The 72,089-nt window shown below is 36.1% G+C and overlaps 5 protein-coding genes across 9 annotated transcripts; 2 read left to right on the top strand and 3 right to left on the bottom strand.

Annotated features, from left to right (window-relative positions):
- Positions 1-18,248: 18,248 nt before the first annotated feature.
- Positions 18,249-21,052, top strand: LOC113346735 (putative cyclin-A3-1). Of its 2 annotated transcripts, XM_026590236.1 has the most exons (8): positions 18,256-18,845; positions 19,115-19,347; positions 19,437-19,512; positions 19,607-19,683; positions 19,808-19,841; positions 19,935-20,084; positions 20,169-20,303; positions 20,407-21,052. In XM_026590236.1, exons 1-8 carry the CDS (start codon positions 18,522-18,524, stop codon positions 20,476-20,478), a joined length of 1,101 nt encoding a protein of 366 aa, XP_026446021.1. In that variant the 5' UTR covers positions 18,256-18,521; the 3' UTR covers positions 20,479-21,052. The 2 variants fall into 2 exon arrangements, with proteins under 2 accessions (XP_026446022.1, XP_026446021.1); XM_026590237.1 differs by lacking the exons at positions 19,437-19,512; positions 19,607-19,683; positions 19,808-19,841; ... (1 more) ...; positions 20,169-20,303; positions 20,407-21,052 and having other exon boundaries at positions 18,249-18,845; positions 19,115-19,351.
- A 1,418-nt stretch (positions 21,053-22,470) lies between these two features.
- Positions 22,471-29,339, top strand: LOC113346732 (TIP41-like protein). Of its 2 annotated transcripts, none has more exons than XM_026590234.1 (9): positions 22,471-22,677; positions 22,770-22,955; positions 23,501-23,588; positions 24,102-24,215; positions 24,307-24,366; positions 24,467-24,508; positions 24,668-24,796; positions 25,472-25,572; positions 28,982-29,339. In XM_026590234.1, exons 1-9 carry the CDS (start codon positions 22,520-22,522, stop codon positions 28,986-28,988), a joined length of 885 nt encoding a protein of 294 aa, XP_026446019.1. In that variant the 5' UTR covers positions 22,471-22,519; the 3' UTR covers positions 28,989-29,339. The 2 variants fall into 2 exon arrangements, with proteins under 2 accessions (XP_026446019.1, XP_026446018.1); XM_026590233.1 differs by having other exon boundaries at positions 24,099-24,215.
- On the bottom strand, positions 26,889-27,931 carry LOC113346733 (zinc finger protein 4-like). Its single transcript, XM_026590235.1, has one exon. It carries the CDS (start codon positions 27,814-27,816, stop codon positions 27,241-27,243), a length of 576 nt encoding a protein of 191 aa, XP_026446020.1. The 5' UTR covers positions 27,817-27,931; the 3' UTR covers positions 26,889-27,240.
- Positions 29,340-54,856: 25,517 nt separating the features above from the next.
- LOC113346731 lies at positions 54,857-56,792 on the bottom strand. 3 transcript variants are annotated; one of them, XR_003358611.1, is made up of 4 exons: positions 56,518-56,792; positions 56,289-56,407; positions 55,993-56,065; positions 54,966-55,269 (listed from the first exon to the last, which is right to left on the bottom strand). XR_003358611.1 is itself a non-coding variant. In XM_026590232.1 (3 exons), exons 1-3 carry the CDS (start codon positions 56,679-56,681, stop codon positions 55,262-55,264), a joined length of 291 nt encoding a protein of 96 aa, XP_026446017.1. In that variant the 5' UTR covers positions 56,682-56,792; the 3' UTR covers positions 54,857-55,261. The 3 variants fall into 3 exon arrangements, 2 of the variants coding, with proteins under 2 accessions (XP_026446017.1, XP_026446016.1); XM_026590232.1 differs by lacking the exon at positions 55,993-56,065 and having other exon boundaries at positions 54,857-55,269; XM_026590231.1 differs by lacking the exon at positions 55,993-56,065 and having other exon boundaries at positions 56,254-56,407.
- Positions 56,793-57,031: 239 nt separating this feature from the next.
- Positions 57,032-64,663, bottom strand: LOC113346730 (WD40 repeat-containing protein HOS15-like). The gene is made up of 14 exons (XM_026590230.1): positions 64,466-64,663; positions 63,122-63,267; positions 62,672-63,014; positions 60,740-60,828; positions 60,586-60,632; positions 60,009-60,159; positions 59,778-59,841; positions 58,873-59,031; positions 58,625-58,746; positions 58,456-58,530; positions 58,078-58,131; positions 57,907-57,980; positions 57,679-57,753; positions 57,032-57,538 (listed from the first exon to the last, which is right to left on the bottom strand). Exons 1-14 carry the CDS (start codon positions 64,587-64,589, stop codon positions 57,319-57,321), a joined length of 1,743 nt encoding a protein of 580 aa, XP_026446015.1. The 5' UTR covers positions 64,590-64,663; the 3' UTR covers positions 57,032-57,318.
- Between the last annotated feature and the right edge of the window lie 7,426 nt (positions 64,664-72,089).

Genomic DNA, 72,089 nt, shown 5'->3' with positions numbered 1-72,089 from the left:
GACTCTGGAACGACCATTGACTTGGTTTAGTCCGGAGTCCTACATATTGATCTCTCGAATCTAAGCACTCCCTTTGCAGTGCATCTGTGTGAGGTTCAGCAGTTTGCTCGGTCGAGAAGTCTTGTCCGCACGCTCGATTCTTCACTTTCCTAAAAACCAGCAAACCGTTTTTCCACATCCACAATAGCAAAATGACTTTTGTATCAAGATAGGAGATAGAGTAAATATACTTCTGAGTGATAGATAAGTTCAAGTCTCCACATACCTTTTAGTCGATGAAGTTCCACCAGTTCCTTGAGTAGTTCTTCGTCTTGTATGATGATCGCCATGGAGTTCTTGAGCTCAACTACACTTTCTATACTAGTCTAAGACTTATCTATAGTAGACTAGAAATCAAGACTTATAGTTTTGATCACTAACATTGACAAACATGCTTGAGATAGCAACGCATGCGAGTTCGACCAAGCAGTGCTCTAACAGTCATTATACTATGATCAAAGTATCAAGGAATGATGATATATTAGTTATTTATACAACTTGAGCATATGGAGTTACGAAGTATAGTTTATCAATAGATTTTGTATTATGAATATTACGCTAATTGGTAATTCATTATTTTAGTGTGTTGAATTTCCAGATGATTCCGTACCGTGGAATTATGTTTTAATACATAGTTTAAGGGAGTAGACCTACGAAACTTGTTAAAATGGAGAGGGTACCAAGTACACCACTAATGAGAAAAACTACACCTACAAAAAAAATTCGGGACCTCGTACAACTTTGAACACTATACTGTATTGAACCGCTAAAAACACTAGCCTACTATCAAACTTCATACTGGAATGCAGTTGAGACCAAATTAACCCGATAAGCAATTCAGCTGCAGTCGTGGTCCTTACGCTTCTTGAAACTCGCAAGATTATGCGTACTTGATTCCCTTAGCCGACATCCTTTACATCATAAAATTTGCTTCAATATATGTGAAGACTTTTGACACTAATATACCTCTAACAGACAAGTCTATTTGATTTACTTTTTGATTTTTCGATCTAGGTTTGAAAATATGTTTGTAGGTGATAAAGTTTAGCAAACCTCATAAATCCAGAGAACTTAAATTCAGTTAGATGAGAAGTTTGGATTACTAACCACCCCTCAAGAACAATCCATACAAATCAAAGAAGAGTTTAGATATTTATCTTGAGGAATTACAAAGTATGGGACAAAGAGAACTTTGTGATTTCTATTTATCTCATTCCTGATATGAGATTATTGAAACCTCAAAGATCAATAAGAAAAAGATCCGGATACACGAACTATCAGGTAAAAGAGAACCTGACCGGGCTTCACGAATCCCTAAGTGAAGTCTTCAAAGTCGTAACCTAATTATGTTTCACAAAAGAAACCTAGGTTATAGAGAATGACTCTAGCTTAGAAACTAGGACACAAGAGTCCCAGAGGTTAAGAAATCCTATTGCAAGTGTCTCTCTATTTATATATTTTCAAGGATCTAGGTAGATTTGAATTCAAATTAAGATAACTTGAGATCCAAGTAAACACTTTCTCGGTTTAGATGAAATTTTTATTAGAAATTCATGCAAGCATGTGAGTAGTCCGCCTACACTTAAGAAAATACATTATGGTCCGGAAAAATCTTGAGTCATGCACCATTATGGTTCATAGTGGCTCAGTAGCCTTTGAACTTACAAGTAAATAGTGGTGTTCAATAACACTCAAGACTTAATCAATGATCCACAAACACAAAGTGATTTAGTGAATAAAGTCGACTTAGAAATGTCTACGAGAATCTTAGAAGTGCCTCTGACAATTCATGAAGTCGATCTACAAGGGGTTGCAAACCTTGGAAGTTCATCGAAGTCAGGACACAACGGTTTGCAAACCTTGGAAGTTCGCGAAAGTCGGATGGTAGTGGTTTGCAAACCGGGTCTGCAAACCTAAACAGTCTGCAGAATTCAGACTGAGTTTTATAAACCATAATGTACGTTTACCTATCGCAAAGAAGTTCTTTTTTTTCATAATATTAATTTGGAATATTCTCAAATAGCAATATGCAAAATGCACTTTTGCTTGGGCAATTTCCAAATGATTAACTTTAAACAAAAATAGCTCTTGAACAATAAATCGTTTTTAACTAAGATTGTCAAGGATCGATAATAATAAATTATTTTATGTGTTTTTAGGTATTTTTGGTAATAAACTTTTATGGAAAAGTTGGCGTAAAAAAGTGATAAAGACACCCGAGCGATTTGTTAAAGGCACCCCATTCTAGATAGGGTACCCCGTCGTCTTCACTTGAATTTTCGCGGGAAAATATTTTTTTGCCTGCGTGATTTTCTGGAGAGGATTCTGAGAAGATTCAATAGATTTTCTCACATAGTTGGATTGGGATTATCCTGGTTCATCAAAACAGGATTGTAATGGGTATGGTTTCAGGAAAAAGAACAAAAAAAGGAAAAGGAAGTTACGGGAATATGGAAGATACGTGGTACTGAAGAAGAGATATTCTCGAAAAATTCAATTCTATCGATTATTAACAGAGTTTGAGAAGTTTTGAACAAAGAAAAAAAGAGATGCATAAAGAAGATTTCCTGATATATTTTACACAACTTTTGGTTAAAGAAAAAAGATAATCCAAGGATATTTGAAATAGATTTTGCGTAGTTGTGTATAAATATAAGGTGAGAGGACCTAAACATGTTAGGCAGAGTGCTTTGGGATCTTAGAATCGAAGAAATAAAATTTGCAGAAATCTTATGCACTTACATAGAAGAAAAAGAATAAGAAAATACCACCAATCTAAACAGACCCAAACAACCGTGACTTAATCTTGGCATCAAAATACTTTCATTCTCTTAACAGTCTTATCTTTCGTCACAGTTCATCTGCAATGCTTATAAACGTTGCAGTTGCTCTGTTTCATTCTTTTCTTTTCTTTTCTTTGTAAACACATGTTGAGCAATGTATCAATATTTTGGAGTGTTTTGAACATGACGAGCTAAACCCAATCACCGGGACAATGGAGGAAGCCGTATTTCACAATTGATGATTGGTAACTATTTGATTGTTTATGAATTTTTTGCACTTAAATAGTCGTGATTTTGTTTGATGGCGCATGCTTAAACTTAGACACTTTGATGAGTCATGCTTACGATTTACAATTGATTTTTTTAGAAATAGATTGTTGGAAACGAAACAAAGTCAATAAAAGAGCTAGAATTGTTAAGAATCATTATATGTATCACTTAAATATGATTAATGGTGGAATCATGAGTTCCAGTTTCTCTCAATATTGTTATCATCTTTTACTTATTTACCAGATTTAAATCATAGTTTAGGTTTAAAACGAATCTTCACAAGTTTGAATGAGCATACTTATATTACCACTTCATTACAACGACTAATCTAGAACATCTATTGCTTGAATGATATTTCGAGAGTTTAACCAATACAAGTTTGAACTCGAAATTTCTTATTTGTAATAATAAATCTACTAAAATTATACAACATAGTCTCATAAGATAGAGTAACTGCCATGAATAAATATGATAAGTCAGTCTTCACATACCTAGTTTGTTCTTTAGTCTTCAATCTTCGAGGATTATTCTGTGATATCTGATACTCAACTACCATACTCTAATCCTAGTCCAAGACTTGACTTTAATAGACTTGGAAATCAGGATATAGTTATGTACATCTAACATTGACAACAAGCTTGAAAACTTGCGAGTTCGATTGAGCGATGCTCTAACACTTGTTTCATAGTTGAAAAGATGATCCAAGGATTTACTCTGAGGAACGATCCCTAATAAGGATCTATTCTAATAACGATCCCATGTAAAAATCCCAACTATGACTAGTCCCTAATAAGGATCTCAACTAGGACCAATCCTAAGGATCTAAGTGTGGACTGGTCCTAAACCGATTTATATTTCTAACACCAGATCTTTATTTAATTGATACTTATATGAATTCTTATCTCTGCTAGACCTGACAAGCTCTTTAGACCTATGTCTAAAAATTCGAAAAGACTACCAAAATATTATTATTGCCTCGGCTGACACTGTAGTATGCCAACACTATGATATATTTTCAAAGTTGTTGTAGTAATAAATAGAGTTCGTTCAAGACTTGTGAAGGTTGTGCTTTTAGATTTAAATTTTAAAACTAAAGAAAATAAAGCAAATTAAAACTGATTATATTAGAGAGACCGGGGTTCAGGATTTCACCATTCACCAAAATTCATGTAATTTAATGTTAATTTTTATCATGCAATTCTAGACAATATAAATCCAATCAAAAGAAATTGTGATTCTAATCATTGCCTAAATTAGATTTTCAAAACATCAATTGTTAATCGCAAGAATGAAGTATCAAAAGCCCTAAACTAAGCATACTTCATCAAGAGAAAACACAACTAATTAATAAAAATCATTACTCAATTTTCATTCAGTGCAAATAATCATAAAATAATTGCATAAAGAAATTCAAATAAATTTTACCACATAACTTTTGGAAGAATGGCTTCCTCCATCGCCCCGGAAGATTGGGTTTAGCTCATCATGATGTTGGAAACATGCTCAAAAGTTGATTTCATTACTCAAAATAGGCGTACAAATGATGAAATGGAGAAAATGATGAAAATCGGGTGTTTGCAACGTTTATAATTGTTGCAAAACACTGTTACAAAGAACGATAAAAGAGAACTGATGTTGTTGTATCTTTGCGACCCTCACGTGTCTGTCTTTGTCCCTGTTGATAAACGACCGTCTTCGTCAGTCTGTTCTTCGTGTTCTTCAGTTCTGCAGCAGCAGAAATGGTGTTCTCTGCAACTCGATTTTTCGGCTCTGTGATGCTCTCTAACTCTCCCAAACTCTCCAGACCCTTTCTCTGCTACCTCAAGACCCTTTTATACTCCTCAGCGACAGAAATCTTCGCTCATTACTCCGGAAAATCTTTCCATAGCTCGGCAGTAAATAAAAAATAATCTCGGACAATTTTCTTTCCTTTCTCGCCTCTTCATGCGTCTGCAGCTGTATGATTCGTGAAAAATATCCTTGCTTAGATGGTGCACGCTTCTTCAGCATGCCAAATCAATCCAGGCACGGAGTAATCCTGTTTACTTCTCTTTCCATGCACACTCTTCTCTGTTTCCTTCTCGCCGAAAATCCAGCCAATTTTAATCGATCAAATCACTCATGATAGTTTTGTTGGGACATATCACAACTACCCAACAAATTTCAGCCCTTTAATCTACCCAGAACTCCTTCAAACTTCGATCGAAAATCACTCAGTTATGTTCTTCATTGTCCCGCCAAAACTAGAATTTGAAATGAAGAAGAGGGTCGCCCCTTATCCAGTGATGGAGTGCGATTAGCAGTTTCCACCCAAGGGTGCCCCTTAGCCAAATCTGGGGTCCGTATAGCAAATGTCCTCCGGGTGCTTTCCGACAACTTTTCGAGCCAATTTTTTCCAAAAATGTTGATTGGCCAAAAATACCTACAAATAAATAAAACACCATAATAAGTACAAAAATGAGCCCTAACAATATATAGAGTCGAGACAAATCGGACACAAAAATGTGTCTATCAAATACCCCCAAACCTATTATTTGCTAGTCCTCGAGCAAAAATAAAATAGAAATAAAATCCTAACTCACTGTCGCAGGCATCGTCGATTGCATTTAGCATATGCAATAAGCCTTTAAACCCCTAGGTGTCCCTAGTGGCGGAGTGAAGTCTCCGGAGGGCTTATCAAATGTATACCCACAAAACCTTTATACTCCAGACCCTAGCTATCTACACAGAACCTTGGAAGGCACTAAAGAATCTCCTTGGTTGGCATACTTATTGACTACAGGAGGAAGTACCCTGATGCGAAATTCCAATTGTTGTACACGAGTTTGCACTCAAGCATACTAAAATTCATATGAAGTGACAAATCTCTACTCAGATAGTCGCACTATGGACATCAATATCCGGAGTCAAAACTAATCACATGGATAGATCAAGAAGATGGATATAGAAAAACATAGATGGTTTTGATGTTTACTAGGTGAACGGTGTTTCTCATATCTGTCTGAAGGCCTCCGCCAAAATGAACCTATCCTAATGGACTGAGATACCGGTCTGAGTAATATCAGCACACTGGCATATACAAGGGTACCAGTGGTCGAAAATCCTAACTCTAGGTCAACACAACTGGCATATACAAGGGTTCCAGTGGTCGACTTTATTGAATTTATTCCAGTTGGTCTAATGGTCTGGTCTCTTTTTTTTTTTTTTTTTTTTTTTGTTGTATCTCAATCACTCTAATTCACCATAGCATTGGTAACAACTTGAATCGTGAGCCCCACCTAATCACTTAGAGAAACATAGTTTAAAAACAAAACAAAATAAAAACAGAAGTGAAAAGGACTCAACGAGATATGGTGAAACCATCATGTTATTTCTAACACATGAGCTCTGTGCTTTTATGAATAGACTCTTTAGATGTTGCCATCTAGTCAGATTGGTTCCTCAACTCCTATAACCAAAATGCTTCCATCCACTTAGATTGGTTAGTGCCATCCCTAATAGGCATAAATTTCTAGGCTCTGGAGTTTATTTATTGCAACTAAAAGCTAACAAAAAGTTTCTTCCCTACCCCCAAACTTAAATCTAACATTGTCCTCAATGTTTCTAATGAAAGAGCAATACCAAACAGTAAAGTAACATGAGGAATTAGTAAAGAGAGAAGTCGGAAAGATAGTACCTGGGTGAAGAGAGAAATCAAAAACTAATATACACCAACATACAACCGCCTCGATGGTTAATCAAGGGTAAACAGGGTCCTCCAGAGGGACCTCCTCAATATCATCTGTAGGAAAGGGCTCCAAAAAGGGTTTCAATCTCTGACCGTTAACCTTTGAAGAACTACTACCATCCAGTGTCTCGATCTCAACAACTCCATGAGGAAAGACGGTGCGAACAATAAAATGACCCGTCCACCGAGAACGTAACTTCCTAGGGAAAAGATGCAAGCGGGTATCATACAGAAGAACTTTTTGACCTGTAGAAAATGAGTTTCTTAATATATTTCTATCATGCACAAGTTTCATTTTGTTCTTATACTCCTTAACACTATCGTATGCATCTCTACGAATCTCTTCCAACTCATTGAACTGGAGTTTCCTATGGGCTCCTGCCTTGTCAAGTGAAAATTTTAGCTGCTTAGAAGCCAAATAAGCTCTATGTTCTAACTCAACAGGTAAGTGACATGCCTTTCCATACACAAGTCGATAAGGTGACATTCCAATGGGGGTCTTAAACGCAGTTCAGTAAGCCCATAAAGCATCAGTAAGCCTAGACGACCAGTCTTTCCGATTAGGATTAACTGTTTTCTCTAATATACGTTTTATCTCCCTATTGGAAACTTCTACCTGACCACTAGTCTGTGGATGATACGGGGTAGATACCTTATGTGTAATACCATATTTCTTCATCAAAAGCCTAAAAGGTCCATTACAAAAGTGCGACCCTCCATCACTAATTATAGCTCGCGGTGTACCAAGACGTGTAAGTATATTATTTTTCAAGAACTCAATCACAACCCTATGGTCATTGGTTTTACAAGAAGCCGCCTCAATCCACTTAGAGACATAGTCTACAGTGACAAGGATGTATAAGTTACCAAAAGAATTAGAAAACGGACCCATAAAGTCAATACCCCATACATCAAAGACCTCCACAACTAAAATAGGGTTCAAGGGCTTCATGTTCCTACGGGAAATGGTTCCTAATTTCTGGCAATATTCACAAGTCACACAGTAACTGTGGGAGTATTTAAACAACGAAGGCCAATAGAATCCACACTGCAATATCTTTGCAGCAGTTTTTCTAGCACTAAAGTGACCCCCACAAGCATTATCATGACAAAAGGAAATAACACTTGACTGATCACTCTCAGGTATACATCTCCTAATAATCTGGTATGGACAATACTTAAACAAATAAGGATCATCCCAGAAGAAGTGCTTAACCTCAGCTAAAAACCTAGAACGATCTTGTTTACCCCAATGTTGGGGCATTCGACCAGTAACAAGATAGTTCACTATATTCGCATACCAAGGTAATCGGGTAACAAAGAACAATTGTTCATTAGGAAATCTATCCCTTATATGAAGGGAATCATCAGGGGAACTAACAACTAGCCTAGACAAGTGGTCTGCTACAACATTTTCGACACCCATTTTGTCTCTAATGTCTGGAGAAAACTCTTGCAACAAAAGGATCCACCTAATCAATCTAGGTTTTGTATCCTTCTTAGACAAAAGATATTTCAAAGCAACACGATCAATATATATGATGATATTAGAACCTAAGATATAGGGTCTAAACTTGTCTAAGGCAAACACAATGGCTAACAGTTCCTTCTTACTAGTGGTACAGTTCAACTGGGCATCATTCAGAGTTTTGCTAGCATAGTAAATCACGTGAAGTAATTTGTTTTCTCGCTGACCTAGCACTACACCAATAGCATAATCTGAAGCATCACACATGATCTCAAAGGGTAGGTTCCAGTTGGGTGCCTGGACTATGGAGGAGGTAGTGAGTAAATTCTTAAGCTTCTCAAAAGCTTCTAAACAAGCATCATCAAAGACAAACTTAACATCTTTTGCAAGCAAATTGCAAAGAGGTCTAGAATTAGGCTAAAATCCTTAATGAATCGACGATAAAAACCTGCATGCCCTAAGAATGACCTAATATCTCTTACGATTTCTGGGACCTGTAAAGTTTTAATCAGGTCAACTTTGGCTTTATCTACCTCTATACCCTTAGAAGATACGATATGCCCTAAAACAATTCCTGAACGAACAATGAAGTGACATTTCTCCCAATTAAGCACTAAATTATTTTCCTTACACCTAGCCAACACCAGTGACAAATGATGCAAGCACTCATCTAAAGACGAACCAAACACTGAAAAATCATCCATAAAGACCTCTAAGAACCGTTTTACCATGTCAGAAAATATGCTCATCATGCAACGCTGAAAAGTCGCAAGGGCATTACAAAGCCCAAAAGGAATGCGTCTATACGCAAAGGTACCAAAGGGACAAGTAAAAGTGGTTTTCTCCTGGTCTTCTTGGGAAATAACGATCTGATTATATCCAGAATATCCATCTAAAAAGAAGTAGTGACTATGTCCAGCGAATCTCTCTAGCATCTGGTCGATGAAGGGAAGGGGAAAGTGGTCCTTCCCAGTGACCTTGTTCAATTTCCTATAGTCAATACAAACACGCCAACCCGTGGTCACTCGGGTCGGGATTAACTCATTGTTATCATTCTGGACTACAGTAATACCGTATTTCTTGGGAACAACCTGAACGGGGCTGACCCACTTACTGTTTGAAATTGGGTAGATAATGCCTGCATCTAACAACTTAAGGACCTCGTTTCGAACTACCTCTTTCATATTAGGGTTTAGTCGACATTGCATCTCCCTAGAAGGTTTGGTATCACTCTCTAAATAGATCTGATGCATACAAACAGTGGGACTTATACCCTTAATGTCAGCTATGGTCCACCCTAAAGCTTCCTTGTTGTTTTGAAGGACGGTTACTAGCCTACTTTCCTGGTCACTATCCAAGACGGAAGAAATAATCATAGGTAAAGTCTCAGACGGGCCTAAAAACCTATATTTCAGGGAATCTGGCAATGGTTTTAGGTCCAACTTAGGAGGCTCTTTTAACGAAGGAACTAGGGTAGACTCAGAAACTGGTAGTGTTTCGACTTTAGGTTTCTATCCATTACTAGTATCTAACAAAGGGGTTGAATCTAACAAAGCATTCACCTCATTAATCTCATTATCATCATCAAAATCAATCCCAAAGTGAGCTAGGCATTTCTCTAATGGATCTTCTAACAATGTGTTTGGTAATGACCCCTCGACTAATGTTCCTATCATGTTCACCTCTTCTATGTTCGAGTCATCTAGTTCAAAGGGTAGCTTACTAATATTAAAAATGTTCAGCTCAATAGTCATATTACCAAAAGACAATTTCATAATACCATTTCGACAGTTAATGATCGCATTGGATGTAGCTAAAAACGGGCGACCTAAAATTACCGGTATTTGGTTCTCTGGGTCAGGGACAGGTTGGGTATCTAGGATAACAAAATCCACTGGATAAATAAACTTTTCAACCTCTATGAGAACATCCTCGATCACACCACGAGGAATTTTAATGGACCTATCATCTAACTGAAGTGTCATCTAGGTGGGTTTCATCTCACCAAGTCCTAGCTTAAGGTACACATTATATGGTAGTAAGTTCACACTAGCTCCTAAGTCAAGCAACAGTTTCTCAACACGGTATTTATCTATTGTGCAAGAAATGGTAGGGGACCCTGGGTCTTTATACTTAGGAGTAGTGGTATTCTGAATAATAGAACTCACGTGACTAGCTAGAAAGGCTTTCTTCTGGACATTAAGCTTTCGCTTTCGCGTACACATATCCTTGAGAAACTTGGCATAAGAGGGAATCTGCTTAATTGCATCTAGTAGTGGAAGGTTGATAGTTACCTGCTTAAAAACCTCCAATATATCATTAAAATTGGATTCCCTATTAGTTGGAACTAGCAGCTGTGGGAATGGGGCTCTAGGGACAAAGCCGGGCTCAATATGACCCTCATTGGTCTCTTTAGAGACTCTATCAGTCTCCTCAGTTTCTGGTTCAGAAGGGTGAACTACAGCATGTTCAGGCATGGAAACCTTGTTGTCTATCTCTCTACCACTCCTAAGGGTTTTAATAGCATTCACATGATCAAATGGTCTTTCACCTATTTCATTAATTCCTGTAGGGTTGGGTTGAGTCTGACTAGGAAACTTACATCTTTCTCTTAAAGACTCATTTATCTGACTAACCTGGTTTTTCAACTCGGAAATAGCCTGAGAGTTAGCCTGACCTATTCTCTTATTTTCTTCTAAACCTTGAGCAACAGATTGCTGAAACTGCACAGTGTTACGAGTTAACAAAGCAAGAGACTCTTCTAAACTCATAATCTTCTTATCCGAAGGGTTCTGAAACTGTGCCGGAGCTGAAGGATTCTTAGTATATCCAAAACCTGGGAGAACCTGAGCGTCACTAGACTGACCTTGATTCTTGCCCTTGGACCAAGAAAGATTTGGATGGTTTCTCCATCCAGGGTTATAGGTTTCTGAATATGGGTCAAACTTCTGTCTGTTATCAAACCTAGTGTTGTTATAAAGAGCATTGGCTTGCTCTTCAACAGCATGTCCTTCCCAAAAAGCCTCATTTCTTCCACTACTACCACTAGAATGACCTAATTCTAAGGCTTCTAACCTTTTGGCTATAACTGCTATTTTGGAATCTGACTCATGAGATCCTTCTACCCTATTAACATTTCCTCTACTTAGAAGAATTGTTTTTTGGGGTTCCCTACTATTTTCCCATTGTTGGGTCTTATCGGCGATTTCATTCAAAAATGTCATCGCTTCATCAACAGTTTTATTCTCAAACCCACCTATGCATAAGGACTCAACCATGGTTGTTGTTGAATAATCTAAACCCTCATAGAGGATCTGAACTAACCTAACTTTCTCCAAACCATGATGAGGACATTGAGATATCAAGTCATTGGACCTTTCTAAGTACCTATATAAAGATTCTCCCTCTTGTTGGGCAAAAGTACATATTTGTGTCTTAATAGACGATGTTTTGTGCCTTGGTAAAAACTTATGTATAAAGGCAGAAGTAAGTTGGTCATAGGTTTCAATTGACTCAGAGTCCAAACTATACAACCAAGATTTGGCTTTATCTTTTAAGGAAAAGGGGAATAACCTAAGTTTCAACTCATCGTCACTTAGGTTTTTAATTTTAGAGTACTACAAACTTCCTCAAATTCCCTAACATGAAAATAGGGGTTCTCATTCTCCTTCCCTAAAAACATTGGGAGCATCTGTAAAGTCTCAGGTTTCAGTTCATAATTTGCCTCGGTTTAAGCTAACTTGATACAAGACGAACGAGAGGTCATAGTTGGGTTTAGCAAAGCTTTCAAAGTTGCCATTTCTGGCACTACCAAAGGACTAGGAGTACTAGGGGTACTTTCCTCATGAAGAGACAGATTCTCAAAACTGAAGTCCCCAAAAACGGGGCTCTCAAAAGAAGAGTCTTCGAGCTCCCCGCCTTCACAAGAAGAACTACTAGGTTTGTCACTAATCAAACGACCTAGAGTGTTTCTTTTCCAAGCCCGTTTAAAAACTTCGGGAATACACTTGAAAAATAAAATCAAAAAGAAAAGTCCTAAAAAGGAAGGGATGTTCTATGCAAACACAATCAAGGTTGACTCCACCACAGCAAACCTACTGATTTCTAGCAAACAAAAAGCATGATGGCTCCACTTAGATTGTTTCTAGACCAGCTTCTAATCCTTCGAACGGGAATTCGTTATAATTTAAGCAAACCCCTCTGGAATCAATCTGAGTCAAAGTAAGTTGAATAAAGGCGAGGGAAGCTCGGTGGAGCTTTGATACCCAGGGCCTCACCGGTATTACAAGGCGGCGCAGTCACGCATTCGACTTACAGAAACCGTCAAGAACTTCGAAGTATGCTTAAAAGAGTAACTAATATTTTTCGAATGACTTTCCTGTTAAGCTCGTTACCCTATCGGTCTCGTTCTAGTCAAAATTTTAGGCTTAGGTTCGCGTTTGGTGTCGTTTTCCTAAGGCGGGCAAGAAGAGAACGGTGATGAAATCCGAACCCTTATCTTGTATGGCCAGTCCTTGCCCTTTACTAGGAATTCAAATAAATTTTACCACATAACTTTTGGAAGAATGGCTTCCTCCATCGCGCCGGAAGATTGGGTTTAGCTCATCATGATGTTGGAAACAGACTCAAAAGTTGATTTCATTACTCAAAATAGGCGTACAAATGATGAAATGGAGAAAATGATGAAAATCGAGTGTTTGCAACATTTATAATTGTTGCAAAACACTGTTACAAAGAACGATAAAAGAGAACTGTTGTTATTGTATCTCTGCGACCCTCACGTGTCTGTCGTTGTCACTGTTGATAAACGACCGTCTTCGTCAGTCTGTTCTTCGTGTTCTTCAGTTCTGCACCAGCAGAAATGGTGTTCTCTGCAACTCGATTTTTCGGCTCTGTGATGCTCTCTAACTCTCCCAAACTCTCCAGACCCTTTCTCTGCTACCTCAAGACCCTTTTTATACTCCTCAGCGACAGAAATCTTCGCTCATTACTCCGGAAAATCTTTCCATAGCTCGGCAGTAAATAAAAAATAATCTCGGACAATTTTCTTTCCTTTCTCGCCTCTTCATGCGTCTGCAGCTGTATGATTCGTGAAAAATATCCTTGCTTAGATGGTGCACGCTTCTTCAGCATGCCAAATCAATCCAGGCACGGAGTAATCCTGTGAACATCTCTTTCCATGCACACGCTTCTCTGTTTCCTTCTCGCCGAAAATCCAGCCAATTTTAATCGATCAAATCATTCATGATAGTTTTGTTGGGACATATCACAACTACCCAACAAATTTCAGCCCTTTAATCTACCCAGAACTCCTTCAAACTTCGATCGAAAATCACTCAGTTATGTTCTTCATTTTCCCGCCAAAACCATAATTTAAAATGAAGAAGAGGGTCGCCCCTTATCCAGTGATGGAGTGCGATTAGCAGTTGCCTCCCAGGGGTGCCCCTTAGCCAAATCTGGGTTCCGTATAACAAATGTCCTCCGGGTGCTTTCCGACAACTTTTCGAGCCAATTTTTTTCCAGAAATGTTTATTGGCCAAAAATACCTACAAATAAATAAAACACCATAATAAGTACAAAAATGAGCCCTAACAATATATAGAATCGAGACAAATCGGATACAAAAATGTGTCTATCACACTACAAATACCAAATTCTACCAAACTCTTTACGTTTATGATATACTAAGCATCAATGACTTGTCTGGCAAACATTCTACATGCTTCATCCATAAAAAACAATGAGTCTCTACGAAGCATGCCAAACTCACAATTGACAAGTATGCTAGATTCACCAACGTGCTAGGATTGACATCATTCGAGCTAGGTCAACTAATTGACCAAATAAATACATTTTTATAAATAGATAGACTTAATTATACTTGAGACATCAATTATGTCACATGTGGATATTTAATAGGGTTTTGGTCTAGTGGCCAACAACAAGTACGGTGTAGCAATACACCCACGATGAGAAAGTAACTAAGTCGGGTTAGAAGTTGAAAGATTAAAGGGAGTAGTGGTCATACAACTGCCAAGTATCCCTAACAAATCGGAACTGGTTCCGCCACGATTTTTACTTCTCCACTTTTCCACTCCTTTACAACTGTTACCACTTACGAGATCAACGTGTTTTCACTAGCACTTGCAACTACCACAAATAAGTTCTTTAACCTACTTACAATCAACACCAGACTTATACAAATAATGTGACTTTGATTCTTACATAAGTTTTCTCTCAATTTTGACACTTGCAGCTCAAATACATCATACTACAAACAATCAATTTCATTAATCTCAATACTTTTGTTGCTTCCCTCCCTAAGATCAATTCTTCTCCTCCTTTGTGAGCGAAGTAAGATTGGAACAACCATTTATTGGTTTAGGCCAGGATTATACAGATTGATCTCTTGAATCTGAAAGTACTTATAGAGTATATATGTTTCATGATTCAGACGATTTTCTCTCACATGCATCATCAGCCTACCCCCACATTTACCATTTCCATAGTAACTCATATTTATCCCAAATCATCTAAAAAAATATATCAACATCCAAATAAGAAGTTTTTCACTATTCATAATTTATGAATATTAATTTTTACTATTCTAAGCTGGTAATTTATACTAACTAACCCAAACATTTAAAAATAATTTTATCCCATTGTTCATGGACGTTTTACTATGAATTATCTCTATCTTAAATGTATGATTCTCTAAAAGCAAGAAAATACATCGTTCAATACATATGTTTGCCGTCTTCCTTCGTATCAAGAATTCATAATAGTTTCTTCAAAAAGATATCCATATAAATGCATTGGCTAAGGTGGAAGCAACATCCCTGGTTAAAAACAACGATATCTTACATGAAATTGTAAATTCACGTGAAATCCATATATCATCAATAATATTTTAAAAAATATATATGGGATTAAATGTTCGTTCACTGCTAGCAATGCAAATCCAAAAAGTCCTTTTGCATCTTTACGGTAAAGCAAGATATATAGTGACATGCCTCAACATGCACTCCTTACATGAGATTTTTTCCCAAAATGATTTCAATTGCGTACAAAGAAATTCCTTATAACATCAGATGTTTCCAAGCACCTGTTACACACAGCTGCATGATGAAACTTAATGCGCACTACCGTAACCCCAAATTTTATAAGGAAATGTACCAAACATTTTTTACAGACTGAATCTGCAACTGATGCATGTCGTAATTGGTGCAACAAATAACTTAATATATTTCCTACTAATTAACTAGTAACATTGTGTAGTAAGGATCGTTTCCACAAATAGTTATGTAATTGAGATGTTATTTGGATAAGCAAAACTATAACAAAACGAAAGCACAAAGGGAGATTTGTTGATTAATTAACTAAAACGAACAAAAAGACAAAAAAAGAAGGAGATGATTAGGGGGTTATTCGTCGTTACCAAATCTTAACTCAATCAACTTACTTATATATCATTCGTTAGAACCATTTATCACTTATCGTAGAATAACAAATAACACATTGTTATCTCAAATGTTCCCTGTGTAGCCGGATACTTGAATGCTCGAATGTCATATTTATCCAACGGAGCCACCAAGAAGTAGCACACTCAAGGTGTAATTCTAAAAATCTTTAAATTCTTAGCACAGAGTTTACTTACTAGTGTTGTCTTCATACACGATTGTTCTACATAATCTCTCTGCAAGGATGAATAATTATTTAGTATGTTGAACTCCTGGATGAATCCAGACCTTTGAAATTATATTTACAAACATTTTTAGAAACATAGTTTAAGGAAGTAAACTTGTGAAACTTTGTTTTGTATTTGAAAAGCGTATTTAGGTTCTATCCCAGGACCGATCCTAAGTATACCGATTCCTTGTGGGAAGGATCGATCACAAGACCGATCCTGACTATGCTTGGCTCTTTTATTGGTATGGTATCTTCAGATTTTTGCAGATATCGTGATGTACACGAGTTATACGTACTAGGAATATGCATAAGTGTCCACATAGTGATTGAACATGCGCATACTCTAATATATTATTATTCAAGTATATTCATTTGATACCCAAGGAAGAATCTTGGAAACCAATTTCTCTTCCATTTTTTTAATCTTAGTGAGAGCATTAACAAGATCATCTTTTGAAATTTCAAGCTTAATTTTTAATTAATTTTTCTATAAGAGGCTCTCTTCTAGTATTTTTGGAGAAAAACATTGCTTCATGCTTTTGATTGAAGTGGTTTCTCAAAAAGACTAATTCTCTCAAGAAGTAGAGAATTGACTATAGATTTCTTCTCAGTACTGGAATCATTAACTGCACACAAGGATAGTTTGTGCTAAGTTTATTATAGGAGTCAAAAAACTAATTATGCCATTGGCCAGTAAGCCTGCTTGGGGAAATACCAGGTCAAACCAACTTCATAATGAAAAATGAAATTTCCAAAGAGGGTTATTTTTTAGCCATGTGTTCTTAATTCTGGGCAGTACATAAAGTAAGTCCCTTCTTGATACCAAAAGAAAAAGTGGGCCATTTCTTGGTAAGTTGCAAACTCTACTTTGACTCATTTTTCACAAGTCAGATCGTTACAAACACAGGTTTATTGGGCATTTATTGTGTTTGTCTACCCAGACCAACTGAAAACGATAGGGTACCTACTACACCATCAACTTTTTTGTACGTGAACCCTATGGACATCTCCTTGTGTATCTACACGCTTCCATTAAAAAACTGTATATGTGACTATTTAACAAGGTAAACCTAATATGTACCTTAACTTTTAAGTTTGCATTCCAACAAGACAAAGTCTTTTAATCTATATTTCAAGACACAAACTCAGCAAGAACAAGCATGGTAGGATCTTTACTATCGAGCCAAGACTATATATCTAAGTTTAACAATGTATAACTTGTGATATATTAATCAATCAAACAATATAATGGGAAAAAGAAATAATACTATACTCTATCTTTTTTTTAACAAGGAAACTAATTTTTTAGAGAATCCCCGAGACCCCGTCCCTTCATACATCACATTGTATTAAGCCATTTTAGACACTAGCCTATTAACAAACTTTAAATTAAAATGTAATTGGGACCGGATTTAATTCTCAGTAAACACAGATGCACTTATGCTCCTCACGTCTCTTGGATTTCGCAAAATCCTTATTCGATTCCCGTAGATGACGTCCTTGACAAACCCCGGAGTTCCTTCATACATGTCTTAATCAAGGTACATGAAAATCCTACTTTGAGGGATCTTTTAAAATAAAAAGGTATCATGTAAATCTCAACAATTAGATTAGTTTACTATATTCAAAAGTTATAGAGATGCCTAAATGATTATACCTCACAAGAACACATGTTATTCGGGCAAAGAAACCATACATTTCAGATCATGCATTTTGAATTTCAAGGATGAAATAAGCAGTTCAATTTTGTACAATTTCTGAGGAGCATGCACGCGATATATTATAATTTTGCTTTTGAGAGTTATATAATAAGGATCGATATTTTAAATGAATTGATAATCGAGTATCTTAAGGATCAAAAATACAATCATCTTTTAACTGATATATAGCTTAGAATATTGTCGAGCTTTAACTAATCAACCAATCAAACTAAAATGTCAAATGTATAGCTTACAATACTGACAAACACAAAAATAGAAGGACAAGCTCATGGTCATGGTCATAACTCATGGTCATAGTCATACCATTTCCATTTTCATTATAACGAATCTAGGGAAGAACATTCATCCCCTCCTCATCAGATCCACTTTATTAATAGTAAGCAAAAAATGACAGCAAAAAGCTTCTGTCTCGTTCCCATGAATCATGTAAGTGGTCCCCACCACATCAAAAGAAACCAAATTCAGGAATAAAATAACGTAAATCCAATTGTAAGCGCGGACTCTGATCATACGGATCGCGCATCCTTTATTCCCCAAAATTTCACTGCCCGCGAAACATTTTGACTTTTTCTTTTGACCCTTTTTTCAGTCACTGTTTGAAATCACAATTTTCCCAATTTCAAAATTTTCAGAAAAATTGGCTCCCAAAACCAAAACCTAAAAATAGAAAAAAAGATTCAGCAGTTCTGTCTCTCTCACAAAATTGAAAAATGCGCGGCAATCCAAAACTTGTTTTGAAAACCTAATTAGAATTTGGTGGGTTTTTATTCTTTGCCCTTTCTCTCCATCTCTCAAGCACAGTTCTGAACCCTAAATTGAAGATCATGGGCGGTGGTGGCGAGCAAGAAAGTAATGTTCGTTTAACTCGTGCAGCATCAAAGAAAAGGGCGTCTACTTGTACTGCTTCAAACCAACCTCCACCAGCAAATAAGAAAAGAGTTGTATTGGGGGAGTTAACGAATATTGTTGTTAGTTCAAGGTCGGATTTTGGAGGAACTCAAAAGAAACCTAAAAATAGGTTGAAGAGAAAGGAACCAGAAAAGAAAGTTGTAGAAGAAGAAGAAAGAAGTGATGGGAGGAATTCTGTTGACCCACAAATGTGTGCTCCTTATGCATCTGATATCTATAATTATCTTCATTCTATGGAGGTATGTTCTAAGTTTATTAGATTCTGCATTAATTAGGGATTTTTACTGTTTCAATTTCTAGGGTTTTGTTTCATTTTTTATTTTGTTATGTGGTCTTTTATTAATTCTAAATTATGGGTTTTGGGGCATCTATTAAAATGAAATGTGTGGAATCATTATTCACTAGATTCTGCATGTTAGGGTTTTGTTTTTGTGTTCCAATTTTGGGGTTTTGATTACTTTCATGTTTTGGGAGTTTATTCTGATTTGGGTTTTGTTCATGAATTTAGATTCAGAGTAAGAGAAGACCAATCCCTGATTACATAGAGAAAATACAGAAGGATATCACAGCAACGATGCGAGGAGTTTTAGTTGATTGGTTAGTCGAAGTGGCTGAGGAATACAAACTTGTTTCAGATACCCTTTACATGACAGTCTCTTATATTGATAGATATCTTTCTTCAAATGCACTCAACAGACAGAAACTGCAGTTACTTGGAGTTTCTTGTATGCTCATTGCCTCGTAAGTACTCGAATTACATCTATCTATTGCATACACTCATGTTGTCGTTAATGGATTGGATGTTTATTTTCATTTATTGCTTGCTGCAGAAAGTACGAAGAGATTAGTCCTCCTCATGTAGAAGACTTTTGTTTTATAACAGATAACACTTACAATAAGGAAGAGGTGATCCTTCTTTCCAGTTATTGGTCCTGAAGTTGTTTTTGTATAGTCTTGTCTTCGTTTGACTAATAAGAGCTTCCATATGTTGTCAAAACAGGTAGTCAACATGGAGACAGAGGTACTGAAGGTTCTTGAATTTGAGATGGGTTGTCCAACAACAAGGACTTTTCTTAGGTACGGTGTCAAAATATTATTTCCTTTTTCTACATTTCATTCTGGTTCTAACTTGACTCTCTTTAACTTTCATGTGACTGATCTTAGTTCGTGTATGCTGTTGTTGTTGTTGTTGACTGTTCAGGAGGTTCACCAGGGCTACTCAAGAAAATTGCAAAGTAAGCAGCGTTAATCACTTAGTTATTTCCAGCATTCAACTGCTTCCCATTTTGGTTAGTTTGCTAATAATGTATTTTGTGTTATTCTTACAGTCTCCCAACCTGCAAGTGGAGTTCTTGGGTTATTACCTGGCAGAGCTGAGTTTACTGGACTACTCTTGTGTACAATTCTTACCTTCAAAGCTTGCTGCCTCAGTTATTTTTCTTACAAGATTCACAATCCAACCGAAACTGCATCCTTGGGTATGTTCCCAGATTAATTTTTAGCTTTGACCTGTATTAATGCCCTGAAAGACAAAATTAAATTGTTATTAACATTCCTTGCAGAACTCAATCCTTCAGCAGTGCTCTGGTTATAAACCATCTGATTTAAAGGATTGTGTCTTGATTATCCATGAGATACAATCATGTAAAAAACTGGGCAGCTTGGTAGCAGTAAGAGATAAGTACAAACAGCATAAGGTGTGTTTCTTCTGTTCCTTGAATAATCTGCATCTGTAAGCCAGTTTTTTGCTATAGAACAATCTGATTTGATTCTGATTTAATTAAAACTCTTTTGAAACAGTTCAAGTGTGTGTCAACATTGACATCTCCCTCAGAAATCCCAGTAGCTTATTTTGAGGACGTTGAAATATGAGAAGACTGTTGTTTTGTTTCTGGACTTGATGTAATTAAGAACCACCAATGGATTCTTTGAGGATTTGTAAAAAGCTCTTGACTGGGATATGATCTGGATGATTTTTTCAACTGTGAACCTCTTGTGGATTGGAAAAAAGGTATGCTTTTTTTAATGATTTGGAGTTCTGGTGAACAAAAGATATGATTAAGAATATGTAGATACGTTGAGTGAAGTCTTGGAAGGTCATCTCTGCCAGAAAAGCATCTCTTGTTAATTGTTGGAGATATCTCCTGGTTGAAGAAAAGAGGATTTGGTGTTTCTAATCGGAAACTTTTTCAGGTCATGTTTGACGGAAATTTTGCACTCGTACATGTATGACTTTAGTTCTTAGATTAGAATGCTAGGATAGAAATTGTAACTTTGTGAAGGTTAGCTCCTTCAGTTTAGAGCACCTCTGTATTGACTCTACTTGAATGCTTAAATCCAACTTTCTAATCACAGCATTTTGTGTATTCATGTTGTGTTTTCTGGCGCATTCTCTCCCAACACTTTGTTTCAGGGTTTTCTCTTTGTATTATAAAAGCAATATGTTTATGACCACCCTTTTTCAGATATCCTTCTGATTTATGCTATCAGCGGTAAATCAGGTTGTTCATTACTTCATTATATGTTTTATATGCAATGCAATTAGGTCATTATATGTTTTATATGCAATTAATGTTCCTGAATCTCACTGATTCCTCAAAATCTTCTCCTATTTATACTTGAAGATACTGGGACCTCTCCACCCATATATGAAAAGCTCATCTCACCAGTGGCTCACAGCAATTGATTTTGGTGCTGCTTTAATGAGGATTTACAACCATATATGAGATGCCTTCAAGTTACATTTGCTATAACTTAGACTAGTGTGGGAACTGAGCATTCTGTGCTTATCATTTGAAAGTCATGTGTCCACTTCCACACAATGCACTTAGTATTTGAGGAGTTTAGCTGACATCAACTTTTGGTGTATCCACCCCCCCTATTGATCCTAGTTGAGTACAACTTTACTCCATCTTGCTATTACTATTTGTGCAAGCGAAACACTAGAGCAGATACTTCTACTCTCCACAGCCGCCCAGTCATTCCAAGCGGGAGTGTGTGAATTCAGTAAGTTCCAATAATGTATAGAGACCCTCAAAATTGTGTATTCTCAGCAAAAACATCAACAAAGCACATGCTGCTGCAATTTGAAAAAAATCTTCAAATGGAAGTCATATCTCCAACAGAGCAGTACTTACTGCTCCACTTTTTCAGATAAAAACAAGCATTACCAGCTATGAAGCCCCAATGGACAATGCTACACACGCAAGGAGGAGGTCGGCGGTGAACTATTTAATCAAGCAGCTACAAGCCTGCAATTTAGGCCGTGTTCAACACACCTCATTATATCGATTGTTTACATTCTCTATCCCCAACAGCAGAATCTTCATGTTTGGCAAATTCAATGACAATATTTTTACAGGAAGGGAACAAGCAACAAAACGAGGATCACACTCCAAAACTTGGGATGATTTTGTGTTCCTTAAATCAATGAAGGCCTAAGAATCTTAAAACTCTTAACCAAGCCTTGCTAAGTTGGGATGTAGAGTGGTCAGTCTACCAAAGCTGCTCCAGAAACCAATTTTTTTCATAACAGAAATCCATTGCACTCAACTTCAAGCAGATATGGTGCATCTGAGATAGTATAAAACTAGGATTGCATTAAGCCAAGCTGCAATGCATCTGACAGGTTACAGTATTGTATTCAACACTGCAACTATTTATTCATCAGCCGCCCATATGCCAGAGCTAACTTATCTGCTTCAGCTTATAGCAATGGAGTAAATAACAAGCTGAAGCTTCAGCCTCGCCGACTTTTGTGAAAAAGTTGGGTGGAAATATCAACTCAATCACGGCCGTTAATTTAATTCCATCTAAAAGACGAACCTTACACGTACTCGTAAACCGAAGATTAAAGCAGGTCAACAACTCGAAATCAAAACGAGTCCCTCGAGAGAGCTTCGCAATCGGAAAAATGGAGAAAGAGAGAGAAATCGAAGAAGCGGAGAGAAAGGCAACACTTAAAGCTGCAGGAGCAGAGTCTCTACCACAAGGAAGGAATGGAGTCAAAATTCATGGTTGGGAGATTGAATCAAAGAACCGATCCATTCTTTCTTCTTTGACCTATGAACAGTAAGTAAATTTACTTTTTTTTTTTTTTGCCCCCGTTCTCTTTGGTTTCTTAAAACTAGGGTTTTGAATGGATTAGTGCATGGGATTTACAGATGGGGAGAAAAACTGAAGACATCACATTTACCAGAGATGGTATTTGGAGAAAGCAGTTTAGTATTAAGGCATTTACAAAGTGGTATTAAAATCTATTTCAATGCATTTGATGCTTTGGTTGGTTGGAAAAAAGAAGGTTTGCCTCCTGTTGAAGTTCCTGCTGCTGCCAAATGGAAATTCAGAAGGTTAGTAACAAAAATTACACCAATAGTTGAGTGTTTTGAAACCATGTTTTTTACTTTCCTTGCACATTCTAGCTGTACCCAGCTAAGGAAGTTTGGGGAGGTTTGGGGAGTTACTTCGACTTGTTGTAATAAGCATGGGAGGCTAAGGGAGCTATGGAAGAGTTAGTGGTTAGAATTAGGGATTGAAAATGAGAACTAGAATCAATATACTGATAGAATACAAGGATAGCAGCTGCAATAAGATATGTGGGCGAAAGAAATGAGGTTTTTCTAGTTGTTGAAGCGTGAGAGAAAAACCAAATGACATGAATGGTGTACTAGGAAACTAATAGTTTGGCTTAATGTATGAGTTGAACGTTAAAATAGGTTTTATGTTGCCGATGTTAAGTTAAGATTTTAAACATTTGTACTTAAAATATATGAATGTTAGGGCAGATGTAGAATTTCACTCATATCTGGTGTGCTGCTCTTGCTGTAATTTTTTCATCTACTGCACCCTCTCATGGAATGGCTATCGATCTCATATTTCATCTGTGGATTTGCAGCAAACTTTTTCAGCAGGTCATATTTGATTATGACTATACCTTTACTACTCCATACTTTGGAAGTGAAACAGTTGAAAAGAATACAGAGGTTTGTCCAGATCTCCTCTGTGAATATTATTTAGATAGTTTTTTATTTTATTTTATTTTTTATTTTATTTTTATTTTATTTTTTGTAGTTTAACAACAATGATTGCAAGATCTTTCTATTGATTGCTAGGCAGCATGTTCTGCTTCACTTTAACTTTCATATTTTGGGAATCTGAGAAAGTGAAAATGCCAAAGTGATATTATTAACTGGTGATACACACATTATAGCTCTCATATTGTTTTGTAAATGCTGGAAGAAAGAGCATGGGCAGTTGTGCATGTTTTAATGAGAAGTGTTGGCTGGTTAGTAAATTGTTCAACATTAGGTACTAGTTCAGTAGTAGTGCTTGGTAATTTGTAAGTTATGTTTTGTTAGACTACATCCTTCTTTCAGAAAATGAAATTAAAATTCCTATTATAGGTTTTGCTTTTCTGAGGAAGGTGCACCATCCTTTCTCTTCTTTCTCAGCCTATTATGCTTCATCTGTTGTGTTTTTACCTTTTCGATTAGCAGGGGGAAGGGAACATCTTAGATCAGGAAAACTGTAATTTAGAATGGGAGGATTCAGAGGAGAAAATCGACATTGTTGCACTGGCATCAAAAGATCCTATTCTTTTCTATGATGAGGTATACACGTCACCGTAGAGAATATTGAAGTTCATGCTCATTTCTGTCCAGCTCTTACTTATTACTGTGGTGCATGGATTCAAATTAACAGGCCATTTTATATGAAGATGAACTAGCAGACAATGGAGTGTCGCTCTTAACTGTAAAAGTGGTAAATAATCAGCTATGGCTTTACATCTTTTAACAGTTTCTTGGTCTCCGCATTACCTTAATGGTCAGACAGGTATTTTACCTCCCTTCTGATATTGCAGAGAGTCATGCCGAGTTGTTGGTTTCTTCTACTTCGTTTCTGGGTGAGTTGCTCTCTTACATTCCATCCATATTTCTGCTAGGTAGCAGTCTATACCCTGGGATGTTTGACTATAAACTTGTACCATATCACAACAATAAAGTTTTGCCCGTTCAATTTTTTCTGTTACCTGTTTTCCTACTGATCTACACCTCAATTGCAGCTTCGAGTTGATGGAGTACTTATGAGATTAAGGGACACCAGAATGTATTGTAGCTTTGAGAAAAATGCTAACCCTTTCATTCTTCGGGAGAGCTGCTGGAGAGAAGCTACATTTCAATCTCTATCTGCCGTAAGTCTGTGATGTCCTTGTTATCATCTTTTCATTTGACACTGGTGCCTTGTCATAATTTTCATAGTACCCTTCATTCAAATGTTTCCATTGTATTGGAAGTGCAAGTGAAATTTCAGTTTCACATTTGGTGTTTTTGGGGGTGGATGAGTTTTGTACGTTGCCTTGTCTAGATCCTACACTGTTCTAGTAGATAAAGAAGCCTCAATGCTTCATAAGTATTCCTTCGGTTGACGTTCTGACACAGGGTTTAGTTCTTCAGGATGTTTAATAAAGAGTTGTATTTTAGATGAATGGAATGGGAAGAAAGTGGCCCCATGAACTCAAGTGGAGGAAATATGATGGATTCTGTAGTCTTGTCTCTCATGATTCTTATGTTTGGGCCTTTAGGTCATGATGAAACTACACCAGATTTTGTTAGGTTGTGACTGTGTTTGCTCCATATTTTTAGCGCTTATCAGTTTCAAACTGCAGAGTATTATAATTAGGATTGAGATTATGTTCATCCATTCTCATGGATGCATAATCGACGGCCATGCTTACTGACGAAAAATGGGAGACAGTTTGGTTACACTGTGATTCAACTCTGCATGTGAATTACTTCTATATAATTATCTGCATTCAAAATTTGCAGAGTAGTTTAATGATACATTTCCATCTTCTTGATTGGTGCAGAAAGGATATCCTTCTGATTCTGCAGCTTATAGTGATCCAAATCTCATCAGTCATAGGCTTCCCGTCGTGATGCAAAAGACGCAAAAGCTTAAACTCCCCGGGTAATCAAAACCAGTATTTAGTTATACTCATTTTGTAAGAATCAGTTAATTTTACTTCATGCAAGAAATCAGATCTTTCTCCAGTAGTCATGCCTTTGTAAAGTTTGAAACAAAAAAGCTATTTTAACTTTGGTGCTGAGAAGCTTCTTTCTTCACCAAGTTTGGAAGGAAATACCCCAGTTTGAAGCTGTTGATGGAACCATGTTCCTGCTAAACTTAGTGATCGCATGTTTCATATAGACTATAGAGACATATCTACCATGATCTACGCGTAGAAGAGCTACCCTTATCTGATGTTTTTAAAACATGAGTCCTCGGTCCATGTGAAGCATAATTATGATACATGCATAGCTGAAAATGATTTTCGGTCACAAGTAGGTGCCATTTAGTATCTCTTCTTCCTGTTGCTATCTTGGTTAGTAATTTTTCAAAAATTTGAGGAAGGTTCCATTTATAACAAAGCTACCACAATTGCCACCATAATCCCACAACTACCACCTCTGAGTAAAGACCCGTATATGCTCCATTATTCAAAATGCTGTATTTTGAACAAAACCTAAGAGAAGAGACTTTATAATAATTTTGTGAGGTGGGGTCTTTCCAAAGGAAATTAGTCATGAACGTTAAGCAATTAGTTTCTTGAAGATTCTACTGGAGAATAAAACATAACCTTGAATGTGTGTTAACCTGCTCTCTATTAGGGCTCAATTTTAAAGGTGGGTAGTGATACTCTCTTAGAACTGTCTGGTTTGACAAGTAGTTAAAGAGTTCAGGATAAGCAGTAGTATAGACACGGAGAGAAAGATGATTCTTCTCTGACAAACTAGCACTTCTTCGTTGTAAGATTAGATGGGGTGGTTACTTGTTTTGCTGCAAAGGCAGCATTAACGCGCATACCTTTGGGATTGAGAAGATAGGCTTACAGAGTTACGTTATTAGAAGGAATCTGTTTCTATATATGACTAGCATTCTTCTTGCCATATCGCATATTGGCTTGGATGAATGCACTTTGTCCGGACATGATCTTGCCAATGGCACATTTGCCTAGGCCAGTCATGCCCAGGCATAACCTGGTCTTTTCCTGGCTAAGCCCCTGGAATGCCTGCTTATGGACAGTGATTAAACTTAAGAGTACATGTTGATAGAACAAAATCAAGCTTAATCTTGAATAACTACCTAAAATTTCTTTAAAAAATTAGAGGTCTCTTTGGCGATGTTTATATCTATTGTAGGAGATCAGGCTTTCGTTTGTTTCACTGTCAATTAGTAGTTGTTTATTTAGTTAGAATTATCATCACCAGCCAAGGGTTTTAGGATGAAAAAAAAATCATTAGCTGAAAAATAATTTATGAAACTTGGGATCTTGCGATCTTTTGGGACAATAAATCATAATATCAAGGTGGAATCCTGAATGGAAATGAAAGTAAGGTGTCAGGTTCCGTAGTACAACTGTACAAGATGCAATAGTAGGAGAAATTCTGATAGTTTCTTGTAGTTTTGTATTATGAAGAATCCTCATCTCCTAGATTTAGGATTTCAACCTTTTACTTGGGTCCATCTTGGAATTTCTTTTCCCCATGGTTAAAAGAATGGAAAAACCATACAGTAGAGAAGGGATTAATGGAAGCAACTTTTCATGGTATATAAATTGGATAGTAGATGGATGGATCAAAGTCGGAGATTCAAGTCGAGCTTAAGTAGATCAGATGGTTGCTCATCCAGTTGCGCTTCTACGCGAAAACTTCCAGGCCACATCATATCTATTGCTTCTTCAAGTGTGAAGGGTACCTGTCTCATCCCTATTCCAGAGGTTGCATCATTAAACCTTGCAACCGTACCATTCCCTTCTCTGCTTGGCTTGTGCACTAATGAGTGGGACCGGACTCCTAGAGACCGGATGATTGGACCGTCTAAGGGCAAACCCATCATGGTCATCATTCTCTGAGATTGGTACTTCCTAACTGCTCCCCTCTCTCTCTTGTGGGCATTCTGATGACCACCCAATGCTTGTGAGCTGAAGAACTTCCTCATGCAGAAGTTGCATGAGAAAACCTTTTCACAAGACTGCCTTGATGCAGAGTCGGAATCTGCAGCTGTCGATGGTTCAGTAGTTCCTAGTTTCAAATCCAGCCACTCTCCTGAGTTGTCATGATCGATCTCTGTATTGATATTGTTGCCGAAGTTTGATCCGATATGATGGTAATCTACTGGCGTTTCAGTAGGGCCTTCATGCTCGAAGATCATCTTCGCTGCTCTCAAATTTAGAGTGGTGTGTCAAAGGGAAGTGGAAGGCTAGAGGATTCTTCTTGGACTGATGGTTGCTGCTCTTAGAATGGGGGTATATAACAGGGTTAACAGAGTGAAGTAGAGGGGAATAAATGGAGATGAGATGTGTTGAAGGAAGTGGCCATGTATCTTTTTTTAATTTTATCTCATCTTTATCAAGTGGTCCCGCACAGTGATGCTTGTTATTCCAGGGGCATTGCTTATGTCATCTTTTACTGTTGTCAGTGTCAAGCTAAGAGTTCTCTACTTATCCTTTTACCTCTATTCCCTTCTCCTCATATAGCAGCAACTTTACATGGCTCTCTTTTGAGTGACTATGTATACAAGGTTGACAATCCTGTAAGAATTCAATCTACAGTCAAATCTGAATCATGTGGTCTAGTGACACTAGCATGAACTATTTGCATTGAAAGACCTTTTCTTCCAAATTTCTACAAAAGTAGTGTGTTCGCCAGTAATCTGGTGGTGCTTTCACTCAGTTACATCAACTTCAACTGTTCAATTGGTGACCCACCTTTTTTGGTAAATCACAGCCTAAAATCCAAGCTTGATTTGGATTTGAAAGCCGAAAGTTGCACAACTAACTGCAAGAAAAAGACCATTTAAAGGTGACTTGCATAGACGATGAAAGCCAAAGTAGCAATGAAGAGTTTTGGCACAACCAACTTTCTTTCTTGATTTGGCATAAGACAGTACTAGTCCTGCAGTAGTTTATTAGTATGATCTCTTTTTTTCTTGAACATAAACTTAGGAAAATGAGTACCAGGGAAGAAAGATGCATGTACACCATGAACAAGTCTTATCGTGCCCCAAACTAAAGTGATTGCATCTGACAGTGGCAAAGCGGGAAGGCATTAACCCGCTATGCGATCTTATGATTCTTAGAGCCACATCTAATAGAGGCAGGTAATGACTTACCGTTCTGTTTCATGGAGTGGGAAACGACTCTCTAGTCTGGGATTCTTATGGAGATTTTACCAAATTTATGTCACCAATAACAATCTTGTGGACACTAGGACTTGAATGACTAGCCATTTTTCTTGCAGATATTGAAAGTGAATAGAGATTACACTAAAAAATTATGATTATGATTTTCAATCTAATTTTTTTCATCTCATGGTAGGGCCTAGAGAACTGGCAATAATGGAGTTAAAAGCAGGCAAATTGAGGTGGATTGTTTTATTTTATTGCTTTTGTTTTTTCATTGGCTTTCCTTTAAACAAGAGTATCTATCTGGGTGTCTTCATGAGGGTCTCTTAGTCTCTGCTTTCGTTCCTTGGGTTTTTCCCAAGAGTAGTGGGCATTGCATATGTACAGTAGGATAAGTGCATGAGAACCACTTGTTTATGTCTATTCTTAGAATCTTCTTGTTTTTATTAACCAAAATTTGAGAAGTCAAGAAGAGAGCTCAGTTCCCCAAGAAGGGTGCTTGTCTTCTCTCTTTACATTATGAGCATAATAATATTACTTTCAGTTTTATTGATTAAGCTTCTTTTAGATAAATACTAGAGATATTGGATTGATGAGTCAGTGCTTGCTCGACATACTTGTCTTATACCCTATGTCTTCTCAATCACATTCACATTAGCCCATTAGGAATAGTACTTGTAGGAGCTGAAAAAGAGAAGGAAATGAAGCCCCTTGTTCACTTCCAGGTAGCTGGGTAAATTTCTATGAAATTAGTTACTAGGAGTACCAGGAAACTAAAACAAGAACAAAAGATTGCAAAGCTATCATATTTACTGGAAATTCATTGAAAATGGTGTTTTTGAAATCTGTGGTGTTGTTTCATTTGGGGGAGACATCCATCATCCATGACTGCAGTCTGTAGAGTCTGATCTGCTTATTAAGTTGTGGCACCATGGCAGGTTTTCTATATTTGTATGGGCAGGTGATATTGTTGTCCATATTGTCTGATCATGTCTTCAGGTCTCAGTTTTTGTCTCTGGCGCAATGGTGTCCACTAAATTTAAACTGCAGTTTGGAGATCATGTTGTATTATATTTTATGTGTACAACCTGATCTTGAGAAAAGAAAATAAACCTAATCTCTTTAGATCTATTAATCTTTTGGTGAAATACAAAAAAAAGAGAATTAGATGTTTGAAACCAATTGGTGAACTTATATTATACTGAATTTTGAACTCAAGAAAGGAAAAGACTCCAATCGCTGAGTGATGAGTATTTTTTATGTGGTGTTGTCTTTTTGATATGCATGGGAGTGGTTGACATTACTTAACACCCACTCTCTTTGGCTATTTCCTGGCCTTTTTTACTTCTAAGTATATACTGCTAGTGGAGATTAAATATGCTTTTGTTTGGTTGATAGATATAAGTTATGATGCAAAGTAGTCCAAGTTGAAGCCTAATCTTTCCTTTTCAAATGGAGTTTGCCTTCTTTTTAAGCTGGGTTTCCAAAGTGGTTTTTATCACAGAACAAGAATTTTTGATAGACAAAAGAATCTCTAAAGTAATAAGCTCTCTCCTTTTCCCATAAACAATGCGGCAACAAACTTTGCTTACTTGCTTTATATATATTCTTTTAGATTTTCTGTTTGGGTTTGATGTTTAAGTTGGTGAGATGAATAAAATAAGAAACTATTATGTTCATCATGTCAATTCTTGAAAGTGAAAGAAAGAAGCCATTAGTTTCAATTTGTGTGGTTTTAGTGGTGGTGGTGGATCTGGTTCCCATAATGAGTGAGATAGATAAAGAGGTAGGGGTTTTCGTAATATTATAACCTGCAAGATATGCCATTCATAAATGAGGGGGTTTGTGTTGTATTAATCTTTGTTAGCTTTATCAAAATTCATGTTTATCATCACATAATACATCTCTACCATTTTTCTTAAGGAGATGTTCATCTTATTAGCAAGGTGGTTTGTTTTGTGCACGAAAGAAATTCTTCCAAACCTAGATAGACTTTTTTTGTTGTTGATCTCGATGCATCTTTGGAACCTAAGTGGTCTGTTTTTTGTGTTGATCGTGATGCCACCGGGTTGAGCTTATAAAAATAATGATATAGACCATAATCAACAGGTGATAGTATTTCTTTTCCAGAAACAGAGGTAGTAATTCAAGTTGCATGGTAAAACTGAGCCACTACGGAAGCTAGTAGGACAAAAATGAAGTATAAATTATTAATTTTAAGTATTCAGCAATTTCTAGTTCTCATCTATCTAATATTTCATCGATTTTAGGTTCTATCAATTTTATAACCACTATCTTTAATATGCGTGGACTTGGAATGACTATGCATAGATTCCAAGTGCAATTACGATGTTATTCCAAGTTCTATCAATTTTATAACCACTATCTTTAACGCTCTTTGCATGGTCTGTTCTAGTGATTGCCTTTCTCTTTTTATTATCCCTATCTACACTCGCAAGTGCAATTACGATGTTATTAACTAATAGAAACTATAATAAATACAACCTTTTTTGATCATGCTGGGGAGACAAATCAAATTTCGGGTTGATAAATAAATTTAGGTCCCATAATGTAGATTTGGGATCAAAGGGCAGTTCTTAGGTCATGGATGCGGGTGATATTTCGGACGACGAGGTTGATTATATCACCAGGCAATTTAGCATCAAAATGACATTTTGGGTAACGGGAAAAATTTCAGGTAACATGAGATATGTTGAATCACATGGCAGATCTCACGCCACATATAACCACGATAATTGAATGTTCGATAAATGAATAACTTTGCCAACTGAATAATTTTTTCAATCCCAACTTGGACCAAGGGGATAAATGAATAACCTCGCTAAATGTATTAATGAACAAAATATTTTTAATCCTTAAAGGTCCTATGAAAAATTAAAAGAATAATCACTAAAATTTCTTACAAAATAACATAATATAAACAAACAAAAATACTTCATCCAATCAACAATATTCACACCCTTCAAAAAAGAAAAAAAAAATCAGCAATATTTGTATAAGAAGTCTTTTTTCTCAAAATATGCGTCTAAGATTTTTTGTTTTCTTCTTCCACCTTAACCAAAATACACATCGTTCTTAATTTTTTGTAATGCATGATCACCTTTAGAAATATCTTGCTCGTATTGTCCCAGGTTGTTTATCATTGTGATTACTGCTTAAAATGTCTTTTTTGATGACACATTTTCTATAATACTACTATTATCTGGTTCAGGATAATTCTTACCATTTATTACTGGTATGATAATTTCTTAGTCCATAAGTGATTTTATAACTACATCATTCTTGTTACGATAGTTCAAAAGATGTTTGACATCCATAATATTCCTATAGGGTAAGTTAGAAATGACATTTGTTAATTCTTGAATATGTTATTCTAGTTGATTAATTTTTGACTCGGAAACCTAGATATTATAAACGTAAAAAACTAAAAATACTCTTTAAATAAATAAATAAATAATCAATTATCGACAAATAAATAACCTCGTAAAACGAATATTTTTCTTCATGTCCCAAGGACATTCATTAATTGAGGTTAGACTGTAGTTAGGTTGAACTTGAGTCACGAGACACATTTTAAGTCATTAGACTAATATAAGATGATATAGGTGTTTTAAGAGACATTTCAAATTTTGGGTCACTTAATAAATTTGGATTGTCTAGAAGAAAAAAGAAAAACAAATGGATCACAAGGCATATTAGGCTATAATTCTCACTGATCAGACTTTGGCTCAGAGTGCTAGATTGTTACGGTACAAATTTTAAGTCACCAAATAGAGTGAATTATAACAACAAATTTGAAGATAATGAGTAGGTTTTGATTCACGAGACAATTCCGCTGCTAAGTAAACTTGGTTTATGGGGCGGATCAATCATTTCTCTCTCTCTATATATTTTCCTTTCAAAAGTGGACATCTACTAAGAGTTAAACTACACACCTTAATCCCAAAAACGGAATACCCTCAAACTGATTTTAGATTCTTAAGTTTATGCAATCATAAAATCATCTCAAAATAACTTGTTAATAGACAACAATTTCCGATGAATTATCCCACCTTTCCAAGTAGCCTATGTTCCACAATTTTTTTTTCGTGATATACAACAATTACCCATGAATTAGTTGATCACATGAAAAAAGTAAATCCAAATATGGTGAACTTGATATCAAACTAGACATATCAGAAGCTTTTGACATAATAAAGTAGAATTACCTAAATGACACCATGAAACACTTATGGTTCAATGAAGAATGGTGTCAGATGATAAATCGACGTGTCATTAATACTTCTATCTTATTAATGCTTTATGGTTCTTCTTGTAAACCTTTTAGTCGTCGTAGTTTTAAGGAAAATGAATCATTTATCTCCTTATCTTTCCATCCTATGCATAAAAGGATTCTCTAGAATGTTTTGCTAGGATAAAAATTAAGAAAGTTCTGTATAAAACCAAGCATTTATGGTTTGAGCATAAATAATTTATTATTTTGTAATGCTAAAGATCAAGATGTTAAGAATATGCTATATGTTATTCAAAGCTTCAGTGCAACTTCAAAGCAACTTGCAAACTTTAGCACATCAAGCATTTTCTTCGAAAAACACATATGTCAAGACAGAGTTGTGAACATTTAGTTGGAATCCTGCAAATGAAGAATATGGGTCCGAATGAGAAGTATCTTGGTATAACTCTATTCCTTGGGCATGCGAGAGAACATTTACGAAAAGAGACAGAAAAAAATAAACAAGAATTTGTTTCAAGTCTATTGTTGATAAATCAAGATGGCTAAGCTACTTAAGTGCAAGCAGTGGCTAGTACTATGATAAATTGTTAAATAGGTTGTTTCAAAATGCCTAAGAAAACAACGTAAGCTATTGACACAACTGAAAGGAGGTATTGGTGGAACAAAAATGAAAACAAAAGGTTATATAATAAGTCCTGGAGTTCTGTTTGCACACCTAAAAGACTAGGAAGATTAGGATTCACAAACACAAAGAAGTTTAATGATGCTCTTTTAGCAAAAACTGCTTGAAAAATGATCATAGAGACAAACTCTCTTAAGTCTAGAATTTTATAACCTAATATTTCCACAATAAGGACTTTTTTTCTTATAATCCAAACCCACAAGGCTCTTAAATATGAAGAATTATTATGAAGGGTCTTCAAATTATTAAAAAATTCATTAAACTTAAAGTATGAAGGGTCTATGTGCGAAGTATTGAGATGGAGCTAGAATCAAAATCTGGAAGCATAACTGGATATATAATTTCACTCCAAATCAACTTGTAAAATCAAATACTCAGCGGAATCAACGAAAACTGCAAGTCGTTTTCTCTACAAATGAAGCATATTCAATCAAAAATATCAGAATCCTGTATAGTGCTCAAGATACTCTCCAAGGGAGACTAACTAAAAATGGAGTATTCTAGTCAAATCTACTTATAAAAATATAATTCATAACAATAATGATAACAATATCAGCAAGGAAAATTAAAGATTTTTTTTTAAGCTATGACATTTAAATCTTCCTTATAAGTTGAATTTCTTTTTACGCGGATGCCTGAATGATATACATCAAAACAGATGCAGGATTGGTAGACATATGTACATGAAAAATTACAAACGCCCTTTATGTCAACAACAAACTGAAACTGACACTCATATTTTTATGCATTGTGATCTAACCCAAGTGATACGATTTTCTGTTTTTCCTGAAGCTATGCATACCCACCAACAAGTTACTTCTATTCAATAGAGAATCAAATCTTGGAATTAGGATCAGAGATAGTTCAAAGTATCCTTCTATCCACTGCCATAATGTGGAAAGTTTGGAAACATAGGCATCTTAAGGTTTTTGAGTACAAACCCACTCATCCCAAAAACATAATACAATGCATCAAAATTTCTACATAATGTATAATATACTTGTTACAGATTTTAACAATAGTTGCAGAACAAGATCTAAGAACAAGCATGAAGCAAAATAGGTTGTTCCTCCTCTGAACTGGAAGAAACCTAACCTTGATACTGCTTTGACTTGATTTTTAGGTTTTTTGGATTTGGTCTAATCTTGATAGACTCTACAAGGGGGTTTATGAGTGAATTTTCGAAAAGATGAAGATGTTTAGCAAGCTAAGGAACTTTCTTTTTTTAAAAGCTGCAAAATAAATCAAGAAGAACAAGCTTAGCAACATAGTAGTTGAGGAGATTGTAAGTCTGTAATTGGGGCAATAACCTTAAATTTTGCTCTGGCCAGAAGGCAGGATCACAATATTTTTTTAGGATATTAGTAGGATTTTAGAGTTTGTTATGGGTGTTAAGTGTGTCCATGCATGTTAGATCCTGTTGTGAAGTTGTTTATGCTTTTTCCAAGAATGCTAAGGATTATGAAGTCGGTCACTTACAGAAGGTTAGGCTTCCAAGTTTGATCTTCTCCAGTATTTGGAAAGATAACTCTTTTTTTATATTGCCTTTTCTATTCATTTATTGAATTTACCTTTATGATAAAAACTTTAAAAAGGAAAAAAAAATTTTTTTTACAAGAAACTAGATGGGATCTGGGCTCCCACACCTTTTTGAATAGTTAAACCTAATATATAAAAAAAATTTACGGACATTAATATTCAATAATTTCAATACCAAGTTTACCTAAGTAGTAAAAGATAAAGTATAAAAACTATATCCATTGGTTATACATACATCAAGATACTTAACCCTCTTGCGCTCAACGGCTTTAGCCAAGGCGAGCCCCGATGTAAATTCTTGCATACCACCCCCAGCAAAAGGGGATACCCCAGTCACATCAAAACACGTATGGCGACCTTCCTCCCAATTGTAAACCAAGATGTCAGCCGGCCTAGCATCACCACCAAATGAGAAAGCAACCCCAAAGGTGACTCAACTCTAAAAGGTACACTAGGACGGTAACAAATATCCTCAAAAGTATCTCTAACAAGATCATGTTTAAACTTAATTCCAACTTCACTAGCACAATGAAGTGCATGATCACCATACACATCCATATCCCTGTTGCATAAAATACTAGAACTATTTACAGCAAACAAACGAATACCAAGTCTATAACCAAGCACTGCACGAAGCTGACGTGGCCTTATGTTCTGTCCAAGCCCATCATCTGGAATAGCAAGAAGATAATCCTTTGCATGTGGAGTTTTATCACACTGCCATAATGATAAGTCTCGCCTTGACATATTGAAAAGAGACACAATTTCCTTAGTCACACCTGCAAAGTACTGAACTGCCAATGCATACATATGATGGGGGGAAGTAATAAGTTTGCAACACTGTGACGATGTGATACCACTAACCTGAAAAAAATTGTCAAAAGCGGTTTGATATGCTAAACTTTTAACCTGAAAGTCTGAACCTTGTAATATAGTCTCTTGTAGTTGTAAGGTTTGTGAACAAGATGCCAAGTAACAATACTGCATAGTATCAAACATAGAATAAATCTCTAGGACACCATATCTGATAGTAAAAGACCATTCTATGTTGCAACCATAACCTGGACCATCACCAGTCACCAATTACCTCATGTATTTGTAAAAATATGTATCAAATACAACCTGAGCATCTTGCACATAACAATGAGCAGTAGTACGCAAACTAAAGTAAAATTTAGATACACCTGCGCAGTTTCGAAGCAGCAACAATTCACTATGTGAATCATTTATCCGTTAAACGAATATTTGTTTCCGGTCCCAAGGACATTCATTAGTTGAGGTTAGTCTGTAGTTAGGCTGAACTTGAGTCATGAGACACATTTTAAGTCATTAGACTAATATAAGATGATATAGGTGTTTTAAGAGACATTTAAATTTTGGGTCACTTAATAAATTTGGATTGTCTAGAAGAAAAAATAAAAACAAGTGGATTACAAGGCATATTAGGCTACAATTCTCACTGATCAGACTTTGGCTCAGAGTGTTACATTGTTATGATACAAATTTTAAGTTACCAAATAGAGTTTGAATTATAACAACAAATTTGAAGATAATGAGTAGGTTTTGATTAACGAAACAATTCCGCTGCTAAGTAAACTTGGGTTATGGGACAGATCAATCATTTCTCTTTATATATATATATATATATATATTCCTTTTAAAGTGTACATCTACTTAAAGAGTTAAACTACAAACCTTAATCCCAAAAATTGAACACCCTTAAACTGATTTTAGATCTGTAAGTTTATGCAATCATAAAATCATCTCAAAATAACTTGTTAATAGACAACAATTTCCCATGAATTATCTCACCTTTCCCAGTAGCCTACGTTTCACAAAAAAATATTCGTGATATACAATAATTTCCTATGAATTAGTTGATCACATGAAAAAAGTAAATCCAAGTATGGTGAACTTGATATCAAACTAGACATATCAGAAGCTTTTGACATAATAAAGTAGAATTACCTAAATGACACCATGAAACACTTATGGTTCAATGAAAAATGGTGTCAGATGATAAATCGACGTGTCATTAATACTTCTATCTCATTAAAGCTTTATGGTTCTTCTTGTAAACCTTTTAGTCCTCGTAGTTTTAAGGAAAATGGATCCTTTATCTCCTTATCTTTCCATCCTATGCATAAAAGGATTCTCTAGAATGTTTTGCTAGACTAAAAATTAAGAAAGTTCTGTATAAAACCAAGCATTTATGGTTTGAGTATAAATAATTTATTATTTTGTAATGCTAAAGATCAAGATGTTAAGAATATGCTATATGTTATTCAAAGTTTCAGTGCAGCTTCAAAGCAACTTGCAAACTTTAGCACATCAAGCATTTTCTTCGAAAAACACATATGTCAAGAAAAAGTTGTGAACATTTAGATGGAATCCTGCAAATGAAGAATATGGGTCCGAATGAGAAGTATCTTGGTCTACCTCTATTCCTTGGGCCTGCGAGAGAACATTTACGAACAAAAAAACAAAAAAAAACAAGAACTTGATTAAAGTCTATTGTTGAAAAATCTCAAACAAGATCAATTAGCACATGGAAAGGGAAGCTGATTAATCAAGATGGCTAAGCTACTTAAGTGCAAGAAGTGACTAGTATTATGATTAATTGTCAAATGGGTTGTTTCAAAATTGAAAAAGCGGGGGTCTAACAACCACACCCAATATTTCGCTTAGAAATCTGTGTGGAAAACTCCAATATAATTCCAAGAGAATCAACTAGACAGTCAGACTCAATCAATGGAAAATATCCAAGAGTTTGTATCTCAATTTCTCAATTCAATCCGCAATCAAACAAATAGGAATTTGCGAGCCTGATTGAATATAAAAAATAACTTGGACGGTATCAAAAACCAATATCCTAGTGTCAATCAATTTAATCAACAACCAAATGTTGGATTCACAATTGATTGAACTTACGCACAACCTGTGATATTTCAATTATATAAAAAATATAATGCGAAAAAGAAATAATACATACGCCAGAAGTTTTGTTAACGAGGAAACTGCAAATGCAGAAAAATCCCGGGACCTAGTCCAGATTTGAACACCACACTGTATTAAGCCGCTACAGACACTAGCCTACTCCAAGATAACTTCGGACTGGAATGTAGTTGAGCCCTAACCAATTTCACACCGATCAATGTACAGTTGCGCTCCTTACGTCTCTGAATCCCAGCAGGACTCTATACACTTGATTTCCTTAGCTGATCTCACCCTCAACTAAGAGTTGTTACGACCCAAAGTCGAAGACTTGATAAACCAATCAGTCTCACACAAAAAGTCTATTGAATAGATAAATCTGTCTCCCACAGATAAACCTACGAGTTTTGTTCCGTTTTTTTATAAATCAAGGTGAACATGAACCAATTGATATACCAGACTTATATTCCCGAAGAACAACATAAAAATATCAATCACCTCATGGTAACGAAACAAGATATTGTGGAATCACAAATGATGAGACGAAGATGTTTGTGACTACTTTTTATCTTTCCTATCGGGGAATCAATCTCGATCAAATCTTAGAGAAGATAGTATTCAATACGATAGAACATAGCAAGATCAGAACACGCAACTACAGAGAAAATAGTTGGTTCTGGCTTCACAATCCCAATGAAGTCTTTAAGTCGTTAACCTACTAGGTTTCGTGAAAAACCTAAGGTTAAAGGAGAATCGACTCTAGTCGCAACTAGTATTACGCAGGAGGTGTGGGGATTAGGTTTCCCAGTTGCCAGAGTTCTCCTTTATATATTCTTCAAATCAGGGTTTGCAATCAATGTTACCTTGGTAACAAAGCATTCAATTTTCACCGCTAGATGAAAAACTGATTAGAATCAAGCTAATATCTTTCAACCGTTATATCGAACTTAGCTTGTTACACACAAATGAAAAGTGACTCTATTTAGATATGAGTAACCATACCTAAACGTGTGCACCTTGTTGGCTCAACAATAGTTAACCGAAGTTAGCCGTATGAACACTTTCATATCAATTATATTCATCTTAACCATAACTAGTTCAAATGAATCAAATAAAACTAGTTCTAGAGTTTCTCAATTGTTTATATTCTCATATAAGTATACAAGACACAATTGAAACAAAATCGATTTTGATTCACTCGAATCAAGTCATGAACATCATAGCCACGGTTTGCAAAAGATTGCATTCCTTATTATATAAATGTATTAGTTCATGAACAAACCGATTTTAGAAAATTATCCACTTAGGTATGCATACGGGTACGTGTACCTAAATGGCCTGACTAAGTTTGGGTTTCGCCAGTACGCTAACTGGTACAAATACCTTCCAAACTCAGCAGGAATTCCCGGACCTGAACCTCACGCCAGTATGCGTACAAGGTTCCCGGACTTTCACAAAACCAATCAGTACGCATACGGGTATGCATACCATGGTTCTCAGACTTGGATTACATATATGCAAGTACGCATACTATGCTTATATCCAATTGTTCTAAACTCTTATTTTAATCATTGAAATATTCTTGGAAGACGACAATAGCTATCTCACACAAACTATTAGCTTCAAAGAAATTTTCAAGTGATTGAATGATCAATAAGAAACATTCTGAGTCTACATCAAATGACTGTCTCACACAAATCAAGTAAGATGTTACCAGGCGATTTTCACATGATCATCTTTTGAATTTCATCAATAATATAAGATGAACTTGGTTAAAGCGAAAGCGTACCAATACATATTTCGAGAAATATGTAAGCGATTTAAACTCAGCTCGAAATATCAAATGTGTATAATTGAAGTCTATATAGCTATACGACTTTTGTCTCAAATAGGAGATAGAGTTTTGAGTGATAGATGAGTTCAAGTCTCCACATACCTTTTGTTGACGAAGTTCCACATGCTCCTCTTAGTAGTTCTTCGTCTTCAATCGATGAACGCCGTGAAGTCTAATTCTTAACTACACTTTCTATCCTAATCCGAGACTTAGCTATAAGTAGACTAGAAATCAAGACTTATACTTTTGGAAACTAAATTTGACAACAAGATTGAGATAGCAACGCTTGTGAGTTCGACCGAGCAGTGTTCTAACAATCTCCCCTTTGTCAATTTTAGTGACAAAAATATCAATACATATGGAATACAAAATAAATAAACTTTGTAGCTCTCAATCCAAATGATTGATTTCCTTGGTTCTTCAACATTACTCGAAATCTTCGTCACTTCCAAGTACTCCAATGATTCTGAACGTGTCCAACTCAACATCATAGTTATTGAAGATCCATAGCTATAAAAATGAGAAAACAGTTTTTGTCAATAATTGTTATACGGTGTCATAGTATTATTACACAACATCAAAGTCCAATTGTATCACAACTTTGACAACAATACTATGGTGATATGTATCACTTCCCCTTAATCAATACTTCATCTCACATGAAAACCACTCCTCCTTACATAATGATCCGTAAACCATATGTATTTGTAGTGTGAACTACACATTAATTCTCCCTATTTTTGTCAATAAAATTTGCAAAGGTACGAAAACCAGTGGGATCCTAATGAAATTTCCATAGAGATACTACATGACAGAGAACAACATATCAAATTTGTTTAGATGCAATCATATAGCCGAAACTAAATGCATTCATCAAGGAGTTTATAAAGATACAAGGTAACTCCTGCAATATTCCACAACCGCACTCCCCATAAAGATTTGGCAATTAAGCACAAGTTCAATTAAGACTCCCCCCCCTAAAATATCATTACCGAAAGAACAAAAAGGGCGACCTTACTTTCACAAGAAAAGAAGGATTTCTTTGGACATTAACAAATTACATGAAACATGAATTTGTATCCAAAATACTCAATTAAATTAATCACAAGAGAACCCATGATTAATTTAATCGAAAATGCTCACATAAGAAGACTTACGGAGCCGCACAGTATTTACACAAAGATGTGGATCAGGGAAGGACTAATACCGCGGAATATTCAAAGATTCATTATATTTTTCATCAATATTTGCATAGATACATGTAATAGACTTAATTTTTGTAAACAAAAGTTCATCCTATCTTCCATCAATATTTGCATTTTTGCATACTGACATATGAAAGACTTAACTTTTGACATATATGGGACAATCATAGTTCACGGACGCAAACAAAAATATCCCATAACAAGTTAAAATATATGAAACCATAAAGATTAATAATGCAAAATCATCTTCCAAATAAACTTTAGAATTTAAATAATTAAATCTAAAAACATTGCAAGATGAAAATCGTTGGAAATAGTTATGTGTACTCACAATAATGGTTATTCCAAATCCTAGTTATCCTTCTTAACAAAAGAATAAATTCTCATAAGAAGTTTCCTAGATAAAAACAAAAATAACAAGCAAAAATCAAAAGACTCCTAAACCAACAAAACCGATCATGAACTAATCAAAGACCACTTCCGGAATCTCCACGAGTCTTGAGTCCTTTGAGCTTGTGATCGACAGCATCCACTGCTTCTTCAGAGAATATATCCTCATTGAGAAGATATTTAACATGTGTCTTCATGAGAACAAGCTATGAATTAATCTTTTTAAACTCAGTTCTCAACACATCAAGACCCTTCATAGTATCAACAAGTTGCAGTTTTGCTTCCTTAAAGTATTTAAGAAAATCATGAACCACTTCAGCAGAAACCATATCCTCATTCTCAACATCCTGATGAGTATAGGCATAGTAGCATGAGGCTTTAAGATTTTGATCATCATCTTATACTAGGGTTCTTTTCTTCCTCCCTTTTGACTCAAAACCAATACCTTTATCAAGAAAACCTCTTGCAAAACCACCAGTGCGAGAAGGTGAAGACATTCTTGACAAAAAGACAATAACCTAGAGTACGTGTACGTGACTCATTAGGTTTGGTATTTAAGTGGTTTCATAGGGAAGGTAACTTTTAGGGTTTCTAAAGATAGTTCGTGACAAGTAAGATACGGCTACTCGTACGAACACAATCCGAACCCAACATAAAAGAAAAATAAAAGCTGAAACAAAAACGTACCTTAAGACTTGACAGAACTTTTGGTACGTGAAAAAATTTCTTTCACAAATTTTTGGCTCAATAAATTTTATATCTCCATAGGAAATCAATTTAGAGCACAAGGGTAGCAAGCAACATAGTTGCACCAAAAACCTTTTTAAGAAAAAAAAACAAAAAACGACGAGATACTTGAGACACAAGCAATACTTAGGCAAAATTTTCTGCGGACAATAGTTTAGCTATGGACAATAAGAAAATAGCTCAACTAAACAGAAAGCATTTTTGTCGTAAGTATACCTGATTATTAACAAATCTTACTCAACAAGATTTTATGAGTAAGCATTCAACCCTTGTGATTAATTAGCACAAGTATGAGCCCTAAGCTCATTAAATGAATGGTGTTCGCGGTTGAGTTTCCTTTTCCTTCTGATTTAGGAAAGAATCCTTTTTGATGTGAAAAATTATCATAAAACTTGTTGTCATCAAAATACGAGACATAGTTCGAATCATTACCAAAAGAAGTTTGTTCGGAGGATTATGACAGCCTATTGATAATATCCTTGTACCTTCAATTGTCAGATTTAGGTTGTCCTTCATATCTTCACTGTTGCTTCCATCTACATGATTTTTTCACATCTTGAGCATCATTCTTCACACTAGGTTGAGAAGAACCATTATGAAATCTCCTTGGTCAAATTGTATTAGGGATACAATTTTTCCGAACATTTGAGCAAAATGAACTGACTTTCCTGGAAGAATTCACAGGGTGAGTACTAAAACCAATAAGTTTAGACGTCCGAATGTCAGTTACACCTTTGAGTATTAGATCTAAGGTGTGTTGAAGTCAATAATAGAATTGTTATTCAACTTAAATTTGCTCTTTCGTTCAACATGTCCTTTTGAGTCACAAAAAAGACACACTTTCTGATCACCTGAGTGAATAGAGTGAACAAACATAACAATGTTTTTAGGAGATTTCTTTATTCCGACCGATGTAGAGTTTCCTTGATTAAAGGAAGATACAAGCACATCTTTTCTAATTGGAAGAGATTGCGATTTAGCTTCTGAAACTGAATTTTCAGTTTGGTTAGAAGCGATTGGTATAGTGGACTCTTTAGAACATCCTCGAATAGAGAGTTTACTCAAAAGATGTTCAATTTACAAGGCATCCTTTTTGAGTTTTTCCTCGAGTGAGGAGTAAGCTTTGATGTTTTCTTCGCTAAGAGCCTTTAAATTAGAGTCACGAACTTTTACTATACCGATGAGTGCATTGATATTATTTTTCAACCGATTGAATCTATCAGCATGAATTCTAACAAGATTTAGAATCAATCTACTCTCTTTGGCTACATTACTTTTTTCAACAGAGTTAGACTCGTTCAAAAGGTGATCGGGAAAACAGTATCAGTGCAATCCTGTTTTGTTTGAACAAAATGTTCATCTAAATTCGAGATACACGAATCTTTATCTTTAATAGATTTTAACGAAACAGAACTTTTGTCTATGGTGATGCGTTTATCATAGATATCACTTCTGTCCATAGAGTCGTATCGCTTACAAATACAGACTTATCAGGTCTTAAACGTGTTGCCTGCTCTGATACCAATTGAAAAAGCGGGGTCTAACAACCACACCCAATATTTCACTTAGCAATCTATATGGCCAACTCCAATATAATTCCAAGAGAATTAGCTAGACAGTCAGACTCAATTAATGGATATATATATATATATATATATATATATTTCCAAGAGTTTGTATCTCGATTTATCAATTCAATCCGAAATCAAACAAATTGGAATTTGCGAGCCCGATTGAATATAAGAAATAACTTGGACGGTATCAAAAACCAATATCCTAGTGTCAATTAATTTAATCAACAACCAAAGGTTGGATTCACAATTTATTGAACTTACGCACAACCTGTGATATTTCAATTATATAAACAAATATAACGCGGAAAATAAATAACACAGACACCAGAAGTTTTGTTAACGAGGAAACAACAAATGTAGAAAAACCCTGAGACCTAGTCCAGATTTGAACACCACATTGTATTAAGCCGCTAAACATACTAGCCTACTCTAAGTTAACTTCGGACTGGAATGTAGTTGAGCCCTAACCAATATTGCACTGATCAAGGTACAGTTGCGCTCCTTACGTATCTGAATCCCAGAATAACTCTACGCACTTGATTCACTTAGCTGACCTCACCCACAACTAAGAGTTACTACGACCCAAAGTCAAAGACTTGATAAACCAATCTGTCTCACACTGAAAAGTCTATTGAATAGATAAACATGTCTCCATAGATAAACCTACGAGTTTTATTCCATCTTTTGATAAATCAAGGTGAACAAGAACCAATTGATATACGAAACTTATATTCTCGAAGAACAACCTAGAAATATCAATCACCTCACAATAATCTTAATCGCATTGTAGCGAAACAAGATTTTGTGGAATCACAAACGTTGAGACGAAGATACTTTTTATCTTGCCTATCGGAGAATCAATCTCGAGCAAATCTTAGAGAAAATAGTACTTAATACGATAGAACAGGGCAAGATCAGAACACGTAACTACATATAAAATAGTTGGGTCTGGCTTCACAATACCAATGAAGTCTTTAAGTCGTTAACCTATAGGGTTTCATGAAAAACCTAAGGTTAAAGGAGAATCGACTCTAGTCGCAACTAGTATCACACATGAGGTGTGGGGATTAGGTTTCCCAGTTGCTAGAGTTCTCCTTTATATAGTCTTCAAATCAGGGTTTGCAATCAACATGACCTTGGTAACAAAGCATTCAATATTCACAAATAAAACCTGATTAGACTCAAGCTAATATCTTTCAACCGTTAGATCGAACTTAGCTTGTTACACACAAATAAAAAGTGATTTCATTTAGATATAAGTAACCGTACCTAAACGCGTGTACCTTGTTGGCTCAACAATACTTAACCGAAGTTATCCATATGAACATTTTCATATCAATCATATTCACCTTCACCATAACTAGTTCAATTGACTCAAATGAAACTAATTCTAGAGTTGTTCAATTATTTATATTCTCATAGAAGTATACAAGACACAATTGAAACAAAATAATCAAGTCATGAACATAATAGCACGGTTTGAAAAAATTGCATTCCTTATTATATAAATGTATTAGTTCATGAACAAACCGATTTTAGAACATTATCCACTTAGGTATGCATTCGGGTACGCGTACCTAAATGGCCGGACTAAGTTTGGGTTCCGCCAGTACGCGAACTGGTACGCATACCTTCCATACTCAGCAGAAATTCCCGGACCTGAAACTCACTCCAGTATGCGTACAAGGTTCCCGGATATTCACAAAACCAATTAGTACGCATACGGGTATGCATACCATGGTTCCCGGACTTTCACAAAACCAATTAGTACGCATACGGGTATGCATACCATGGTTCCCGGACTTGGATTACATATATGCAAGTACGCATACTATGCTTATATCCAATTGTTCTAAACTCTTATTTCAATCATTGAAACATTCTTGGAAAACGAGAATAGCTGTCTCACACAAACTATTAGCTTCAAAGCAATTTCAAGTGATCGAATGATCAATACGAAATATTTCGAGTCTACATCAAATGACTGTCTCATACAAATCATGTAAGATGTTGCCAGGCGATTTTCACATGATCATCTTTTGACTTTCGTCAAGAATATAAGATGAAATTGGTTAAATAAAAAGCTTACCAACACATATTTGGTTGTTACAGATATTACCAATGGTTGCAGATCAAGATCTAAGAACAAGGATGAAGCAAAATAGATTGTTCCTCCTCTGAACTGGAAGAAACCTAACCTTCATACTACTCTACAAGGGGGTTTATTAGGGAAATAATGAATTTTTGAAAAGATGAAGATGTTTAGCAAGCTAAGGAACCTGCTCTTTTAAAAGCTGCAAAATAAATCAAGAAGAACAAGCTTAGCAACTTAGTAGTTGAGGAGATTGTAAATCTGTAATAGGGGCAATAACCTTAAATTTTGCTCTGGTCAAAAGGCAGGATCACAATATTTTTTTAGGATATTATTAGGATTTTAGAGTTTGTTATGGGTGTTAACTGTGTCCATGTTAGATCCCGTTATGAAGTTGTTGATGCTTTATCCAAGCATGCTAAGGAGTATGAAGTCGGTCAATTATTGAAGGTTAGGTCTCCAAGTTTGATCTTCTCCACTATTGGGAAAGATAACTCTATTTATATTGCCTTTTTTATTCATTTATTGAATTTTCCTTTATGATAAAAATTTTAAAAAGGAAAAAAAAAGTAAATTTTTACAAGAAACTATATGGGAGTTGGGCTCCAACACCTTTTTGAATAGTTAAGCCTATTTTATAGAAAATTTTTTTACGAACATTAATATTTATACCATGCCATTTCAAAAATTCAATAGTTTCAATACCAAGTTCACCTAAGGTAGTAAAATCTAAGGTATAAAAACTATATCCATTGGTTCAACATACATCAAGATGCTTAACCCTTTTGCACTCAACGACTTTATCCAAGGCGAGCCCCGGTGTAAATGCTTGCATACCACCCCCAGCAAAAGGAGAAACTCCAGTCACATCAAAACACGTATGCGACCTTCCTCCCAATTGTAAACCAAGATGTCAGCCGACCTAGCAGTACCACCATCATGAGAAAGAAACCCCAAAGCTTCCTCAACTCTAAGAGGTACACTAGCACGGTAACAAATATTCCCAAAATTATCTCTAACAGGATCATGTTTAAACTTATACTAACTTCACTAGCACAATGGAGTGCATGATCACCATACACATCCATATCCCTATTGCAGAAAATACAAGAACTATTTATAACAAACAAACGAATACGAAGTCTATAACCAAGCACTGCACAAAGCTGACGTGGCCTTATTTTCTGTCCAAGCCCATCATCTGGAATAGAAAGAAGATAATCTTTTACATGTGGAGTTTTATCACACTTCCATAATGATAAATCTCGCCTTGACATATTGAAAAGAGACGCAATTTCCTTAGTCACACCTGTAAAGTACTGAATTGCCAATGCATACATATGATGGAGGGCAGTAATAAGTTAGCAACACTGTGACGATGTGATACCACTAACCTAAAAGAAATTGTCAAAAGCAGTTTGATATGCTAAACTTTTAACCTGAAAGTCTGAACCTTGTAAGATAGTCTCGTGTAGGTGTAAGGTCTGTGAACAAGATGCCAAGTAACAATACTGCATAATATCGAACATAGAATAAATCCCTAGGCCACCATCTCTGATAGGTAAAAAGACAATCCTATGTTGTAACCATAACCTGGACTATCACCAGTCACCAATTCCCTCATGTATTTGGAAAAATATGTATCAAATACAGCGTGAGCATCTTGCACATAACAAGGAGCAGTAGTACGCAAACTAAAGCAAAATTTAGACACAGCTGCACAGTTTCGAAGCAGCAACAATTCACTATGTGGATCATTTATCCGATGAAAAACATCCATTAACCGAATAGTCTTGTGCACTCTATTAAGAAAAAGCTGACTATAGAAAGAAATATACATACCACCAAGAATTTTGACCCCCACATATGTTCTTCCAATGTCAGCTAGAAAAACACCGACTTGAGTACTCCTCTCATCAAAAGAAGGCGAAAAAAGTTTAGTTTTCTGGATGTTTAGGTCAAGCCCTACAACAACACCTTCACTCTTGATGATGTGGAAGGCCTTAGAGACCATCACTGTATCTCTTATGTTGGTACCATCATCTAAGTACCAAGCATGCACGTCAAGTTTTCATTTCTGAGAGATTTTCAATGCAATGGGATGCAACGTCAAAGAGAAAAGGAGAGGACCCAAAGGGTTTCCTTGCTGTACACCCTGCGCAAAGAACAAAGTGCAAGTGCCATATTACAACTTAGTAGGAGATGCATAGCATAATTCAACCCATCTATATGACTAGGACATTTAAGTCTCGCTGCACATGATATGGCTGACCTGTCTACTAGATTAAAGGCATTTCTGAAATCGAATAAAAACATGGACATGAAATTCAAATTACGTTTCTCATTTAAGATACGATTTACAGAATATAAAATAGCTTCTCATCCACATGGTACACCCACACCGAATTAGAAATATTTCAAGTAACTTGTCATGTCCTTACTTACAATAAATGCAGCGATCTTAAAGACTAACCTTCTCCATATAATTTCGACAACAATATGTCTAATCCCACCTCCAGGTTAAGTAAAGGTGTAAGAGATGCACTGGAAATGAACATACCAAGCTGAGGAGGGAAGTTACCATCTAAAAGGAGATTAACAATTGCAGTTATGGAAGCTAGAAGATCACCAGCAACAGCTGCGGCATACCTACTAAGTGCATCGAGAAAATACCGAAAATGGAGTCCGTTTCTGCCACATGAAGTACCCTTGGGGAAACTTCTAATCCTTTCGAGAACAATATCTACCCTAACATTTGCATCAACAACCTCATTAGATGCATTAGGCAGAGTAGGCGGCGGTGCATAAGGATGTTTAAACCGCAAATCTGCCAAAGTGTTATCAGATAAGGGAGCTTTATCATTGGAAGTAAGAACCCTAATAGAAGTAGTATATGAACCCTGACTTAACTTCTTTCTACAAAGTCTAAGATTGATATCTACTTGGATTATTTTTATAATAAAACTAGCCATAACAAGGGATATATATATATATATATATCATGTGTACTACAACCTTTTTCAGTCATGACTTGGCGGGAATATTTAATTACAAATGTTTTTTTTATTTCATCTCCTCATGTATATTACAACCAATTTTTATTTTATCTTAAGTATATTACAACCACATTTTAGTCATAATATTACTTTTTGGACCAATCTCTTTTTGAATATTTGTAAGATTTTAGAGCATATTATGAGTGTTAAGTGTGTCTATGTTGTCAGGTCCTGTGATGAAGCTGTTGGCGTTCTTGCAAGCATGCAAACAAGTATGAAGTTAATCAGTCATGGGAAGTTAGCCCTCCTAGTTTCATATTCTCCACCATGGAGAAAGATAATTTCATTGTGTAATGCATTTTTCTTTAACAAATTTCCGTTTATGATAAAATAAAATAAAGTAAATTGGCCACATTTTAGTCATAATGTTATGCTTTGAGCCAATCTTCTTTTGAATATTAGTAGGATTTTAGAGTATGTTATGAGTATTAAGTGTGTCTATGTTGTCAGGTCATATGATGAAGCTGTTGACGTTCTTTCCAAGCATGCAAACAAGTATGTATACGAAGTTAATCAATCCTGGGAAATTAGTCATCTTAATTTCATCTTCTCCGTCATGGAGAAAGATAACTTCATTGTGTAATGTATTTTTTCTTTAACGTATTTCCCTTTATGATAAATTTTTTTTGACCATAGTGGCAGATTTAATCTCATATATATATATATATATATATTTATTTAATCTCTTTAGCGAGCAGATTTCATCTCCAACATTTATTCTAGTCTTATGTGTATTACAAGCTCGCTAGTTTGAGGCCCACTCCATTTATTCGCGGAACATCATTAAAAGAAAAAATCGAGTCATTTTGATGTAAACTCAAAAAACCCATAACCAATTACTTTCGTTAATTAATGATTTACCCCTGATTAATTAGTGTGAATTTGATCGATTAATAATGTTTAATATTGTTAACAGGGAAATTAATCAGTGTTAATTCATTACCAAAAAACAAAAAATAATTGATTCTTTTGTAAGAACATTAACAAAGAATCGATGGATGTTCATGCCCTCGTAGACCGATTCTGGGTTGATTTTTTTCATTTACAAAGAACACCAGGAACCAGTGGATATTACTCAGTAAATAGACTCTTTGTCATAGTCGGTGGTTGTGGATGTACACACATACCAATTGTGTTATAGAAAAAGAATACTCTGCCGAAGTACTATATAAAAAATAACTGCGTAATTCAGTAACATAAAGTTCTTCCATATTATTAACAAAACAACCAAACATTTAATTCATAAAAAGTGTCAGTTTCGATACACCCACATCATGACATTATATAATCAGCGAATATTAGTTGATATATCGGTTGAACCTGAAAACCACCTAAAAAATTATTAACAAGAATCTATGAAATATGAATGTTCATATAGAAGGATTCCAGGCTAAAAACCACATAACGAATTGGCATTTTCTTAACCAGAAATTGGTCGATATGAATATCCACCTCGACCTTTTGTAGTCTAAAAACCACTAGAAATGTTGCGGAGTTCCTTTAACCAGAATCATCCTTAGTGTTTTTTTTTGAATAAATAAACATATAATAATGAAAGGAAAAGGAGGATAAACCTCAATATAGACCCAGAACCGGGAGAATAACCCCAGAAAAAACAGGGCAGACCAAACAAATACACAAATTAGTTATCCTTTAAGAGGATCTGGCTAATAAGATTTGGGGGACTATTCCACTAAACTTGGAACCTAATACTTGATCTAGAAAATTTAGCAAGCATATCCGTCACATGCCCACATGATTTAACAACCTTTTCTTAGAATGAATCACACAATTATTCAACTCCTTAAGAACCGACTAACACTCTTGAATTAAGCCTACGTCTTTCCACTGATGGCAGTAATCAAACCATTACAAGCTTTAACCACTGACGTATTGTCACTCTATACTATCACATTTGATATTCGTAGTTCTTTCATCCAGTAAAGAGCTTTAAACAACCAGCGTCTCAACTAGTAGGATATCTCTATCTAACTTTGAGTAGACCATTACCCCATAAAAGATCCTACATGGTCACGAAGAATCAAATCAAACCCAGCATTATAGAAGTTTTTAATAATGAAAGCATCAGTATTTATCTTCACCCAGTTTTTAGGAGGTTTCTCCCATCCTTGCCTATGAATAATCTGTAAACTGTTTCCTATGCAGTTCTCAATTATGTTATATGAAATGTAGAAATTTCTAATTTTATGGATGATGTTGATAGGTTGATGCATTTTGTTTTCAAAGACCTTCTCACATATGGATTTCCAGATATGCTACATAGGTATAGCTGTAAGTTTAAGCAAGAACTGATTTTCAGCTTCTAATGAGTTGGTTTGGCTGAACCAGGACTTTATCCAGCTACAAATATAATCGTGGAAGTTTCTAGAATGGTGCAAGGCAGTAGAGATTCCAAACCAAACAACTTCAGCATACTGGCAGCTCATAAGTAGAATAAGTAGATGAGTTGTAGTCTCTTCTTCTTGACCAGACATTGGTACTATTTATTAATATTTCTCACATACCGACTCAATTTGCTATTAACAAGGAAGATATTATGGCAACATTTTCAAAAGAATTGATGAATCTTGTATACTAATTCAGTGTGCCATAATTTTAGCCAAGGTTGATCTGTCATCTTGAAACTTTGGTGTTGAATAGATATCTTTTCTTCTTGGAGAACTCTATAAATTGAGTTTGTATTAAACATACCTCCTCTATTTAGATTCCATTTTAAATTGTCTTGTGCTCCTGGCTTAATTCTTATTATAAGGATATTCTTTATATCATCTTGATCAAAAAACTTCTCTATCTCTTCTATCTTTCATGTTTGTGTATCTTGATCAATAATATCCTTGACCCTCGTATTTATATTGATGTTTGCAGATTTCTGAAGAAGAGTTTTACTATCAGTTCTTAGGATTCAATTATGCTTAAAGACTTTTATATTTTCCAATATATTAAATCTTTTTATAATCTTTAATCCTTTCTTTATGCTTTACCAGATCATGTACCATTTTTTTTTTGCAGCTTATGAGTGAGTGGGTCCTTAATTCTGAAGTATCTTGCCTTTAGTATTTGAAAACACTTAAGAGTCTTTTTCATTTAATATCCCCAGGCTAATTTAGCTAGCACGGCTAGATTAATTTTTTTGTGTAGCTGGAATCGCCCTAAGGTTATTTGATATTCTTACAAGTTGTAGTTGCATTTTGTTATGGAGTAACTTAGCGGTGTTACATCAGGTGCATATTAATAGCGTGGTGGTTTCCCATTAGCCGGCGTTAGGAGTGTAGATGAACCTCATCCTTTACTTCATATTGATGTCACTGATCTGGGGTTACCCACTGCAGATGTTTTAATTTTACTTTCTTTGCTTGAGATAAGCAATTCCGCGTATCTATCCTATAGATCCTATAAACTATAGAAAGGTGATAGTGTATTCTCAATTTTTTTTGTGGGAATAAATACTTCGATTTAGATGTCGATCGATATAAGCAAACATACCAATCCTGAAAAGAAAAACTCACTTGAAGAAATAGAATCTCATAGTAGGGTCTTATCTAAAGTTTAAGTTCTGGGATGTTCCTCCTGAGATGGTTAATTGTCTTGATCCCTATCAACCTATTCTCCTTAGAGGTATCAGTCGTAAAGAACTAACTGTCGGACGTTTCTCGGCCAGCATGCCTTTACTAAGTTTCAGTTACTGCCGGACATCAATTAATTTCTTAGCACTTGTCCTTGTTAACAAATGTCTCCATTTTCTTTTAAATCGTGTGATTAGTAAAAGGGAAGACAATTTATATTAATGTTCACATTGGCCGATTTTAGGTTGATGTTCTTCAACCACGAAAAACTCAAGAAACAGTCGGTTGACGTGGTCATGAACATCGACCGATCTGGTTAAACACATCAAACCGAGATCATTTTTGCAATTTTCAATTTCTGAATAGATTAACCACTTACAAGCGTTGGTGGTATTTAATTTGAAAAATAAAATAATCCCTTACTCTAGATTGGATTTAAAATTCATAGATCTCATATAAGCATGGGCCTCAAACTAGGCAAGTATTACAACCCTAGATTGGATTCAAAATTCATAGATCTCGGATAGAAAACTGTTTTGAGGTATACTGATTTTTTTTAGGCATACTCATTCATTATCCCATCTAGTGTGAGTTTATAAGGGGCATCTAAAGATAGTGCAATTACCTATATATCCTTAAAAAATTTAAATTACTAGAGTGCCCTTATCCTCAAAAACCTAAAATCAAAAATCAAAAATCAAAATAACCTTCAAACTTAAACATCTTTGACTTCAATTCAATTAAGCAATCAATCAAGCAAAGGAAACATGAATCAAAGTGAGCGATGTTGGAGTGCGAAATCCAAATTTCAATTGCTCTCAGATGTATTTTAGAATGTACTTGTAACAAACCCATCTTGTTTTTGATTGATTTTATTTTGTTTGATCGATAGAATATGATTTCAAAGATGAAATTAGGGTTTTCAGAAGATCATTTGGCTGATCTTGGAATATCAATTTTGAGCCGAACCTAGTATATGATTTAGAGAAACACTATGTTCGGCTAATGCGATTTTGCTAGATTTTGTTTGAATCAGCCGAACCTAGCCTTCTTCTTCATTTTAAATTTTCAAAAGATCAGTTCGGCTGATCTTGGAATATCAATTTTGAGCCGACCTAGTATATGATTTAGAGAAACACTATGTTCCGCTGATGCGATTTTGCTAGATTTTTTTTCGAATCAGCCGAACCTAAAATTCGTCAGAGTGAAGTTCGGCTGATAACTTGTCAGCCGAACCGTTCATCTGATGGGTAGATCTGGGTTTTAAAAATTCAATTTTTTTTGACAGATTGAACTTATAAAAATGACACTAACCCTCGTATAAAAGTCTACTCTGATTTGAGTCACACATTTTGGTCATTTGTAATCACTTAAATCTCAAAACCCAAGTTTTTTTTCACTTCTTCTTCTTCTTCATCCTCTCAAAAATCCCAACGCTCTCACATAAATTTGATATCTCTACTAATTTACCATTAATAATTTAATTTTTAATCAATCCTTAAAATTCTTAAATCTAATCATAATCATTAACACTAATTATGTAAGGGTAGTTTTGACATTATCAAAAAGGGTGGATAAGGGCTGATATTGTTTTTTATTTAATGACCGGATTTTGGCATTATTTAGTATGCTTCGTTTTTTATTTAATGATCCTATTTTGGCATTATTTAGTATACTTCAAAAAAAATTCAGCATGCCTCAAAATTGGTTTCCTCGGATAAACATGGCCCTCAAACTAGGCAAGTATTACAACCGTCCGTTTACCACACTTTTTAGGCATAATAGGGCCAATGTCAGCGTGGGCCATAGGGCAACTTTTGGATGAAAGACAGAAAGAGCATTTCATGGTCACAGCGGCAGATATAATCTCGATGTCTTGTTTATTTCATCTCCTGTGTATTACAAATTTACAAGTTTACAACCACTTTAGATAAACCCAATGTCTTACACAAAGCATACTCTTAGTCATACATTCTCTACTCATGGTAACTAATCAATGCATGCTATGCTGTAGATAGAATCCTATTGCACATTTCAAAGTTTTAACAATTGAAAGCTTCCATGCTTTAGTAACCCTTTGCATTCCGTTAACCAGAGCAAACTTAGTAGCTTGATGACCCATACAAAAGTAAAAGTCCTTCAGGAAAATCAGAACAGTACCTAGCAGATTCTACCATACAACAAAATATTCACACATGTTTATTTAACTGGTGCACATAACAATGGGCATCACTTTCATGTGTTCTTAGTTGAAAGTTGAAACACTAAATAGAAGAGTTTTGACGGGAACGAATATATCTGAAGATTTAACTTGCAATAAACTAAAATGCTTGAAGTCTAAAGCATTAAGAGTTTCAAACCTACAGTTGATCAAATATCAAAAGAGGAAGTCTCTAAAAAAAACCGAGTAGTTCAAAAGGTTTTCTCAACGAATGGAAAAAAAAAATAACACAGTACTCTTGTTGCTTATGTTACTGGTTCCATGGTACTCCAATGAATCAAACTGTCTGCAGAAGATCCATACATCCATCTCTAAACCCTCATATCATTTGCACTGCTGTGACAACAAAATGATCCACATTCATGTACCTGCAAAGTACAAACGACGTAATAATCAAATCAATGAAATCATGCAAAGCCAAGAGAGGAAGAATACAAAGTAAAGATTAGCGAAATTCAAAGGACAAAAAAGTTGCATGATCAATAATTCCTACACATTTATTAAGCTGTATCAACGGCAAACATTATCATCTCACAATCATACAAGTTTAGTTTAACATGTTGGAAGACTTCACTAGAAAAAAAAATCAGGGACTGCTAAGTGTGATGATTTATGCAACTTCACTTAGCAAACAAAAAATATCTTCTTACTAGGACCTCAATCATATATTACCCAAATGCCATGTAAAAGCTAGAAAATCAACCACCAACAACAATGTAGGGCAGATCAGAAGAAGACCGATCATAAAAGAAGCAATCTCTATTCTTAACAGTAGCGTGTCTGTTAGTTTTGACGCGAGTTATAATGGAGAGGTTCAAATAATTATTCCAAATATTGAGGGTTCGAACAACAATGTAGCCAACCCCAGAAAGCAATCTACACAGTAGCAAGTTTTCTCACAAAAGTAGGGGGATGAACAAAATTCCAGGAAAACTTCTATTCTCTAAATTGGCAAGCGTATCAACCACTATAACAAGTGGTTCGCAATGGATGAGGCGGTTTAAATCTGGTGTTTCTAATCTTTACCTAGTTTCACATAATTCAGCAGATAGAAGTTCACATTATACCAAGAGAGAATAGAAAGAACCTACTCTACATTATGGCAGCTTCCTTAATCCACTGCTGCAGCATTTGATGTCTTGTCTCACCCATCTTTTCCATTTCCTATAATCAAACTCAACCCAAATTCAACTAATTCATCACACTTTGAAAACAACTCCTAAAACCGAATAATCATCATTCAAAACAAATCTCCTAAAGCCATAAACATAGAAGACAAACAAAATCCTCATTTTTCATTTTGACCTAAAAACAAACACCTAACATACAGAAAATGGAGAGAGAAACTAAACTACTTAGCGATCTTGACAAGTTCTGCAAAAGGTACCCTGAGAGAGCTCGGTGAAAGCTCGAGCGTTCAACGACAGATGTGATGTAAGTCGAGATGCTGCAACCATGTTGTGAAGTGGTAGTAATGATTGTGTGCAACCAAGTTCACCCATTGTCCTTGAAAACAGATAAATCAAATAATTAGAGAATTAACAGAATTAGGGTTTATGAAAAAAAGAAAAAAAAACCTAGAAAAATGATTTTTTAGGGTTGTTGGGAATTTTTACCTTGGATTAGTGAAGGAGAAGGTGCGACTGCGAGGGGAAGATGTGAATGGTGATGGTGATGGTGATGGACGAACTCGAGGAAGTGTTGGTGAAGATCGAACTGATGAAGCTCTTGCTGTTGATAGTAATGACCTTGATAGAGATCCTGCTGAACGCCACGCCATTCTCTTTCGATTTCTCTGTCTGTTTCTCTCTTTCCTCTTTCTGGTTCTCTATGGATTTCAAGGGTTTCACGGGAGATTTTTCTGATCTGACTCGCAAGTCTCTTGTAACGATGTTTTGTAAAATTGGAAGTCAATAAGAAGTTATAGTCTGTTTGCCGATGAGCCCATATAATTTCAGCCGAGTCAGATGTGACTAGCCACACATAAATGAGCCCGGCACAAAATCAGCTAAACCAAACACCACCACAGCGCGAATTGCCAACTGATACAGGTGTGCTAGTCAGATGAAGGTGCAACAATTTGTTTGGTGAAGGCATATGCATTTAACGGACTCGAAAGTAATTGAAGCCTTTCAAAACAACGAACAACTGTTAACCTTCATTAACAAATTAAGTTTATACATATATTAAAACACATGGCAGTTACTACTGTCTTACGATCAATCATCCTCATAATAAAAATTCAGATGCTGCAATGAAGAATACACACTAAACTTTACAACCTTTAACAATGAAATGTATACCAGACCCACTAACTTGCCCTTGCATATACTTAAAAATCAACCAGTGAATCAAATAGTTCTGTTAAAGCTAATATATCCTGCTAAAAGTATACAAAGTCGTTGGCTTCAGCCCAGCTACATTCTGAAATCCAAGACACAGACAGTGTTGTTGGCGAAACAAGCTGCAATTTTGTCACCTTCCTTGTTCCAGCAAACTTCAAATATACCTCCACTTCCGTTGTATGTTTTCACCAAACTTCCATCCTTCATTGACCATATATGTAGACTTCTGTCCAGTGATCCACTCGCTAGATACTCGCCGTTAGGGCTAAATGCAACAGAGTATACAGGCTCCCTGTAGCAAAAAAGGAGCCGGAAAATTTCAAACACATGGGAACATAGACGTTCACAAAAATCGCGGAGATTATTTTCTCATGCTAGATAGTATCTCGGAGAAGTAAATAAGTTTCAACAAGTTTGAATGCTTATGCGTACCTGTGGCCATCAAAGCTGTAGATCACTTTTCCTAACTCCACATCCCACAGCTTTATTGTAGAGTCAAAGGATGCACTGACCAATAATTCACAGACTCGTAATGTTAGAAAATTTACAGTAATCAAATACATAAGCAGGGGTCTAATAGGCCAACTATGATATCGACTATGTAATGCAGTTGACAAAAGAGAAGCAAATGAGCCAGACAACGAAAGGGAAGCCACTAACCTTGCCAACAATAATTGCTGATTAGGGTTGTTTGTGCCTGGGCCAGTTGGACTCCATCTGATTGTGTATATCTCCTGTACAATATTCATTTGTTTGAGAAGCAGATAACAAAATTTAACAAGAATAATAAAGAAAGAAAAATTAATTAAAGAATAAGAAACTGGGAAAAACCTTAGCATGCTCCTTCAAGTCATGCACGTGCTTGTCCTGCTTCGTACTCCATATCTGTTTCACAGATAAATTCAGGATGACAGTTAAGAGATTCACTGTACTAGAAACATTCCTCACCGCAAAGAACAAAAGAACGTAAAACAAATGACATTAGCATTCTATTTCTTCCACATCCAGAATAGGAAATTTAACATTGAGCATAACCTATCTTAGACAACAGCAAATGGCTCATATAATACGTTGATAACTTGCACAAAATCAAGCTATACTAACTTGCACAAAATCAAGCTATACTAACTTGCACTTGACATAAGGTATCCCAGATACTGGATCCCAGTAAATGACCTTGAAAGAAAAAGAAAAAAAAATCTCGTGTACCTTTGCTGTGCCATCATCAGAGCAAGAAGCCAACAATGAACCTGACGGATCCCATTTTATAGCATTAACTTCACCCTGGAAAAACATAATGAGACACTTAGCGTGTATAACATATATGCAGAGACAGTCACAGAGACAGAAGAATTATTAGTTAGCTGCGAGAAGAAACCTGATGACCGGAAAAAGTTCTTATTGGACGATTTTCTCCAATCTTGCAAACATAAATCATGCTATCAGTTGAGCATGTTGCAAATTGAGAATTGGTTCGCCAATCAACATCAAGTGCTGGAGCTGTGGAATGACATTATACAATAAATGATGATGATACTGGACCAGTAAGCTGATGTTATCACAATCTTCTACAGTATATCATATATCTAAATCTATAAAATATCAAGAATAAGAAAATCAAGATACCTGTGTGAAATTCAAATTGTTGCTTCCATTCTCCTGTCTTCACGTCCCACACGATAGCAGTTTTATCCACACTACCACTGAGAAGATAATCTCCCTTCTTGTTCCACTTTAGAGAAAAGATAGGGCCTTTATGTTTGTTTAAAGTGCTTCTCAGCTCCCCTGCTCAAATTATAAGCGAATTAAATTATGAGTGCTAGAGCATCCGAGATACAACAGACAGCTCCCCTTTTACTAATAATATCCAGAAGTTAAAGCAAAAATCACCTGGCTATAACGTGGAAACTTTAGTTTATACAAACTAAACTACTAATAACAAATAATGTAGGATTAAGAGATGCTAAATGTAATGTACAACAAAGTACTCTCATCAAGTTTGAGGAACACGTTTGGCTAGCATACATGTTAATAATTTATGATCTACTCCATCTCCCTATGGATTGTAAAGTTGTGAACTAGTCACGCTATCACCTACAAGTTGTATTGATTTTCTAGGGAGGTCTCCAACTTTGTCACAACTTCAACCCCAACTAACCTACTTCCAAAATTTAGACTTCGTTTCCTGGATACCTTAATTCAATCCAAACCTACCCTCCCACAGGAAAAAAGAAAAGAAAAGAAAAGCTTACAAAAAAACATTTGCTTTAAAGAAATGAAGGAAACATTGGAAGTCAGATAACCAGAGTAAAATTTGTTACAAAGTTAAAAACTGAGGCTTTTAGAGATTTGATACAGTCATGGTAGCAAATGTAACTAATTCACAACTTTAGGGTCCATTGAGACATGGAATAACCAACTCTTTTAAAAGCTGTTATGACAATAAAATAATTATAGTCACGCATAGACAGTAATAAAAGAATATGATAAACTTAAAAAGAATACAGGATTTTCATTCTAAAACAGCTTACCCTCTCTAGTCCAGATTCTTGCTTGTCCATCATAAGAACCTGTTGCAAGTAGTGTCCCCTCTCCCTGTGCAACAACAACCAAAGACACGAAATCTTAAATGAGCAGTAAGGAGAGTAAACAAAAAAGAAAGAAAGAACAAAATCATGATATAAAATTGGAGTTACAACCCTATCGGGACGTTATGCTTCATGGTAATATAAATAAAACTGTTGAGATTTTGCCACCCTTACATTCCAGTCAAGTGTTGTGACATCCTTGCTTTTTTCGTTGGTTCTACCCTTAAAATGTTTCAACACTAATACATTTGCAGGTCCAATTTCTGTGTTTGAAGTACACAATCCAACAGGAATCTCCCAAATCCGTGCTGTTGAATCTCCAGACCTGTAAATTGAAAGAAGAATCTAAAGATTTAACAAAGCAAGTCACTAGAATATTCTCATGAAAATACAAGGTTAACTAGATGAAATAAAACTCATGCCCCGGGATTCTGAAGTACAAATTATTTGATGAAACTCTATCTCGAGATATTAAGAACAGCAAATATAGTGGAGTGGCGAAAATGAAGAGCATTTTGAGAAAATGAATAAATAAACAGATAAACAGTGTGGTAACCGCACAGTGTCTAAAATTATCGTAATTTTCACGATGTATTATGCCTAAAACCTAATATTATCACCCTAATAAATGTAAGCAGGCAGTAGTGTTCACAAATTACCAACAGATCAATATCCTTCATCACAGCAGATATTAACATGCAATGACGCAAAGAATACAAAATATATCACAATGGAATGAAAGCTTACTCACCCTGATGCCAGAAGTGAACCTGCTGGACTCCATGCACAAGCAAAAACCTGTCAACAATTGAGACGCATATTACAAGCAATAACAACATGACAACATCTGACAGAAAACAAACCCACATAAGCAGAGAGAGATGGAGGGAGCAAACACCACACACCTCAGAAGCATGCCCTTCCAAAATAGTTACATCAGAACTAGGAATTTCAACAGGCTTTGACTGTGCGGCTGGACATATATCCATTGGTTCTGGCAGAGTATGAAAAAAAAAGTATAAGTGGCATGAACTGGATACCAACATTTCATCCTGACAGGAAACACAATAATTAAAAAATTAACTCGTATCTTCAAAGTTTATGAAATAATGTTGGATTAGAAAACATTTTATTCTCTGGTTATTCAACTCGTATACTCATATCTTTATCCATACTCACATGTTTATTCTGTTCAACATGGCATTCTTAAAAATGAGATGTAAATATGCAGAGGTGCAAAGGTTTCATGATTCAATTGCTTTATATCTTCAGCATATATAACAAAGTACAAAATAGGTCATGACAGATAACATAAAGAAGCAGTTGTTTATAGCACAGATTGTTATTGAACATTGCCTGAGCAGTCTCATTAGCATTCAAAATAAATGTTGGAGACTAAATTTGCTTAGTAGTGGGATAAAGTTAAGTTTGTAAAACTACAAAAGCAAAAGAAACCAAACATAAGATCAGGCCATAAAGAGAAGAAACGATACACGCTCCAAACCAGCACCAGGAGGACCCATAGGGTGTTAGTCGTGGGAGATTTCAATGTATTTCAATAGAGTTGGCAAATCCCCTGTTAGTCGTGGGGGAGTTTGTCAAAATCTTTTAAAATCTCTGTTAGTGGTGAGAGATTTCTAGGGAGTTTCTAAAACTACCTCAAAATCCCTTAAACTCCCCTGTTAGTGGTGAGAGATTTGATTAGAATCTCTTAAACTCTCTGTTAGTCGTAAGACACTAGAGTTATAGGGAGTTTACAATTTGGGGGAGTTTGAGGGAGTTTCATGATGTTTTTGTGCTTGGACCAAATCTCTCAAAAAACAAGAGATTTCTGGGGAGTTAGGGTTAAACTCCCCCAAATTGTCTAGACTCTCATACACTCCCTCTAAATCCCTAGGGATTTAGATACATTAAAATCTCTCAAACTCTCCCACGACTAACCCCCTGTCAAATTCAAATTTGATGGCTCTTATTTTAAGAACACAAAGCAGGCAGGTATAAGGATTGTACAGAGAGATTCTTATGCAAATTTTGCGGGATGCAGGTAGTGGAAGTTCAAGGTATGATGAAAGCACTACTATGGGTAAAGGACTGCAGCTTTCATCCTTCGATATTGGAGGAGATGCCTCTAATATAGTGAATTATGTAAACTCAGGGACAAGTAGTGTCCACCGAGGATCACTTACTTGTCTTCAAGAAGTGGAAAAACTTGTTCTTCTTTGATTTCAGTTTCACTTATGTTTACCTACAGGAAGGGGAACCAGATGGCGCATGAATTGGGTATGATGAAAGCACAACTGTGGGTAAAGGACTGCAGCTTTCATCCTTCGATATTGGAGGAGATGCCTCTAATATAGTGAATTATGTAAACTCAGGGACAAGTAGTGTCCACCGAGGATCACTTACTTCAAGAAGTGGAAAAACTTGTTCTTCCTTGATTTCAGTTTCACTTATGTTTACCTACGGGAAGGGGAACCAGATGACGCATGAATGGGTATGATGAAAGCACTACTATGGGTAAAGGACTGCAGCTTTCATCCTTCGATATTGGAGGAGATGCCTCTAATATAGTGAATTATGTAAACTCAGGGACAAGTAGTGTCCACCGAGGATCACTTACTTGTCTTCAAGAAGTGGAAAAACTTGTTCTTTCTTTGATTTCAGTTTCACTTATGTTTACCTACAGGAAGGGGAACCAGATGGTGCATGAATTGGCTTTAGAAAACTCTATATAATTCTCTCGCAAAGAAAATGACCTTTCTGTACCAAGAGCTCCAAGTTCTACTAATTAGCTCAATAATTTTTTAATTTTTACTTGAAATATGAGTTTACATTACCTGGAATATCTTCGTTACCATCAGGTTTGACATCTTCGTGAGTTTTAACAGGCTCTCCATCAACTTTCTCCTCAAGATGCTTTTCCTTTTCTTGCTCGCTATCCTTTTCTATCACTTCTCTATCTCTTTCACGTTCTATATGTTGCTTTCCATTTTCTTTTTCCCTCTTACCATCTTGTGCAATATCGCGTTTAGGTTCCTTATCTTTTTCCATATCCTTCCGTTGTTTCTTTTGAAGATTTTCTTTCTTCTCTTTAATAATTTGCCTCAATTCATTGACATCTTTTGTGATAAGATCCAAAGGTTGTAGAAAGGAGAAGTCTTCATCAGAATCTGCATCGCCCTAACAATCTTAAACAATCACCAATCAGCATAACATTCAAGTGTATATTGTGAAGTGCTATAAGAAACAGCAGCATAAAATCAGCAGATGTCAATGAGGATACGCACGTTACACAAGTTTGCTTCCAATTCAAGGTACTGAAGTCCTTTTTGTACAAACGTGACAAGAGCAGCAGGTGGAACTAAATTACCATCGATAGGACTTCTGTTGATCCCTGCTTCATATCCTAAAGCAAATGCCGCATGTGTGAAGCCTAAAAATGTACACAAAAACCCACAACTTAAATTTTGTGACTAGTGGAATCAATGGTGTGAAAGAAATAAACTTCTGATGTGGGAGTGTCAACATGCTTTTCCGATGTAGTCATACATCCAAGTGCAATTCAGACATGGTTTCAGGGACATAAATGTTGCTGCTGACAAGCTAGCAATGAGTATACAGTACCAGGCCCAACTATCTAGTGAGTATGGAATGTCCTGATAGAGTTTATATTAGATCAGTTGAGCTTGTAAAGTAAATCCATTGGGATTCTTTTGTCCTCTGTACAATTTTTGGTTGTAATGTGTGAAAATTTTGGCTATTAATAACATTTACTGTTGAGAAAAAAAAGAGTTGTACATTTAAAAATAAAAAGGTTCAGCAGGACAAAGGAAACTAAATGCTTAATTCAGACTATTTAAACATGCAACAAAGAAAGAAAACGAAAACTGACATGTTTGCAACTAGAAAGCAATTTTTTTTTTATAATTTGACATATAGGAACTACTATACTGAATAAATGCCAAGATTCTACAAGCAACTGCTGCGAACCTATAGATCGAGATAAACAAGTTCTTCCAAAATGAAAGATGTTCATAACCAATTTACTTTTCATCCAAGGATCCATATTCCACATGAAGATTTGTAAACTATTGTCAAACGAATACCCTATTATCCTAAGACCAAGCTACATAGGTTTTTTCATGAATGATCAATACAGCCTTACAAAAATGCTAACTTCACATAATCCTAAAATTTAACTAATAACTACAAGGTAACCAAATGCTATGTCCTGCCAGGATCAAATTACAAGCAGAAACATGAGTTACCTGCCTAGTTACACTGTGTATGTCTTAATCAAATTAAAAATAAAAATATAGACCAAAGTTTTAATTTTAAATTTCATGTACAATGGGTTTAACTTTATATTCTAAGTAGAGTACCAAAATAATGACCGAAATCTCTCTAAAAAAACAGTTATACCACAAAACCCCAAACCCTAAACATTAAGTAAAAAGTAATGGTGGAAGCTGATTATTAAATCTAAGCTAAATCCTGACTAAAATCAACCACTAGAGAAACCCTAGATATTTGGGGCAAATAATTTTGAAATGTGATAGCAATTAAAGTTGTTCTGAAAAAAGAAAAAGAGAAAAAAAAAAAAAAAAAAAAAAAAAAAAAAAGAGCCTGACCTGATTCATTAAGATACCGAAAGACGAGATAATTCAATTCGACAGAAGTGAGTGAAACCATTTTTCTGGAATGGTTGCTGGTTGATTTAAGGAGCTTGGAGATTCCAGCAGCAGTTTCAGACATGAATCAAATTAAACCCAAGAGAGACTCTTTTCTCTCTCTATCTAGAACAAGGAAGGGCCATTTTCAAGATAAAAAACGTTTTTTCGATTAATAAAAGGAAATTTTGGAAATTTTGATGAGTATGTTACTGTGTATCCAGGACCAGAGAATTTAGGATGCTTCTGGTAGCGCTAAAAAGTGTGGAAGCATCTTAAAATGCACTTCCTGTGGGAAATTGGGAATCTCGGATAGATTATCTGGTACAAACACTCTAAAAGGTGTTAACAAACAAGGAACCCATGTACATGCATATTGTAAGAGAATGGTACTATATTCTAGGAACTCAACTCATCTATGTCGACTCAGTCTGCCAGCCCAGTCTAGTTCATATTTCTTTCACTGCTCGATAAAACGAAGATTGCAAAGTATTTACAGTCAGAACTTTCAAAGGTTACAAAGTTGGGCAACTTTGGTTAAATACTTGATGCGGATTCTAGCAAAAACAACACACTCTGCAGTGCATAAATGCGAGGCAGACTACCACGAGAAGATGCCTAAAAATCAGTAGTCATTTTTGTACCCAACATGCCAATAAATGCAGTAATGGGTTATTCTTTACTGCAACAGTGATTACGCAGTTTAGTAGTAAGGAAATTGCTTATACGTTGCATTTGCCTAAATATTTTGAAAACACATGCTCCAAGAAGGAGACTTTATAGCGTGTTTGGATACACATCCAGAAGTAACTTTTTGACTTTTAGAAGTCAAAAAGCAAGAAGTCAGTTTGGGTGTGGAATTTCAGAAGCAGAAAAGTCAACTTTTTGTGAAGCAAAAAATCTGGACTTCTGACTTCTACTTCTGGAGAAGCACTTTTGACTTCTACTTCTGCATCCAAACAGGCTGTTTTTAGAGCCTTGGGCATAGTCGTTTGGATGTTTATAGCCTGTTTGGATGCAGAAATAAACTGTAGAAGTCAGAAGTGCCCAAGGCCCTAAACTGTAGAAGGTCGTCTGTGGGATTAAGTTTGAACAATCTTTTGGGCACTAGCCTATTTTGGTGGGGGACTACTCATTTATTTGGAGATGGATATTTGAAGTAAAATCCAGCCACTCCTTATCTTTATTTTTTGTTAATACCAGAAAAGCCCCTTGTAATTAAATCATTGTTAGTGTAATGATTAGTTAGTGTTAGTGTAATGATTAGTTAGAGATTAGTGAGTTATTAATAAGATACTTGTGTTAGAATCAGAATTATTGAGAGAGGAGGAGGAGAAGAAGAAGAAGAAGAAAAATAGGGTTGAACCCAAAAAATCTTATTTTGAGTTTTCAAAATATGATATAAGTGATTCATGCGATGATAACTCCTCCTCAGATTCAGAACCTCCTTCATCTCCTAGAGTATTTGTCAATACTTCTAACGATCGGGGTATGAGTTATTTGTTAGATGATGAATGTTTTTTTTCCCCAAACTCAAGCTAACGACCCAAATGATGAATTTTATCAGCCACAACCAGAAGATGAAGATATGGGTACTCAGGTATGGCTCAAATTTAGTTAATGTAGCTTGAATTGTGCAAAAAATTGGCCAAAATGAAAATTTCAGTAAAAAAATTCGGTTAGGTCAAGGTGGTTCGGTTACCAAATATGCATTGCGATGTAACCGAACTCTTCTGTATGTGCAGTTCGGTTACTTTATGTAGCATACGCAGGTAGCCGAACTCCATTTTAATGGAGTTTTTCCCGAGTTCGGTTATCTTTTTCTAGAACACGTTGCGGAACTAATAACATAGAGTAGACAAATAATAGCTCGGTTTAGTCTAGTATACTATCGGGGTTGCCGAACTTAGAGTTAGGTTTAGTCGTGTGAACTAACTTTGTTGCCGAACTTCTAAGGAGAAAATTTGTCATCAAATTTCGGCAAGCTCGCAAAACATATCTAGTGACTAGATAACCGAATTCTGAGTTCAGTAAGGCCGATAAACTTTTTACATTTCCGAACTTTTAAGTGTTTCTTGTTTGTGGTTGTCATTGACGGTTTGTTGTTTCTCATAGGTTGAATGTGATCCAATACCAATGGAAAATCAACATTCTCCAGTTGATATTTTGTACGAGGACATATCCCATCACTACATGAATGACTTGGTATTCAATGATCCGGTGGAGGCAAAGGATTGGGCTAGAAAACATGCACAAAAAAACATGTGCGTATTTTGAATGGGAATGAAACAAAAACTCACTTTGAAATGGTTTGTGAGAGAAGCGGTGATCCCGACAAAATCCACAAGAGGAAGGGTTATGTTTATAAGGGAAATACAAATAGGAAGAACAAAACTTTCTCAAAGAAGATTAAGTGCCCATTCAAGCTATCATTTAATCATAACAAAGATTTGAATGGATGGGTTCTCTACCGGGTTATGGAAGGTCGTCATAACCACCCTCGTCCGGAGCATCTTGAAGGACATTTCATGGCGGAAAAGCTAACTCCTAAAGAGATGGACAAGGTAGCTAAAATGAGGAAAATGAATATTTCACCACTTCAAATGCTCCAAATACTAAAGAAAGATAACAAGGATAACCACTCATCTTTGTCCACCATTAACAATGCAATTGAGACAATTAAAAAGAATGAATGGAGAGATAGACAAGTGATGCAACAATTGTTTTTCTTGGCCAAAGAGAAAGACTATGCGGTTCAAAAGGATGTGGATTCGGACGAAGAGATAACACAACTCTTCATTGCGCATCCGACGAGTATTCAATTAGCTCAATGCTTTCATGAAGTTCTAATAATGGATTGCACTTATAAGACAAACAAGTACGAGATGCCATTGTTGAATATTGTTGGGCGTACTTCGACGAAGTCACCGTTTACCGTTGCATTTTATTTCTTAAGGGATGAGCAAGAACCTAGTTACATTTGGGCACTACAACAAGTTAAGGCAATCTTCCGAGGTGATGATATTCCCGGGTATAGTGACCGACAATGAAGTCGCATTGATGAATGCAATAGAGTTAGTGTTCCCACTAGCCCATAATATGCTTTGTACGTTCCCTATATGGTGTAATTTGGTCAATAGGTGCAAGCCAATAATATGTCCACCCAAGAAAAAAGGATACGAGAAGGTTAAGAAGCTACCGGAAGATAAACAAGAGGATGCAAAAGAGAAGGTTGAAAAACAATACGAACTAAATTACGCTAAATGGGTTGCTTTCAATGGTGAATGGGAGTCATTGTGTTGGTCTCTTACCGAGGAAGAGTATTATCTAAATCTTGCGGTGTTTATCGCCCATTGGGATACTCCCGATTACCCCAATGTTGTATCGTATGTTCATCGCCAATGCTTGGAACCACACAAAGAGAGGTTTGTTTATGTCTATACCAACAAATATAAACACTTGGGAAATCAAGTGACAAGTTTGGTAGAGTCGGCTCACCACCGGTTGAAGAAGAATCTCTTTGGATGTGTTGATAATTTTGTGACCGTGTGGAATGCTATGGAAAATTACTTCAAGCGCGACTTTGATAGAATTAAAGAGAAGTTCCAAAAAAATAGTATATTCAAAATGACGGGAAAATATGCTAATCACCAATTTTTCAAGGGAATCCATTACAACGTATCATGGAAATGTATGAAGTTGTTGATTATAGAAGTCGAGTTGATTGAAAAGTGGGAAACCAAGTGGGATGAGGTGTGTGTTTGTAACATGAAGAAGTCTATGGGACTCCCTTGTTGCCATATGATAATCAACTACGAGCATGGCGTAATCCCTTTAAGTGACACTGATCCATTCTGGAAGAATCTAAGTTTTATCCCCCCTCAAAAGGGAGAATAAGCCGGAGAAGAGTTTGGTAACAACGAAATGGGAAGAACCGTAATAGAGATGTATCGAGGAATGAACAAGCTCCAAAAAAAATGTTTTGGGATGACATGAGGACAATCATATATCCACAAACTTCGGAGAATGTTCATTAACCGCAAAAAGGCAAAGGGAAAGGTAGGCCATGCTCCAAAGAAACAAAAAACCAACTTAGAGAATATGCGAAGGTGTTGGCTAAGAAGAAGAGTGAGCAAAATGCAAATACTAGAGATCCTTGTGCACATGAGTGGACCACAACAAAGTACTTGGAGGACTCTAAGAAACGGGGTAGGAGTGTTGCGGAGAAAGGAGAAACAAGTGAGCGAGATTTTAAGAAAAAAGGTCTGATGTGTCCATTGCCACCAAGCCAACCAACTCAATTGCTACCTATTAATAAAGACTACTTGGAAGAGCTACCTCTATACATTATAAAGTTCGTTATATCCACTGACGACGTTCCTCCGGATGGTAATTCTGGTTTTCATGTTGTCGTACAACAACTAGGGCCTTTCATCGAAGGTTTCAAGCGATATAATAGGTGCGAATCACTCATGTAAGGCAAAGATTGTTGTGGAAACTAAAAGAGAATTCGGCCTTTTACAAGACAATATTTTGTGGGGAAGGTAGTATCAATGATCAATTTTTTAGGTATCAAATTCGTCTTCATGGGGGCCATCCGATCACAAGGGATTATTGGACGAGCATGCCGATATGTGGACACTTAATCACTGAGGCATTCAATTGTGTGGTTCATTATTTCTCAAAATATGCTAGTTTCACATTCATCCCAAAAACAACGGTATGTGTCGAGCAACTCAAATGAAGGATATGTATGATTACATTGATTGACAACAACCACTTTATAGGCCTCCGGTTAGAACCCGATTGTCCATTGCCTCTGATCTCCGGAAAACTCTTATTGGCCTGCACTTAACCCTAATATAATGTTGGGTTGGTGTATTATGTATGAGCATAACATGGAGATGTGGAAAGCTTTGAAGAATTCAGACGAAATTGTACATGAAGGTGTTGATGGTGGTTTTTAGCTTAGGGTTAAAATCGTAAAACCTTGCATCTGACGTCACTCTGCAAGGAAACAGTGACGTGAGTGCTAACCTCTCCACCAGCATATTTGTTGAGCCATTCTATATATTTACATGAAATTTATCCAGACTAGCGAATGTAGCAACCATCCCAAACACTCTGTAAATTTCGGCACCTCGCCAATACAAGACTCACTGAGTACTTTCCTGTGCTATGTTCCCCGGCAGAACCCTTAATATCGGTATGGCATGACGGATTTGTGTTCACTCGCAGCAGAGTAGCATGAACCTCCAAGTACCAAAGTTAAGGCCATTGCGCGAAATGCTCAGACAAAAAGCACACTGCATTCTGTAGATAAGAATTTTTATGGCAGCATACAAAATCCAGCCAATTATTGTGATAACTCAGAAAAAACTCATAAACCGACTAATTTGCAAAATTAGGGTTTCGCGCCCCGCGCAGTACACTATACCCCGTTGGTCGAAAAACTATGCTTAGCCAAACTAGGCGATTATATCCGTCACTGCATACTGGAAGTGTGGCCACGCCTTAGATTTTCGGCCCCACTACCCATCGACCAATCAGGTCGCTTTAAATCCGCCACACTCACACAGAAGTGTAGCCACACCCATGCTTGTCCGACCCTCTTACATTAACCAATCAGGTTGCTTCAAACTATCCACAGTGTTCAAAAGGAGGAAACCACGCCAGATGGTCACAAAGCCAATTGGCTTCCCAAAACCCGCGCCAAACACGCATGCCAGACGCACATGCCAATCGACATGCCAAGAAGCATGCCAAACTCGCCAAACACGCATGCCAGGCACTGATGAGTCCTAAAAAGTGCATATTTCTATATATTTTTCTTGGCATTTAACTCATCTTTTGTGCATTAATTCTACATTTTATCCCATATTCTGTATTTTCTTTGTTTTCAAGAATAAATATTTTTATTAACTAATTTTGCATTTTTAGGTAATAAATAAAGTTTGGATGAATAGCGGAGCGGAAAAGAGCAGAAAAGTGGTGAAAAGCCGGGAGGAATTACACAAGGAAGCCGCGAAGAATGTTGTGCGCAAGACCAGAAGGCTAGAACTGGGCTTGAAGAGGAAGAATTGTTCTTAAAGAAGATATGGACTTGGCATACCCAAGGCCCAAAACCCTCACCCAAACCCATTTCCAATATCCATACCCGTTTCCCTTTTTAGACGTCAGATTGGATCATCTCAGCATCCAACGGTCGCATCATCTTCGTGCATCGAAATTTGAAGCTCCTGTCAAACACTATAGCACCTAACTCCATCTTGAGCCGTCAGTTTCGTTGTACTTCCGCATCCAACGGTCGCTTTAAGCTTCCTTCCATCTCGCCGTTAGATCGATCCATCACCTCCACATCCAACGTCTAATCCTCGCTGTACATCCAACTTGCTGTCCCCGCTCAACACCCGAGCACCTAACACCTATACCCGTCAGCCAAACAGACCTTACCCAATTTTCCATCGACCACCTTCTTCTCCATCTTCTCCCCCATCCCTATGCAACAGATCCACCAACTCCATCGCCACCACACCCTCGTCTCTGCCAGCCACCAAATTCCACCAAAGACATCATGGCTCCTACCAACTGAAACCCACTCTTCCCCTACTCCTCTAGCTTTCTATAACATCAATTCCTCGATCTTTTCCTCTCACAGGAACCCTAGGTTAGGGGTTGATGAAATAGATGAGCTAGAAAAGCAATTAGGGCATGGGAAGAACAAGAGAAGACGGAGGAAGAGGAATAAAGGCATGGGTGAAGAGTCATAATCATTTTCAGAGATTAGGTAAGATTTTTTATCAAACCCTAATTTTTCTGACATTGGGGATTTTTTGGGGAAATCGATTGTATGTCTAAATTGAAGTATGGGTCACGTAGTAGGGTTGTTATCAGTAGATTAGGTTAGCCAATTTTGATTTTAATTGTATTTTTCAGCAAACCCTAATTTTGCTGATGTGGTACTGATTTGGGGATTCTTTGATTATAGCTTGTATGTATAAATAGGGGTCTCTGGGTGTTGTATTGGGGCATGCCTGGGATAGCCAGAGCTTCACCCAAGAGGACTGGACTAGCCAGTTCCTCAACTGTCCTGTTTTTAGTTCAACTGTTTTGTGTTATTTTCAATTGTTTTGCACTATCAATTATGTTCTAACCTGTTCTGCTAGGGTTGAGATGAAGCCCTAGCTTATTGCTTGTTATTCATGCTCTTGTCAGTAGCCATGATGTGTGTAAATGCTCATAGTGAAACTCCATCTTAGGGATTCAACACTAGTCTTTCACATTGGATGTCAGGCATCCACTGTAGTTAGAATCATCTAGTGTTGCTGAACTGCAACTCATGCTTAATTTTATATATTGTTCTTTTGATTAATTGTGCTTTAAACAGACAGTTAATACTTAGGGAAGATACCTTAGTTGTGATAGGAGATTTCATATCAAAATGACCCTTGCTATATAGAGGATTGACATCCCTCTTGCTGGTGGTTATAGAAAAACAATGTTACTGTCAGTGATGAATAATCAGTGTGAGTTAGAGGTGGATTCAAAATCCCTAGCATGTTCATGTTTACTTGCTTTACATTCT

This window comes from Papaver somniferum, chromosome 2 (genome assembly GCF_003573695.1).
Source record: "Papaver somniferum cultivar HN1 chromosome 2, ASM357369v1, whole genome shotgun sequence".
Classification (NCBI taxonomy): Eukaryota; Viridiplantae; Streptophyta; class Magnoliopsida; order Ranunculales; family Papaveraceae; genus Papaver; species Papaver somniferum.
Note: the sequence above shows the minus strand (reverse complement) of the source record. Positions and strands in the feature narration are given on the sequence as shown.

Excerpts from the sequence above, each read along its gene's own strand:
- LOC113346735 (XM_026590236.1), top strand. The coding sequence starts at position 18,522 with ATGGGCGGTGGTGGCGAGCAAGAAAGTAATGTTCGTTTAACTCGTGCA. Across the intron at positions 19,842-19,934 it reads CTACTCAAGAAAATTGCAAA|TCTCCCAACCTGCAAGTGGA; the intron begins GTAAGCAGCGTT and ends TTATTCTTACAG. Across the intron at positions 20,085-20,168 it reads AACCGAAACTGCATCCTTGG|AACTCAATCCTTCAGCAGTG; the intron begins GTATGTTCCCAG and ends CATTCCTTGCAG.
- LOC113346732 (XM_026590233.1), top strand. The coding sequence starts at position 22,520 with ATGGAGAAAGAGAGAGAAATCGAAGAAGCGGAGAGAAAGGCAACACTT. Across the intron at positions 22,956-23,500 it reads GCCAAATGGAAATTCAGAAG|CAAACTTTTTCAGCAGGTCA; the intron begins GTTAGTAACAAA and ends GTGGATTTGCAG. Across the intron at positions 23,589-24,098 it reads CAGTTGAAAAGAATACAGAG|CAGGGGGAAGGGAACATCTT; the intron begins GTTTGTCCAGAT and ends CTTTTCGATTAG.
- LOC113346733 (XM_026590235.1), bottom strand. The coding sequence starts at position 27,816 with ATGATCTTCGAGCATGAAGGCCCTACTGAAACGCCAGTAGATTACCAT.
- LOC113346731 (XM_026590231.1), bottom strand. The coding sequence starts at position 56,681 with ATGGCGTGGCGTTCAGCAGGATCTCTATCAAGGTCATTACTATCAACA. Across the intron at positions 56,408-56,517 it reads TTCTCCTTCACTAATCCAAG|GACAATGGGTGAACTTGGTT; the intron begins GTAAAAATTCCC and ends TCTGTTTTCAAG.
- LOC113346730 (XM_026590230.1), bottom strand. The coding sequence starts at position 64,589 with ATGTCTGAAACTGCTGCTGGAATCTCCAAGCTCCTTAAATCAACCAGC. Across the intron at positions 60,160-60,585 it reads GGTTCACTTCTGGCATCAGG|GTCTGGAGATTCAACAGCAC; the intron begins GTGAGTAAGCTT and ends TTCAATTTACAG. Across the intron at positions 59,032-59,777 it reads AAGAATCTGGACTAGAGAGG|GGGAGCTGAGAAGCACTTTA; the intron begins GTAAGCTGTTTT and ends TAATTTGAGCAG.